The 70,496-nt window shown below is 41.9% G+C and overlaps 1 protein-coding gene, 2 long non-coding RNA genes and 1 other non-coding gene across 6 annotated transcripts; 3 read left to right on the forward strand and 1 right to left on the reverse strand.

Annotated features, from left to right (window-relative positions):
* Window positions 1–830: 830 nt before the first annotated feature.
* On the forward strand, window positions 831–6,444 carry LOC124063953. Its single transcript, XR_006844186.1, has 3 exons — window positions 831–1,167; window positions 4,226–4,278; window positions 4,394–6,444. It is a non-coding gene; the product is annotated as an uncharacterized LOC124063953 (long non-coding RNA).
* Window positions 3,739–7,013, reverse strand: LOC124063954. The gene is made up of 3 exons (XR_006844187.1): window positions 6,663–7,013; window positions 5,742–5,800; window positions 3,739–4,116 (listed from the first exon to the last, which is right to left on the reverse strand). It is a non-coding gene; the product is annotated as an uncharacterized LOC124063954 (long non-coding RNA).
* Window positions 7,014–10,836: 3,823 nt separating this feature from the next.
* Window positions 10,837–32,160, forward strand: wu:fa11c10 (protein FAM110B). Of its 3 annotated transcripts, none has more exons than XM_046397083.1 (3): window positions 10,837–11,156; window positions 28,303–28,680; window positions 29,039–32,160. In XM_046397083.1, the coding sequence occupies exon 3, from the start codon at window positions 29,091–29,093 to the stop codon at window positions 30,477–30,479; it is 1,389 nt and encodes a 462-aa protein (XP_046253039.1). In that variant the 5' UTR covers window positions 10,837–11,156; window positions 28,303–28,680; window positions 29,039–29,090; the 3' UTR covers window positions 30,480–32,160. The 3 variants fall into 3 exon arrangements, with proteins under 3 accessions (XP_046253039.1, XP_046253037.1, XP_046253038.1); XM_046397081.1 differs by having other exon boundaries at window positions 10,839–11,156; window positions 29,081–32,160; XM_046397082.1 differs by lacking the exon at window positions 10,837–11,156 and adding an exon at window positions 19,803–20,000 and having other exon boundaries at window positions 29,081–32,160.
* Window positions 32,161–69,950: 37,790 nt separating this feature from the next.
* On the forward strand, window positions 69,951–70,032 carry trnas-uga. Its single transcript has one exon. It is a non-coding gene; the product is annotated as a tRNA-Ser (tRNA).
* The last annotated feature ends 464 nt before the right edge of the window (window positions 70,033–70,496 follow it).

Genomic DNA, 70,496 nt, shown 5'->3' on the forward strand with positions numbered 1-70,496 from the left:
CTAAATATGATGCTACAGCCAGGAGATCCTCTGCTTGATTGGAAGCAGTAAAAGAAAGCAAAGACTTTTATCTTATTTCTGCATTTCCCCTTCTGTCATTTTGACACATCATTTCTTTGTACACAATAAAATGCTATAATTACCAATGATACACTGTACAGGGTTGGTGCAAGCATCCAGCAGAAAGAAGTATAAAGGTCAGAGTCTACCAATACTCCATCTCAACTCAGATAAATCATTTAATAGACAAGTGCTGGATTGGTTAGACTTGGTTTAACTTGGTTTGCCAGCCCAGCATGGCAAGAATTTGCATCTCCATTACAACAAGGCAGCCTGCTTGAAGGTGTGTCTTGAAGAGATGACATGCTTGAGTCAACTGAATTTAAAAGCAGTGGAATGATCTAGGCTGTGACTAGTGGTGAAAGAAGCAAGTGTTTTCCATACAGTACCACAGGTAAAGGAAGTAGTTTACCCTTTGGAGGTGAGCTGTTTGCAGAGGTGCAGTAAGAGGAGGAGAAAAACTAAACTTCAGACCCCAGAGTTTCAGTTACAGAAGTGCTGAGAGCTAAACACATAGAGACTTTCAATAACATTTTTCTCGCTGTTCTACTGCAGAAGTCGAGTTTCGTGACACATGCGTGTTTGACGAAGAGAAGTTGGGTCATCACGGGTTACAGGTCCACTTTGGACCCGCTCTGGAGGTAATCTATCTCAGGAGTGGCCCAGCACAACTCGGTAGGGTTAAACTGGCAATGGAAATGCAAATGAGTACAGCATGGTTTGAAGGAAGAGCCCCCTCAAGAGAGACATTTCAACAGTGACACATGTGACAGTCAGACTGCTTTATGTTTCGTGTTTTCTCTTTTGTTTTGTTAGATTTCTCCTGTTGCATTATTGTTATCCTGCGATTTCCTGTCTTTATCTTTATTCCTGCCTCTGTGATTGCTGGCTCCGCCCTGATTAGGTTCACCTGTGTCTAGTTTAGTTCCATGTATACACCCATGTGCTTTCCCTGTGTTTAGTTACCAGTTCATTATGTACCACAGCATCATTTGTTCCAGCATTACTTCTGCTTGTTTCAACCTTGCCTTGGTCATCCTTCTGTTTTTGTTTGCCTGCGTTAACTGCCTACCTGTGTACCAAACTCTTGCCTGTGAACTGAAGATGGTAAGTGAATCTGTTTTCAGTTTTCTGGGTCATGTGTTTGAGTCTTGTTCACTGTGTCCAGTTAGCCTTAACAAACAGAAGACACTTCTGTTTTTAGCTCCTTCATTTTACATTTTTTCCTTGTTTGCTACATTTTTCTCTTTTTCACTCTTGTCTTTATGTCTTTTGACTTGCATGTGGTACCACAATAGTGTCTGCAATGTCCCTGAGGGAACCTGCTGCCACACTGTGGTAAATCACCATCTGTCTCAACTGTGTGATCACTTGACCTGAAATTGTCAGCCTTGACCTTTACCCTCCATCCCCCCCTTATGCCTGCTCACCTTTTACTCTACACACACACAAACAAAATTACAACATAATGTACAAAAAAACACCAAACATATAATTTGTCTTCATGATGTTAATGTGTCAACTTTGGTTCAAGAATAGGGATGCTCTTCAACCACACCTCTAATAATCTCCTCTGTGACTCTTCCTGAGGTTTGTTTCATTTTTATCCTGTTAAAAGCTTTTTTGGAGGAGTTTTTCTTCATTCGGCTCGTACATTTATGTCAGTCTTATTTCATTTTTCAATTATTATTTCAAACCTGTTACTAAGTGGTGAGATGTCATTAAATACTTGTAACATTAATGACATGTCTGACTTGTCTGAGTGAGATCTGTCTTCTCTGTCTTTTAGTTTTCATTAGTGAATGAATCTTGTGTTCACAGACCTTGCTGACCAAGTGCAACAAATGAAATGCCTCTTGAGGGGCGTATTCTGTCCCCACCTTGAGACAGACAAGATCCTATGTTGTACTACAGATTCTTTACGAATTTTACTGTACTACTACTACTTTACTACCTACTGAATACTACAAAATTATACATGCAGAAATTTCATTTTCTTTCTTTGTCTTTTTGTTTATTATTGAAACTAGTCCACCGAATTTGATATTGGTGGATGAAGGCATATGTGGTGGTCCTAGTTATTGTCCTTCCACTTCTGGGGTTTCCTCAAGCCGAGAAAGTGAAGTGTTCTTGTCCAGATGGTAGGTGTCTTTGGTTGGGGAGTCTCCTCAGAGATCTCAGCCTCCTTCTGGGGTTTGAGGGCTGGTGCATCGGGGACGGACTCCTGCTGCTCGCACAATGACTCCTCGGAGCCTTCAGCCTCCTTCAGCAGCTCCGCAGCAGGTGCAGGGAGGAGCTCATCCTCGCTCTTCTCCTCACGCTTGGAGATTTTCCTTGGAGGTCGACCGTCTTCTCTCTCAGCCTCGAGCTCAGTGGACAGCTCATGGTTGAGTGAGATTTAGTTATCAGCTCCTCCACTTCTCTCTCAAAAAGTCTCTCCTTCTGCTGCAGGTTGTTGCTCTCCTCTGCCATCTTTTCACAGAGGGCTTCCTTCTCAGCCTTCAGCTTGTTAATGGTACTCCAGCCCTCCGACACTGTGTCTGCGTGAGACTTGATCTCTTTGTCAAGCTGGAGCTGAAGGGTGTCAGCTTGCTGTCTGGCAGTGAGAGCATCAGTTTCATACCTTTGACTGATCTCTTGGTATGAAACTCTGATCTTCTCCAGTTCTTCTTGGAGATGCTTGTTTTTCTCTTTGCAGGACTGTCTTCTGTTGGTTCTCCTCTAGCTCACGCTGAAGGTTACCAGCCTGCTGTCTGACACTGGCGACCTCAGCTTCATACCTTAGGTGTTCCTCCTGGTATGAAACTTTCATGCTGTCCAGTTCTTGCTGGAGAAGTGTTTTGTTTTCCCTCTCCACCTGGAGCTGAGCAGTGAGTGTCTCCTTGCTGTGTCTGTGTGTCTCTTGGAGCTCCTCATAGTACTTTTGAAGGATCATCCTCTGCTGGGATTCCTTCTCAAGTTCACGTTGAAGGGTGTCAGCCTGCTGTCTGGCCTTGTTGGTCTCAGCTTGAACCTTTTTGTGGACCTCCTGGTATTTAGCATAGATTGTGTCCAGTTTTGCTTGGACAGACTGGTTCTTCTCCTTCTCTGCCTGGAGCTCAGCTGTGAGCTTCTTCTCTCTGGTGGTATCTCTCACCTGACTTCTCAGTTCACTTCTTACAACCATGTTCAAAAGCACGAATTTGAATATCTCAAATGTTGACTTCTGTTTAGTCTAGAGTTTTTTGTTTTTTTTTATTCCTTATGTTTGAACTTGGAACGTATCAAGTTAAATATCTCAAGTATAATGTTTGTTTACTCCTGTGTTGTTATTAATGCGTGGTATTAATTATGAAATGTTTGAACTTTTCTCTGATGTTACAGAGTGTACTGTGACATGAGAAAACCCTTTGCAATGTGATCAAGGATTTTACAAGAATGAATGTTATGTTATGAATGTTATTTTCTTAAAGCTGGGGTTGGAAATGTATTTTCGAAGTGATTTGTGATAGATTTTTTGAAATTGGCAATAGCAATCAATAAATCAAATGCTCTCAAACAAACAATAAAACCCATTATCTGTGGCTGACAAAGGCCAGTAACAAACCCATCCATTCAGGCTTATGATGGATTTCAATTTCCATTTCAATTCAATTTATTTGTGTGTATAATTCACAATAAAAGTTATGTCATCAGGTAAGGCTGTTTACATAACTTCCTACTTGTGTTCACTCTGCCTGTTGAAACTGAATGTTCTTTCAGCCCTTAGTAGAGCCTGCAGGTCTCTCTTTCACACCATATGTCCAGCAGGAAGATTGACTGCTGCTGTTGGCAAAACTTATTGCAGGGACAGCATGACAATGACACAGATAATCACATCAACATTTTTATCTTCTCTCATCTGGATTCTGACCATGGAAATGACACTCAGCATCACATTCCCTTTGCCTTCATAGCACCGAGAAGGAGGGACACAATTCAGAAGTGAACTCTAGGCCAATCTGTGTGGTGAGGTACCTCAAAGTATAAGAGAGAACCTGTTTATGGTTGTTGTTTGGATGAAGTCAGCCTGTGTATCTGAAAGAAACACACTGAAGAACGTCAAAAGGGACAGAGATATGTGGAATTTCTATCTATAGTTGGCGTTTGGTATTAATGCACAGTTTATTGTGTGTCCTGTACCCAGTGAATGAAAACAACCACGTGAGCGTGTCCATGTCTCAGAAGGCATTGCCACATGTGAGTAGAAATTTGTTGACTTTATTGCGAGCCCATGGCGGAGCTGAATGTAGTTATTTAGCAACTGCTTCTTTTATATGCATGTGTCAGTTTTTCCGTTTTTCTCACATTCCAGTGAGTGGAGGTAACACAGCTGTACACTGCCATTATGAAACCCAGAGGAACGCTGTGGTTGGCTTCACTGGAAGTCTCGTCTGCTGCCTGGGCAATTGCTCTGTCCGCAGCTCACGTTTTAACCGGAGCGCCAAAGCAAACCAGACTTGTACTGTTGCTCAGGACTCCACCAGATCATGTTTCTCTTGCTGTTTGTCCTGTTTTGATGCCATGTTTGTGGAATTCTCGCCACATTATCTTTATTATTTATCCAAATTTTTGTTTTGCATTGTAGAGATCGGGTTCTGTAGTTTGTGCTCACTCATCTCTCAGTTTTCAGTGTAAATATTCCTATTCATTTGAAATTAAGAAGAATTCCCAAAACAACAGAAGTGAATCTTGATAATCACTCTTGTGCATATTTTATTCATGATGTGTCAAATAAACAACACCACCACAACAACAGCAGAATAGCATCCAGGTAAATCCCTCACACAAAGTTTAAACTAATGTGATTATAATTTTTAATAATTAATAAGAAGTCACCAAGAGCAGCATTGTATTATTTTTGAACTCCTACTTCCTAAGTTCCATAAATAGTCCAATGAAGGAAACTGCAGTGTTGATGAGGAGTGAGAGATGACTTTTTTTGGATGAATCAAGCGGAAGATTTTAGAGAGTGGAGCTGTCACTTGTGATGGACTATCTGTATTCAGGTCGACCCTTTCTCCAACAGCAGCCTCACAGCCTCTGAATAGCAGGAAACCGGTCGTATAAATAATTCTGTGGTCTTATGCCTGATGGAGAGAGCTGATAAAAACAACAGAAATCAACATATATGGCCGAGCCAACAGGGAAACAATATGTTGCCAGAAAAGAAGCTGACTGTGACACTGTGCTCCATGCTTATTTTAGTTCACAATTCTTTCTTGGTGTAACTTGAGGGACGTGGGGAAGTGGGACTTGTTGCTTGTTGTTGCTTTTGCTTTTCACAAATATCCTATGAACACTGATTTTAGTATCTGTTTGTTTTTTGGATAACTTGTGATTATTGGGAAAAAGTTTACTCACAGTTTACCAAAGAAACAGGGAGTGGAGGGAGAAGAGACGTAGGCACAATGTAAGATATTGCAAAATTATGCTATTTTACAGAAGCAAAGACTGAATTTACTCATGCTGTGCTCATAAAAGTGCAAGGTCAGCACAGTCTACTTTTAAATGTGCAAAATGCCAACACCCAAGTCAACATTTAAAGTAGTGAACCGCCACCTGAATATTACACACAGCAGTGCTGTTCCTGCTTGCCTGGTGCATTGATTGGTTTTAAGGAATTTCCATGTGATTATGTGACGTTTTTCCAAGAAACTTACAGGGTTAGCTGTAGGTAGTGTCTTTCCTCCTTCATAGTTCTGAGAAGCCCGGAAGAACTCTAAGAGGGAAAAGCATGTTTACTCTATTGATTTCCCTTTGTTTGTACACACTTTTAGCTCTTGGAAGTTCATTCTAAAGGAGGCTCCTTATTTAACAGAGCTTAATAATATTTCCTATTTAAAGAACAAGGACAAGTTTTTACTGGAACTGGCATGAAGATTAGAGGATAAGAACTTTCCATGACTAAGATGAGATGCTGGCAAGCTAAAAAAAATAGATCATAAAAACTGTTATGAAATCTAGTTGAAAGAGAGAAAACATTTAGTCTAAAAGTTGACTGTAATCACTTTTTGTGACTAAAACTGGACTACACTGACAAAACTGACCGTTGTTGGATAGATTTCCATGAAATTTTGTACAGACGTCCATGTCTCCTTCAGGATGGCCACGGTCCCTTTACTTATAGCACCATTATAAGGACAAATATTCACTTTGTCCAATACTTTGGTTCCAGCCTCAGCTGTACTTTGTCGTACTGTGTAACTGTTTAACAGCTAACATGCTAAATAAATTAGGATGGCAAAATGGTCAAAATGATACCTTTTTACCTACATGTTAGCATTGTCCTTGTGAGCATGTTAGCATGTGTATGAATTTAGCTTAAAACAACAAACATATGCTAAAGTTGCTCTTCAAATACTCGGTCGGTGCAGCGGTGGTTTCATTTTTATAATCCCGCTCCAAGAAAGCCTCATTACTGAGGAATCTTAAGAGTCCTATTTGAAGGAAATGCAGCTGTAAAGTATAATTCCCAACATGTGCATTAATGATACAGCATATACGGTAAGAGCTTTTTCAAACACTCTGCCTCTTGTTTTCCTGTATGTAACACCCTGTGTGACCAAAAACAACCACAATACCTGATGATGACGTTGCGTATTCCAGGGGCCCCTGAATGACTTCCTCCTCTCTGAAGTCCAGCGGTTCGACTGGGGGTCAAAGTCTGAGCTCTCATGAGCTTCCTCCTCCGTAACTGGAAGTCATTGAAAAGACAATCAACAGGCGCAGGTGGAGCTGTAAACAACAGTCCGCCTGCTGTTTAACTAGCTCTGTATTGACTGCGATGCTGTGGAAAATATGTTTATTGGCGGGGGAAAATACTTGTTGTGTTACATAAGAAACGGGAAACAGCGATGTTTATTAACTGAACTACAAGCTTTCTGGCAAAATCACAAGAAACTGAACATTAATTGGTAAGCAAACTGCTCTGAGCTGTTTCAGTTTATGAACGTTTTTACTGATGTGTGTGTGGTTGGAGGGTATTTTGTTGCAAGTACTAGATAAAAGAGATAAGACAGTTATGTAACCACAAAAATGAGTACCTGCCAAGCCTCACAGTTCTCAAGTTAGAAGGAAGTGCACACTCCTGCTCCAGACTTACTAAATAAAGGCACAGTCACAGAGTCAGCCACCAAAGCTTTCTCTCAACACACCTCTTGCTCTTTCTTACTGCTTCAGAAGAACAAAGATGTCTTTTCTGAGGCTTCAGTTTTAGCACAATAGACAGCATTCACATCTAAATCACCAAGCTTTACCTGCTTTGTCTTTATTTCACTTTTTATGGTTGGTATTTGCATTGACCACACATTTTGTGTTTTTCCAGACATTCTCCACTCATAGAGAAATTTGTTTACCGAAAAGCCAGGTTTATGATGAAAACAAAGGAAAAGCAGCATTGTTTTCATTTTATCTGTAGTGTATATAAATAATTTGTAGTATTGTGTGAGTGTGATAGTTGCAGCCTACATGTGATTTGAAGTATTGGATTGTAGCAGAACCACATCATCATCATCAGGAACAAATTATTTGTTATAGGTGTATTTAAACTCTAGTAGCACCTGGTCCCTGAAGGAACGCTGTCTCGTTTCACTGTTACTGTTACTGTAAACAGGTGAAATAACAAAAAAAACAAAAAAACAAAAAAAAACCCCTCTTGACCTGACTTGGGGTTGGGTGACAGCAGGGCGATGGGTGGTGTCTGACACATGGACTAAATGTATGGCCACATTAACCTTCCAAACTGCCAGGTATTCAGCTTGGAAAAGGACATACTGTCACTGTTCAGATGCAGGTTATAAATAAATATTGAACAGAGTACTCACAAACTGTGTGAGAGCAGGGTGGTTTGTGGTCTGGTACAGTAATGTTGTACTACTCTGGGTGATAACACAATAATAACTTCTACATTTACAGACAGAGAACATCACTGTTTCTATTGGTCAACCGCACACATCCACGTGATCAAAGTTGAATGAAAGTTAACTCCACGCTCTATACCCTCAAGGAATGGGGAAAAAAAAAGTTTTTTGGGTAGTTGGAGAAGGAAGATTCAATTTGGAAAAAAACAAGCTTTTTGTTGCAGATAAGGAGGCAAAGAAAGCAGAGAGAGGAGACTGCAAGACAAGGAGGTCTTCAGGGTGCTCAGATCCCACCAGTTTTTTTCAGTTGACCATATGGTGGTTCTGCCAGAATACACTGAGTTAGACAACCACAGAGCTGGAGGAGTTGGGCAAACCCGATGAGAGGTGAGGGCACAGAGAGGACAGGACAAAGTACAGAAGAGTGTTTTCCCTCAGTGAGAGGGAGTCAAGTGAGAAGAGAGCTGATGCGACAGATGAGACTAAAGAGGAGGGAGGAAAAAGGGTCACTGTGTACAAAAGGGAGGTTTGAGCGAGGGGGAGAGATAATGAAATGAAGAAGTGTTCAGAGGTATAAAGATGACTATAGAGAGGCAAAGTCTCCCTAACATACTGGTGGACCACCATGGGACTATATTTCAGAAAAAATATAAATGGTAGTTAACAGCAAGAGACAGATAGTTTTGTAATGCTGTTTGAATTGTGCCATGAATTACGCACATCACACATATGTTTGTCAATTTAAAAGATAATTTCGCAATCTTACAATGTCAGATTGTAATCAGTTTTAAGGCTTCAATGGTCTACTTTTCAGGAGAATCAGAGAGATTGCAATATCTAATGTCTTCTTACTTATCAAACTTCACATGGATTGTAGTGGAGCCACATCATAACCCTCCAGCCGCCTAGACTGGCCAAATTACTTTAAAGGGCCCTTCTTTGGGTGATGTATTGTAAACCATTATAAATGATGAGGAGCTTGTGCCAAAAAAGGCGGCACAGGTCAGAGGTTTCACATGTAGTGAGCAAAATCCTGTTTTTCACATGAACACACATCACAAAAACATCCACTATCAGATACCCATAGTTAAAATGTGATTGTGCTATAATATCACCCACACCTCTTGGCAGTTCTTTGATGTGCAGTAAGTATACTCGTTGCATCACTCTCACACTTATCTACACTTAACCAGATGTATAGCCTCAGACACTTGGGTTTCTGAGGAGAAGAAAACAATGATTGTTCTCACTGGAACAGTGCAGTGAGTGTTGAATCCTCCTCTGCAAGCACGTGGATAAAGGGGGAGAAAACACACTCCTCTCTCCTTAAAACTGAGGTCATCCTGAATTAGTTAATTAAAGCAGGTTGTTGCCAAAACATTAGATCATCCCCCAGCTTGTTTTGTCATTATCTGAACCAAAGCCCCTCAAGCGGCCCCCACTCTGAGAGGGAGAACATGAAGGAGGAGGAACATGCAGTAGAGTTGTAACCTTACTATCATTCAACCCTAAAGAAATTTCAATTATAGGTAGAAAACACTATAAAATACCTTATACAGACAAAGGTATTGGGATGGGGCTGTTTTTCAGGGGTTGGGCTGGGCCCCTTACTTCTAATGAAGGGAAATCTGGAGAGGAACTTTATACATGCTCTTAAAGAACATGTAAAAAGCACAATACAGAAATACACTCTTATAAGCACGTTAGCAGGAAGGGAGCTCAGCAGCAGAGATTATAGAACTACTAATTACTGACACACAGAGGCCTGACCTCAACCCCATCCAACACCTTTGACTTACAACAGAGATTGTGAGCCAGACCTTTTGGTCCAACATCAGTGTCTGACCTCACAAATGCTCTGCTGCATGAATGGGCAAAAATCCCCATAGAAACACTCTGAAATCTTGTGGAAAGCCTTCCCAGAAGAGTGGAAACTGTTGTACCTGCAAAGCTGTCTGCATTTGGAAGGTGATGTTGATGTAATGGTCCATATAGTGTAGAAGAATATGCAGCAATACAAACTTCCTGCATATTCTAATCTGTTTTTACTGGTCCTATAGTAATCCTGTAATAAGTCACTTTGATTTCTTACTGATATATTATTGTTAAGCACATTAGTACTATGATATTATGTAAGATTATAGTTATAGAAGATTACAAAGGACTATAGGATTCACTGACTTTACACTCACTAGGTTCATATCACCAACTAAATCAGAGTACATCCTTTTGATGATTGCTAAGAAAACACACATGCATACTATTAAGTACTTTGTAATTGCACATAATACATTATTCTAATACAACAAATGACAAAAATACGCAAAATGAGGAAAATTAATTGATACATATATTCATTGAGAGGGGTGATTTTGTTAGCATTTATGTAGAAACTATGTCAGCACAAAATATATTAACAATAAATTGACCTGTTATCTGTAATAAAATTATTATATTGGGAATATCATGCTCTTAAATTTTGTAGATGGACAAGTGAGATTGAATTAACTATGACTGAGACTGTGAGCCTGAATTTGTTAATTTCTCAAGCTTTGCCTAATAAATGAACAAAAAGACTGCACATATGTTTGCTGTTATTTTGTTATTTATATGGATTTTAAAAAGTAACTTGGAGTAAAACTTCACAATCCATTCACAATCACTGTGAGGGCTGCACCGCTGGAGAAAGATGGAATATCTGGAAGAAGAAAAGTATGATCATCGTTGAAGCTTATGTAAGCTTATCATGCTTTTCGCTCTCGCGAGAAGAAGTAGTTACCAAGGTAGCGGGCACGCAGCGTCCTATGAAACTGTGAATGTCCACGGCTGACCAATAAGGGAAACCTCGACCGTACCAATATTATTTTAGGGGTGCGGTAAATGTCTCTGCTTGTATTTGAAATTGTAATTGAAAAGGGATTCAGCATTTCATAATTAGTGAGTTGACAATTACCTACATATATAAATATATTCACCGTTTAAGACTTGAATGCGTTTCACAGGCGCAGATTGCAAATACCAACTATTTGCTACAGTGTAGTAAAAGTTCACGCATGGTATAAACCCCGCCACCGTTGAAAGTTTCGGTGAAATTGGACACTGTTATTCGTTAATATTGACAATGCTAGCATTTACTTCAGTCCGGAATTAAACCTCTTAGACACGTATCATACGACAATAGAATACAAACTTTTCCAAAAAGAGCTGTCGACACAGGTGAGTAGGTCTTTCACAATGAACGTGGTTATGTGGAGTAATACATGTGGCGCACCTGTTTCTGTTGTAACCTCAGCATTATGAACGTTAGCTGAGCTCAGTGAAAAGCAAGCCAAAGCAAGGGTTTGAATTCACTTAGCGGTCCCTTCTAGTGGGTTGAGTTTTCTCTGAGAGTAGTCGAGGAAGGCCAGAATAGTTCGTCTCTTTTGACACTGTGTTTATCTGGCTTCTAAAGAAAGAAAATATGTTATCTTTGCTTCATTCTGACAGGACTTCAAGCTTAACTATTTCCAAAACTACTATTTTGGAGGCTAGCGACTCAAACGTTTTCTGTAATGTTCTTGCCCCATTGGCCTGCAGTGGGTCACTGATCTCTCTGAGACCACCTCGGGTCCTCTGTAGTCCGATACATTGTGTGATTGGGGAAGTGATGTAGGAAAACCAGGCACTGTGATTCTCAGAAAAATGCAAAAAGATGTGCAGTAACACGATACCTGTTGCATAAAAAGAGGAAGTCCACTTGAGTATTAGGAAATGAGTCTAGTCTGGTTTAAAGGGTCACACACAGCTTTGTACTGTCTAGCTGTTGATATATTTACGCTCATGTTTTCTCCAGGGGAGGAGGGTAGGTCTTTTCTCTTCGCCAAATGAGGAAGTTGAGGCCTGAAATGTGCCTCTGATGAGTCAGATGTCCTTTCCTGTATTGGTAGTCTTTGAATCGGCAGGATGAATGCAGAGTCATTTTAAAATCTTGATTTTTGAGCAGGCCATGGGCTGTGGGTGAAATATAACTAGTAATGCACGATACTCATTATATTTTTAAAAACTTTTAAGGATGTAATCAAATTGTAATCAAGTATTCCTTGACTATGGAACTCTTAAGTACACATTTTTTCATAAGTAATGATTGTTATTTTTCATAATGTGACTGATTATATGATTATATATGTGCATTCAGGTGTGCCTAAAGTAGAGGTTTTAAACTTGTTTTTAAAGTATAAAAATGTAGAATTATTGCTTATTTAATCAGCTCAGACAATTATCGTTTATTGGTGTCAGATTGAAAAATCCATATTCTAATGGACATTTTACTGTTCAGCTCCAGAAATTTACAGCCTATTACTAATATGACTGAATTAGCATTTGTGAATTTCCTTTGATTGAAAGACATCTAAATTATAGCATTTAAAAAAAAACAAAAAACAGTCAAGCCACAGTATATTGGTTAAATAATTGGCTCATACTCACAAAAGGCCTGCAAAAGCTGTTCACCTCAGGCAACAGTCACAAACACACCACTGTGTAATCTCCAGTCTTAATCATTCCCAGGACTGGAATGTCTAGTTAGTCAAATCAAAAGTCTGTTTGCTCTTAAGTTTGGAGTCATTTTCAGGGGCCCGTCAGTGAGCGAGCAGTCATCATGGGCAAAACAGGAAAAACAGTCAGCTGACACTAGCCGGACTCCGTGTCTTAAACCTAAATGGGAAAAACATACTACTTTTCAAACGTTAATGGCAGTTCATGACAGAGTGCATTTAACAGTGGTGCAGAGCTGTTTTTTCATCTGCAGACACTTTGTTTCCTTTATTTAGACAAGTTGAAACATCAAATGGGATGAAGAGTGTGGGTTGTTGATGTCTGGAAAGAAGCTTATGGGGGTTTTAACTGAAGACAGAAGCCCACCACAACCCGCTAGAATACTGTGCGTGGGATATACTTTTACAGCAGTGGTATCAAAGCAGGAGATGGGCTCTCGCTTACGTAATGCACTTGGAAGATGTTGGTTGATTATGCTGTACCGCTAACAGAGCCTTTTGTCTAATTCAGGAACTTCAAATTGCTTGACCAGCAACTTTCCACTGCTGGTGGGAAAATCATTTAAATACTTCTGATTGATATTACAGTGAAACAGGAATTTAACGGAATGCAAACTTCAAACATATCATCCTTTTATTTTGAATGATTTGAAATTTACTGGCACTTATGCAAGTAATGCATTCCTATAAAAGGGGTGCTCTCTCACCCTGGAACAACTGTTACATCAGCCTGCTGTAATGCATGCATAATGGAGGGACTAACCACATTTGCTAATGCTGATGTTGTTTTTCTCTCAGCTCTTCTAGAATGTCTATATGACAGCAAACTTGTGATGAGCTGGAAAATATCATATTTTTCTTACAAAACCTACATACAGTTCATCACAATGAAGAACTAGCAAATGATAGTGCGTCGCAGGCTAGGTTACGCTCTACAGCCTGTGGCCTGGAGTATTGTAGCCAACATCATAGTTTCAGAACCGCATTGGAAAATATGTTTTCTTTGCAGAGTGCGGAAAGGCCATTCTTAGATTTTGCACGTCTGAATGCATTTCTTTCAGGAGAGAATACAGTGAGTGGTGTTTTCTAGCTTTCCCAGGATCAGCACATGTAGCAATTGGTCGGAGTGTGTTAGAAGGTACCATAATAAAATGCCACACTGTTTCAGAAATGAATATTATTCATGATGCTATGGCAACTGACTCTAAAGCTGTGTGACTTCATTTCTCACTTGTCTGGCTGCTGAGAAAGTATTGCATTGTTTTGCTGACTGTGCCAAGTCCTCCTTGTCTGTTGCTGTGTTTCTCTTTCTGTGTCTCTGGCTGTCATAAATCTTGTGTGCTACCTGTATGTGGCCTTTATTGCTGTACTGACATGGCCGTTTGTGTGACTTATCTGCGCCGCCGTGAGATGATGAGGTCATCTTATGTTGCTGTCATTCTCTGCACCAGGCCAAATAAAGTGCACTACTTTGCCAGAGTATCCAATACACACACCACAGATTCAGTCTGACATTATGCAACGCTATTCCAAGTATTCATTTGATGTCAATGGCATTTTTGCGTAGAGGAACCACATACTGATTTGCATATCATGGGCACTTAATAAGATGCACCTTTGAATGCACATGTACACTAATGAAAGGTGGTAGAAGAAGAATTGGAAAAATAGCAAAAGTAGTAATTCTTAATTAAAAGTAATGTAAGTAAAGTCCAGTACATTAAGTCTTAGCAGCGAAGTGTACATGAAGTTAACATCCTGAAGACTTTCATCACATAAACCCCAAGTTTTGATTTATGTTTTTATTTGCTTTATTGTATTTATGGCTGCCATTTATTCCATAGTAATGCCATAGTAATCAAATGTACATACACTTTTTGGTTATACTAGCTTACATTGTCAGTGTTGCAGTGCATTCCAGTGCTCAGATGGCATGCACATGCACAAGGTGATTCAAAGGAAAAGACACACATATGTACTTGAAGAAATTTGGAAGACAACAACCGGCATACATTGCACATTATTTGTTCTTATATGCCTTCTGATGATATAATCTGGAGGAGAGGAACAGCCAGTCGGTTACATTTTGTAGAGGAAGCATATTTGCGTCAGTACACGTTAGTTATTTTCTTCACACAATGGAAAACATGTGCGTTGCTCGTCTGCCACTGTTGTGTGTGTCTGATCTGCCCACAGTGATCGTCAAAGTGTTATTTGAACATAACTGTGGGACTAAAATCTTGTAGGACTGAGATGTGATGCTGCAGTAATAAAGACTGCACAGTCAGGTTAAGCCCTCTCTGGCCCAAATATCCTAGACACTAGCGGTCATGTGGCTGGAGTTCCCTTCAGCCATTGGACCTTGACTGCTCCCACTTTGTCTCTCCCTGAGGAATGAGGTCAGTGTGACTTCTTGTCCTGTGTCTCTGTTTGTCCTGTACTGTGGAGGTCAGCAGCTCCGGACTCACATGCAGAATCCTCACATGCAAACAGCTCTCGTCACTCAGTGTGACTGAGTGATGTTGTGAGCCCGAGACAAACTGACAGTGATGAGAGGAGGACCATGGAAGATCCCTTTAGTTTTGAATGCATTTGACAGCTGAACTGGTCTCCACATAAAGAAAAATGTGATTCTGCTTTTGAAAAGGCTGATTTTGAAGTACCTTGGTGTTGCCCTGACCTACTTAAATGGGACTTTTGGGGTTTTTTTGTGTTTGCCATGTTTGCCAGGTGAAGGAACACAAGTGCTGCTGTTGTTATTTGTAAGCCAACACAGATTGAGTCATTAATCATAATCGGGTCAGAGCCTGGGAACCAGCAGATCAAGAATCAATGACGACTACACAAATACAGTATCTGGTTTGATGAATCTGTGTGTCTTGTGTCAGTTTGTCTTCATAAATCCATGCACGCCCACATCATGGGAGTTGGGACGAGCGTTTGCTTGTTTGTGCAAATACATGCGGGTGTGTTTGCTCATGTATTTTTAGAGGATCTGCCTTGTCTGCCATCTGCCCCACTCTTCCAAGACAAACAACAGCAGATGACAACCTTTCTTTCATCATTCCCAGAAAGCCATACTTCCTCGCTGCACGTGAGAGACACTCTGCCCTTTGCCTGTAGTCATCCCCTCTGGACGTTTTTGAAGTCGCTATTTGGCAACATGCCTCTCGTTAACCATTATTTACCCTGCCCCCTCCACACTGGACCCACTGACCTACTAAATACAGAGCTCAAACAAACAGCTTTTAACATGTCCACGTGTTAGAGATTCCTGTTGCTGTGTCACGTTGGGATCACTTGGCTTTCTTTATGTAGCCACAAACTGTCTGCAGAGTCACACATGACTGACCTGAGTGCGTCACCAAATGAATGAGAGGAAACGGTGAAGACAAGGTTATCACTTGTGATGCTACCAACATTTATTTTTGTTGAGTTATCTGATGGCTGCTTTCTTCACTGAAACCTTACAGCTAAAGAAAGAACTGAAAGATGCTAATCAATTGCAGTCAATTGTACTGCATGAATGGGTACATGGAGTGTTTTCACAGAAACACTCCAAAATCTTGTGGAAAGCCTTCCTGGAAGAGTGGAAGCTGTAATAGCAGCAAAACTGTCTATATATTTAGAATATGATGCCATTAAAGTGCCTGTTGGTGTTAAATTAATTAATTGATAAATTTCTGTTGTCTCATCATGTTATCATATCATCTAACTCCAAGCATCTGTACAGGCAGTTCAAGGCAAGATGTCGCTCGAAAGATAGAAGTTTCACATACAGCAGTATGGTTTGTTTGATTTTAAAAAAGGGTCGCAGGGTTTGGAACAAGTCACAAGTTGCCCTAAAGAACGTGTGTGTTAATGTTTAAACAAGCCCAAAATATTTGCTTTGACTGTTCGCAGAATGTTTGAGTATGTGAAAGTCGACACACCAAATGCCAGCGTTAACCAGGCCTGATAAGATCTCTCTCAAGAAATTTGAATTTCAACTGCCATCTATTGGCACTTATGAAATAATCTCATTTACATGGCCAAATGCAAGACATGAATTGCAAATTTGAGCAGATAAGTTTGAATCACCAGCACCTATGTCATTAAAAAGGTGCATCCTGAGGAGTTCATATTTGGTCATCGTTATCAAGTCGCAAAATGTCCTCACTGGGTTCAGTCTGACATTTCTCAGAAGAGTGATTTGAGTTTGATACAGTTTGGTATCTTCACCAACTGAGGATGCAGTGTGATGGAGACGGGGCCTGCTCGGGCATGCCAGTGTGTAATGTGAGCAGTAATGTGAGATGTTGGCCCTGTAAGTCCCTGCATTTGTGGAATGCGTCTGTGTGTGTGTGTGTGTGTGTGTATGTAACAAGTGACAGAGCTTATGATTTTGGTATGAGCGAAAGGAGCTACAGCTGCTGTAAGTTTACATGGCTTGCCCTCTTTTAGTGGTCACTATATTTTCAGGTGATGAATCAGAAAAGAGAATTGTGAATAGAGCTAATGGTGTGCGTTTAGTAAACATCCAGTGGTGTGACAATATAGGCTCATCACTGTCTCGGCTAAGTGAGCGTGTGTGCAAGTCTGTGTATCATGGATCACAGAGTATTTGGCCAAATGAGAAGGCACCACACACTCACTCTAATACTCTAAATCCACTTGTCTCCTCCGTGTCTCTGAGAGAAGGTTTATGTTCTCATGGAGGTGTATTACTCCTGCCGGAGGGCCAGGTTGGACGCTCACAGGGTATTATGTTGAAAATATTTCCCCTGCGGCACAGAGATAGTGTAGCTTTCAGAGGATGAGAGGAGGAGGAAGAAAGTTGAACAGAGGAATCAGACAACATGAAGACAGGATGGAGATGAAGCAGAAAAGTGAGGATAAAATGGCATGATGTAGGAAGAGAAAAGTACATGTTTTGCCAAAGAGAAAAGATTCAAGATTCAAAGCATTTATTGTCGTATGCACAGTAAGGAAACAGGTTTCCCTGTACAATGAAATTCTTACTTTGTTGTCTGCAGTGAATGTCATAAAAGTTTAAGATGTATTTAAAAAGTCCTCGGAAGGAGTGATGGAAGGAAGGAAGGGGACTGACGGTGTTAACGGAGGTAGAGACGGTGTTGAAATTTGTCGACTCAGCTAAAACATTTATTGACTCCCTCTGTGTGTTTTCAACTTCTGAGCTGCCAACTCCTTTTCCTCGACAGTGAGGAGCATGAGTGGAAGTCCGCTCCCTACCGCTGCCTCCGGAGAGCGACTGACCACTGCATGTGTGTGTTTTGAATTTAGACCGTGGGTGTGAGCGCTTGAATCGGTGTGTCGGTTTGTATACATGTATTTTAGTGTGTGTGCACCACAGGGAGGTTGGTCTGGCGCACCCCGCCCTGCTGACTCCTTTAAATAAACACCGCTGTGTTTGTTTGAACTGTAAGGAGCAAGTGCTGCTTGGCCACTGTGTGTAGGAACTGAAATAAACCACCTGTGAGAATAGATACAAGGGCATTTACTGATTTATTGTTTTGTATTAACACAAATCTTTATATACAAACTCACAGGAATACTCTTGAGGTAATCCGGTGGTTAAAGCTTCTGCTGAACCACTGTTTTGCAGGCCCTAATGACAGGATATCCTTGACCACGCCTCCGTCGTAATGATATTCATTTTAACAGCTGTTTTATCCCACTTCCCCCGCCTGACTTTCTCACTTATTAGAATTTATTGTTTATTATCACAGAAAAATCTTGGAAAGGAAAAAGCTCATGTTATCTGGAATAACCTGTGGCTTATGTAAATGTTTTCTGTGGTAATGTCTCTAGACTTATTCATGGGAAGTAATATCAGATTTAAACTTTATTTAGAGTGTTATTAAAAGATATCTGCAGTGGCCATGAAGGTCAAAACGCTGTGACATTTCACTAAACATGATGGCATTTCACAAAAGTCAGCGACATTACAGATTACAGAAAGGGTGAAACAAACCTTCTTAGGTTTGGGATTGTTCAGAACTCAAGTCCCTGGTGACAGTTCAGTGTGGACCGATCCGTCTGTCCCCTCAGTCACAGTCATTAGCAATACCTCACTCCAATTATGTTGCACTGGTTAAACCAAGACGACACAGCACATCTGTATTGAAATCAGCAGGAGGAGAGCTGTTAGCTGGGAGCAGCAGTCTTCCAGTGTGTTTAGCTAAGGGTTAGCTAATAACAAACATAACTAATAGCTTACAGTGGAACTAAACACACAGCAGGACTGAGAGTTTTTGTTCAGAGGAAGAGTTAAACAGTGACCTGCACTTTAATGTGACAGCACAACAGGTTTAGAGTAAGTACATGTACTGAAGTACTTCAACTGAGTACAGTTTGGACCTAAAAGTACTTAATTTGGAATTACATACACTTTACATCAGTGTACATTTGAAACTTGTATCAGATGTAAGCAGATACACGCAGTGACCGAGTGCTGGGGTTGTGACACAAAGACATCAACACAAGAGAACTGAGATTCTGTGTTGTAGTTATCTTTTCTTCTGTTTTGTACAGTTTACAGATAACATTTCATTTTTTAAAAAAAATTATTTCTTTACGGCAATCAAAATAAATGCAATTACTTATTTTCTAATACGTAATTGACGTTGACATTGCCAGTAGACGACTTTGTCTTTTTGTTCCCGTCGTGATTCAGTGTCAAAAATGGGGAACCGTAGAAAGAACTGACAACAAATGTCAGATGTTTGTGGGTTTTTGTCCAGTGAAATGAGTTTTAGCCCAGACATGCTTTATTGTTTTCTAATTCTACCCCAAACAGGTCTGGGCAGATTATTGCACAATGGTTTGCATCATACTCAGAAGTTTAGCCATAAAAGAGCGCAATCCTAATTCATTTCATCAGTATGCAGTTTGATGTGGAGCCCTGCTCTATAAGTAAAGCCTAGAAGAATAAGCAGAATGTCACAAGACGACCTGCTCTAATGAAAAGTTGAGCTGACTGGAATATGGACCTTTTTTGTAATTTTGCATAAATAGCCATAAATAGTACACTAATCTGATTAAATATTGCTTTTGTTTTTTTAATCATCACTGGTCATTGGTTTACCTATGTTTTATGTACCACTGCATCAGCGTGGTTACAAAATATATCATATATGTTTCTATTTCCCGCATTACCGGTGACGCTGTCACAGGTAGTGGAGTAATGTGAAAGTATCGGGAAGACCATGTGACTTTTAGGAAAGCTCTTGCTTCCTGCTCTCCCAGCTCCTGCTTCTATCCAGAGGGGGTGGAGTCCTCCTCAACAGTGGGAGGAGAAGGAGGCAAGCATATAAGACGCTCAGGTTAGTGTTCGTTTGGCTCACACACACACACAGGACGACACAGTAACGCTCATACCGGCACAGTGGTGCTTGTGCCACGCGAAAGCGACCGTGTAGACTCAGAGCTCCTATTCGCGTCTTTCAGTTTTCTTGTTTTCCTATACTCCAGTTTTTTTTCCAAGAGACCCACTTTGAGATCTAACTGCCTGACTCCTACACATCATGTGAGTAAACTTCACGTCCTGTTTGAGCAGATCAGAGTGCCTGCAGTGTGTAGACATGAGAGTGTGTCTGTGTACCTAACAGGGGGCTGAGGTGGGGGCTTGCTGCTCTAGAAGGTATCGACAGCAAACTTTACACTTGAGATGCATTGATGAAATTATTTTTGTCAGTATTTCAATGAAATAACCTTTTGATCTATGTTTTTGTAAATACATCCAATCTTGTGCAATAATATCTTAAACATAGGATATTAGCAAGTGGATCAGCAACAAGCCGGTGGGGAAAGTTTGTAAAAACTAAAAGAAATGCTCTGTTAAAGTAAAGGCAGCTATTGTCTTTTTCTGTGTCCCTGCCATGCTTTCTTGTCCTTGAGATGGAATGCCAAATCTAAAAATACTAGTCTTGATTATAACATTTGGCAGCTCTGCTCCAGGACTATTTTCATTCTCTCAGCCCCCTCAGCCGTAACACATTGAGAAGCTGCTCGGCAGACTGTTTGTAACAAATTTGATATTGACGTTTCATTTCAAGCAGGAAAGAAAGGAAGGAAGGAAAGTCTTTCAGAGCTTTATCATACCAGTAGTGCTTGAGCTTATCTCAGACTGTGTTGTTAAGGGTCAAGGATCTGACAAAGTTTCTTCAGCTCTTCTGTGACTTTTCTCTCTAATGTGCATGGTTTGGCTTCTGCTTTTAAGCACGTGTGTATGGGAGAGAATTGATGTTGGGGGCTAAAACAAATAGAAAGTCATGATGCTCTACGGACTTTCAGCACTAATTTCTGTCAGTGGAGAGGTTAACAGGGCTTATAAGGGGTTAACAGAATGAGTCTGCTTGTACATGTGAGTGCAACTAACTGTGTGTATGTGTGTGTGTGTGTGTGTGTGTGTGTGTGACTGAGTGAGTAAGTAAAACACTCCCTGTATCCAAGCCAACAGTGAGGCCTAGCCACTGAGGCGACTCCACAGTGACCACTCTCCCTCCCACCAGTGTGTGTGTGTGTGTGGTTACTCTGTAGCTGGCTGAGGACAGCAGTATGTGATTGCGTCCTTGCCAGCATGTCTCTGGAATGTGTTCATCATGATGTGGGTGGTGGGAGGTGGGGGTATTTTCGCTCTCTTTGCTTCTTTGCCTTTAGTCTCTACCATTGCAGTATAGAGGGGTGTGTGTGTGGGTGTGTGTGTGTGTGTGTGTGTGAGATGGTTCAGGTATTCTGTATCTCTTAGTATACAGTTGGCATGTTATTTCTTTAGTGTCTATCTGTATGCACTAAAGCTGCAATGATTAATTAATTAGTTGACTGTTTTGGTTTCTGATTAATCTGTTATTAATCTGTAATTTTTCGAATAATTTTAGAAAATGTACTATTTTAGAAAAATAGTAAATTCCCTGATTGCAGCTTCTTAAATGTGAATACTTTCTGGTTTCTTTGCTCCTCTGTGATGGTAACCTGAATATTTTTGGGTCATTAACCAAACAAGACATTTGAGGACATCGTCCTGGGCTTTGGGAAACACTGATTGACGTTTTTCACCATTTTCTCACATTTTATAGAGCAAGTAGTCGTTTGATCAATAGATTAATCAACTAACTGTTCTATTAATCAATCGATTAATTGACAATGGAAACCGTCATTGGTGGCAGAGGTGGCTGTGTGTCTTACCTAACAGACTTGATCCAGTTAAGTGAGGTGAGAAACGATGCCTCCAGTCTCTGATCCAAACACACACACACACTTAAATTACACACTCATAAGATCTGCATATCAGTTTGGGGGTGCACCCAAACTTGGTTTGCAGTTTCCATAATCAGCAGAAATTCTTTGCTGTATCAGAGTTATTTCAACCTCTAGAGGCTCAGCAATGCCAGAATCTCTACAAAACACTGTAAATCTGAGAGGTTGTAATCCTGTGAGTTACTACAAGTGTTGTTCTCTTCAAAATGTTGATTTCATTTGGAACGGAAAATTGAAGTACATAGAAAATGATCTTCTGATTTGTGCCAAAGGAGTGCAGTAGAAGATGAACATTAATACTGTTGGTAGGGAAGTTCTCTGGCAGTTTATCAAAGACTTTGTTGCTTTTAGTTGGTGTTATCTTATTTACAGCTTTTTTTAACCTTATTTACAAAGCTGTGAATGAAAATGTCATGCTTTTGTACTGTGTTGTTTGATGTTTATGTTTTTTCTGTTTAGCGAATGTGGCCAAACGGCAGATGTTATAATATGTCTGGTCGCTGGCAGCTTTAGTTTTCCTGAGGGAAGCCTTAGCCATCTGCTCTCCACTGATTACCTACTCAGTCAAAACTCTCTTTTCTGACAGTTAAAAATGAGGATGCTGGCATTCATGGATGCACAGCTACACATATACACGTTAGACAGGATTTCATTGGACCCCTGCTCATCCCACCCTTGGGTGTAATTGTGCGTGGATGTGTGTGTTTCCTGGGGCCACAGACGCAGACAGTGATGGGCAGAGGTGGAGGAGGGGGAATAGGAGGAGAGAGGCCTTACAAAGATGAAGCGAGATGCTATAATAACTGTCTGCTTATGGTTCAGTGGATGTTTTTGCAGTTGACTAGGCCCTTGAGCACAGAAGAGTTGCATAACCATGTAGTCCAGACACTTCAGTCATGCATGTCAGACAAGTTCTCCATCCAGCCGAAAGCTGTTTTCAGAAGGAAACGAGCAGTGTGGAGAGCTGATAGCTGGACAGCACTGTGTGGTGAAGCTAGGACATTAAGGGTTGAATCCCATGAGGTCTGGTACTCTCCTCTCTGTCTTCATTAGCTGTCATTGGAGCACCTTAAATCAGCCCTGAAAGGGAGTGGCTGATAACCTTTTGAACTCTTCTTTTAAGCTTTTTATTGACTTAAAAACTGAAGCTGGGGTGTCCCAGTGGGGTGATGGGCTGGGAATTGTGTTCTGTGCTTATAGGTTTATATCATGGTTGTGGCCTATTTATTCTTAGGCTAGACTATCATTCACCTGGAGGATACAAGGAAGATACTTAACTGAGGTGATTAAGCCTGGAGTGTTCAAGTAGCAGTCATTAGAATTGGCTTGCTTATGGAAGTGTTAATGACAGGTCCTTTGGTACTTTTGTATTTCCTATCCTGTCGTGTCTGTAGGTTTTCTTACCGTTAGCTGTAATTTGGTTCTGGAACCCAACAATATTTATTTTCAGTACTTTACTCTTTCAGTATTAACGAAATTGCAAACAAAAAACAAAAGACTTTGCTGCTTTTAGTTGGTGTTATCTTATTTACAGCTTCCTCCATTACTTCAGTGTAGGAAGCTGTTCTGAGGCTTGAGAACACCTGGAGAAACTGTTTTTACTGTGCACACCTCCACTTGGATAACTGGACTAAAATGAGGATGCAAAGTACTGGTTTATCTAAAAAAAAAAAAAAAAAATGTCAGAGGGATCATTAATAAAAGGTAGTATAGGGTAGCAATATGTCAGTGTAGTGTCTAATCCCAAAACGAAGAAGAAACACCATCTTAATCTTGTCTGTTCTGCTGTTACTGTCACTTACAGTATTAGTAACATCTACGCATAAACAGTATGCAAGTCAAGATATTACTGGTCTCAGACGTGCTACAAATTCTCCCACAATGTTTTAGCATACTGATTAGTATTTTTCAGAAGCAGTCCGTGCCTGAGTCTTGACTAATGTTGGTAAAAAAACCATCTGGGTGATGTGGTCTCTCTCTGACCCACATGTATTTTCAGTACCCGACCCTACCCGTCTCTTTAATGCAGCACACAGCAGCGTCCTATTCCAGTTTTTTTTAACCATTAATTAGCAAATGTTCGCATGGTCACACACTAACCTGAACATGAATGTGGTAAAAAGTCTACCTGATGATCGCCTTGAGCGTTATAGCATGCTGATGTTTGCCTTTAGCTTACATGCTCGCAGAGCTGCTAACATGGTTGTTAACTTTTAGTAAAAATTATCAGTGATTCTCCCAGCTGTCCTTGAGCAAGACAGTTAATCTCTGCCATTGACACAGAGGCTGATAGAGCAGGTAAAAGCAACACTCTCTTAAAAGTTGCAAGGCTTTAGTGAAGTCTGTGCTTATTTGGACCTTTTCTTAAGCACTGGTTAGATTGGACGGTCAGTGCCACAGCTTACCTAAGGTGGTGATTCCTCTACAACAGCTGCTCTGGCTTCATGACAAATACGCCAAGTCCAAGTGCCCAGAAATAGATGGTCAGCATAAAACAGAGATGAGGTGCTTGCCACTCTTTCACAAGCACACATAGACATTCAGAAGCAAACACTCCAGCTGAGTGTGTTTGTTTGTGTTTCAGTCTTTCTCACACACATTTCCTGTTGTGAATGCGTCATGGCTTCCTGCCCCCCCCCTCCAGTGAAAAATGGTGACTAACTTGCTGCAACGACCCCTTGGACGGAAGGTGATTCCTCCATAGAACTTTGATGATACTGAGATTTCTCTTACATACTGAAGGATTTCAAAATTATTTGCTAGTATCTAGCTGCACATTGCCCTTGAGCAAGATCCCCAGTCCCATCCAGGTTGAGAACAATTCATTTACATTACAGTATCTTTTTAACTTCTTTCATTCAGTTTACAAGATTGGTGGAAGGTGTGTTCTTCAGTATCTATCTTTCAGACTGGACTGGAGGGAATTTCTGGTAATATCTCTTTAGGTGTGGTCTGTGTTGTTTTCTATACAGCCTGGGGTCAATGTCCGCTGAGACCAAGTCCACTGTGATATGACAAGCCAGCTGGTGTCACAAAACACACACATGAATGCACCTTGTCTCTTTCCCTGAGTATTTGGACCCTCAGAGTGCTGCATCTTTCTGTTCTGTTTTGTTCTTTATCATGCAGCACATTTTCTAAGAAGAAACATATAAAAACTCAGGACTTCTCGTTCCTTTTTCCTCCTTCTCTACTGTGGATTAATAAATATTTACTGTGCCTTATTCTGTTATATGCTTTAGTATAATTTATAATGTTATAAGCATGTAGAACTGGTTGTTTGTCTCAGTACTGCACACTCTGAGGGAGATAGAGGCATCATACATAGTAGGAGAAGGACACCATATCTCAAGTCACTCTGACCGACAGGCAAAGACACCACCCCTCCCCTCTGGCTTGAGTGGAAAGGTGCTGAGACTAACAACCAGTGTTATCTTAAGGTATATATAATGATGTACTTCCTTGAGTGCTTTAGATCCCACTTGGCATTTGGCTGAAACAGACTTGAACTCTGTGGTGGGATCTCCAAAGATCTTTGTTTTTAAATAAATATGTCTGTTTTAAGGCTATTCAACAACTCTGTTTTAACACTCTCACATCAGCCTACTCGGGGGAGCAAGTGTGCTTCAACATTAGTCATCTCTTCCTTTCAGCTGCTACACTTTATGACATTTATATCATAGAGATCAGAATATTAATGTGGACAATTTTACATCCATCCATCCATTTTCTATACCGCTTATCCGTCAGGGTCGCGGGGGAGCTGGAGCCTATCCCAGCTGACTACGGGCAAGAGGCAGGGTACACCCTGGACTGGTCGCCAGTCAATCGCAGGGCTTATCTCCTACACTTTCTGTCTTTTGTACTACTCACACTCTCACACACCATGACACACTCTCTTCCTCACACACACGGAAGACATCATGAGCCTATATCATTACCCGCTAATGCGGTGGCTGGAAATGTGAATGTAAGAGCACAACAACAACAACAGCGGTTAGCATAGTTTTATGATAATCGAATCGAGACAGTCTCCATCGCGGAGTTGAAATATCATTCCGTGTCTCGACGCTGTGGTCACTGCCTGCGGTGCGCTTGTCACTTTTGGAGGCATCATCTGTTTGTGTAGCTGCAGAACAGAACATGAAAGGAAAAGAAAAGACAGAAAGTTAGAAAAACAAGTTAGACAGGAGATGTTTTGGTTCTTTGGTTCTTTAGAAAAGTTATTTCTCTCGCTCTCTCTTTCTCTCTCTCTCACACACACACACGCTTGTACACAGGTCCATGTACTGGTGGTTTGGCTTGATCAGTTCACGCCTCGTTTGGCGGCAGGCAGAGGTACAATGCTGCTATTTGCACACACACATCAGTCCATTGGCAGAGATGCCTTTAAGCTGCCTGATCCTGTACAGTGAGGAAATGAATGACAATAGTTGCTGTTTCTGTGGACTATCCAGGCTGACGGTATTTGCATGTAGATGTCTGTTTAAAGGTGGAAGTTAACTGGTTTGGCATTTGCATACTTCCGTATCTGATGTTTACATGGGTGTGACGGGGTTCTCTGCGTATTTGAAAGCACACAGTTTTTGCGTGGCTGTTTAAAACCTTGTGTTTTATGGTGCTGAATTGCAAAGATATATCCCAAGATTCTTCGAACAATCATTTTCACTTATTTATGACATGATTTATGCACCATGTTTGATTTATTTGATAGAAGCAGGGATGAAGCCAGCTTAGGATGTGTATACTTTTTAGACCATTAGACAAGCCTTTTTTAGAATTAGTTCCTATGACTGGACTCAACCATTTCTATATTATATTATTATATTATATATACTATAAGTGTTTTCAGTGTGTGTATGATGAGACAGAAGGTCTTTTTATTTGTGTTTCACTGAACGAGAATGCTTTTCTTTCTGGTTTTAGTAGTAGGAAGTGTGTGAACTTGACTAAGTGTAAATTTGAGTAGAACTTTAAATACCAAAAACATTATCTGTAAATGTTTTTGTTTAATGGTATGGGTGTTGTCTTCTGGTGTGTTTCTATGCTCCTGCACCTGAAACTAACAATCCCTCCTTTCTTTGCCAATGAGAAGTTAAAGTTTCCTCTCATTCAGATCAGTCTATTTTCCATTCAGTTTTTCCATAATAATGTTTTTTCCTCTATCCCCTAAATGTCCTCCCTAGAGGTTTGCTTTAAGGCTTTTAGTTCCTTGTTGTTTGTGAATCATTATTTTCTGTGATGCAAATATGTTTGTAATTTGAGCGTGACTATTTTAAACTCTTCTTTGGTTTGTCACATGGTTAAGATGAAAGCAAGCCGTGTGACTGTTCTTCAGGTTTTCATGCTTTTGAAGCTCCTCAAAACATGTGTGTGTGTGTGTGTGTAGTCCAAGTCTAAGCTGTCATTGTCGCTTTTGCTCTTCCTGCTGCTGGTCTGCTGTTCAGAGATGAGAGCAAGAGGGGGGTGGGTGGCTGTGGGGGAAACAGGGTCACATGTTGAGGGAGACGGGCAGAAAGACGGCTATAAAAAGACTAATTAAAAATGTGTGGATAGATATGTTGGAGGTGGAGGTGAGGAGGAGGAGGAGTGAGAGAAATGCGCTCATTAACTGGGTGTGATGTAACCCTAAATGTAATGTTGTAAATGATAAGAGGCAGAGGTGGGTTGTTTTTCCAGAAAATGAGAGCATGGAGAAAGAGAGGGAAATAGATGAACATTGTGTGCGTCAGCAGTGCTTTGAACTCCTAAATTTGAGAGAAATAAGTGAAGTAATTGGGTGCTAAGGTGTAGAAACAGGGGAGGGGAAAAAACTTTGACTGTCTGTCTTTGTTTCTTTGTCTGAAGTAGTGTGAGGCTGTTTTTTTTAGACACTAAACATTAAGTCCATTGTTCTGCAAGAACTAGCTAACTGATAATACAAACTAAAGCACACTAAGAGTTGGAGTAAGATACAGTTGTCTGTTGTTTACTGTGTATCTGTTGTTCACACACTTTTTCTCTACTTCTGTGGTGATGAGGACAAAGAGCTGAACAAGAAGAACAGTTGTGTGTGCTTTCAGTATTTTACACAATGTTTTCATAGCACCCCGCTGAGCTTGATGCAAGTCAATGTAAAAAATTGCAGCTGTTTTGCCCGTTGTCCTTCCCTCTTTTTCTCTCCCCCTTTCTCCCTTTCAAAGAATTTTCATTTGAATGAAAACCCTGCCTCAGTGTTTTGTTGTGCTCAAAGGGGGGGAGGGGTTCAATTGGTCAGAATCCCTTTTGAGGTGGACCAATGCGAGCGCGTCTCCCGCCTCCCACCCCGCCTCCGGTGCCCCACTGAGGCTCCCGGCCTGACATGTGATTGGCTGGCTGGGAGGAGCCAGACACCGTATTAAAGCCTGTCCCGTCTGCTCTCCTTCAGTGTTGAAGAGAGTCCCTGTCTGTCATCTAGAGAAGTGTGCGTGTGTGTGTGAGTGTGTGTGTGTGTATCAGTGTGTGTGGATGCTTTTGTCAATGAGAAGCAAGCAGAAACCTGAGAGATCTACCGTTATCTGACTTGGACTTTCATCTCTTTTAACCCTCTCCAGAACTGTGGGGCTCTCCAGCTGAGTTGTGTCAAATCACAGCTGGACAGGCCTGACGGACAACTTGGACAGGGATCGTAAAGGCTGCTGAGTTACTGAGGATCAGTGCCAGTTGATCTACCAGACCCGCATTTTGGATAAAGAGCTCCCATCAGCTGCACTGTGGCTGACCAGTGACCCCGATTTGCAGCCTAAACCCCTTTTGGGTCGCCGCTGAGCTAATAGAGGTGGTCTGGCGGGCCTGATGTGGAATTTGACCCCACCTGACCCTGTCCCGCAAGTAGTCTTCCATTGAGCCTGGACTGGGAAAAGGAAGATAAAAGAGCAAGAGGGGCGACAGAGAAGAAAAGGAGAGAAGTGAGAGCAGCAGCACAGCGACCGGTAAGGAAGTTAAAGGGGGCTCTGGGTGCCACAGAGGGAGGAGGGGGAGGAGAGTGGGAAGAAACGAGACTACAAAAGACCTATTTTCTTAAGCTTAGAGAGGACATGTGGGAGCTCTAAAAGAATATTCGTTGACCATTAAAGCCCCACTCACACCCACCTCTCCTTCTGTCAGTTCCTCTGTTTGTCTCTGCTCTAACTTATATCACAGGCCCGCAACACTGTGGTGGCTATGAATCACTTTTTGTTACATTTCACACAAAAACAGAGAGCTGAATCATCCTCTTTTTATTCTTTCTCTCAGCTCCTGCTCACTGACGCTTTGTTTGTGTTTCTGTTGCACATTATTCTCCTTCAGAAACCTTTTGAGTGATAGAAAATCTTTCTTTTTCCCTGTCAGCTCTTCCAGGATGCCAGTTGAGACCTTGCGGCCATCAGATGGCCGTCTGGCCGGGGTTGCCTTCACCTCTGCCATGCCCTTCAGGATTCTTAACAAGGGTCCAGACTACTTCCGTCGTCAGGCTGAGCCTGGGGCCCGTAAACTGAGCGCTGTTGAACGCCTGGAGGCAGACAAGGCTAAGTACGTAAAGAGCCAGCAGGTGGCCCTCACCCGCCAGGCTCCCATCAAACCGCCAATCATCCGCAAGCCCCTTGTTCCTCCGGGGATGATGCTCCAGTGCCAGATCAGCACTCCTCCAGCCCGCAAGGCTCCCCGCTGCCCAACTGATGTGGAGAATGGAGGAAGGAGAGAGGGACCTGTAAGGAGGAGAGGACCTGCTCTTAACTTGGATATTCTGAATAATCTTATCAATGACGTATGTGATGGACCCACCCCGTGTTCCCAGTCCTCTTCCTCCACTTCCCCCTCCTCATCATCTCCTTCGTCGGGAACTAAGAGCATCGGCAGTAGCCTGTCAGCAGAACAGGAAGGTAACAACCGACTCCTCAACAACCTCAAACCATTGAAGCATGGCATTGTCAACTCCTCCTCCACCTCCTCCTGCACTTCCTCTCCACTCAACAACAACCTCCAGATCCCTGCAGCGGAACCCACCCGGCGTCCCCCCCCTGTTCCAGCACGAGCACCCCGCATTGGGGTTCCAGCTCCCTATAGCTCCCCTAACTCGGTGGCAGTGCGCAGGGTGGACGTTCGGCCTCAGACTGAGATAAGGAAGCCTCAGCTTCAGCCCCAGCTCAGGCCCAGACAGACTGCTCAGGGCCAAGTTGCACACCCACAGATCCCACCTCCTCCACCTACACAAAACCAACCTCACCCGCAGCTCAAAAACCCCTCCCAAACCCTGCCCCCACCCCCAGCCTACCTTCCACCCAGTCCCATGCTGGTCCGCACTGGCGTGATCCCTCCAGCCTCCCCCGCTTTCACCCGTATATCAAATGCCAGTTCCAAGGGATCTTCTCGTAAGCACCCATCCTTGCACCGCTCCAAGTCGGACCTCAGTGACCGTTATTCCCGAGCAACAGCGGACATGGAGCGCTTCTTCAACTACTGCGGGCTGGACCCGGAGGAGGTGGAGGGCATGGGTGGAATGGAGCATTTCACAAGAGCCAACTCGGACATTGTATCCGTCTCCAAGCTCCGCAGCGTCAGCACGCCCAGCTCAGAGGCTGACCGGGCGAGGGAGGATGAAGGAGACGAGGAAAACGAGGATGGACCAGCCATGGCCAACGAACGGGTCCCCTACGGCATCTCCGTCATCGAGAGGAATGCTCGAGTCATCAAATGGCTATACGGCATCCGTCAGGCGCGAGATGCTAATAACGCTGTCTCTAATGTATAGACTAATGAGGACTTGAATACAAAAACTGGGAAGCAGTACTTTCTGTATGTATACACACGTCTGAAGAATGAAAACCCATCTGTTCATCTTCTGCTGCCTTACATCACATCATTTAAGGATAATCCAGTAGTTGTTTTTACTGTTTCCTGAGAAGGCCCACAACACTTGTTTTTGAAATTGCACATCAGTGATTTTTATCCGGGCTGCAGTTCAGGACTGCTTCCTTGCAACACTAAGTGGACGATACATTTCCTTTTTCCTTGATCTTGCATAACAATATTGGTATACGAAAGCAATAATAGACTGGTGTAAATGATGATGGTGAGGATGGAGGCTGAGGTTGTTTGTGGTCGTTCATGTAAAGGTACCTAAAGTGCGTGTGTGTGTGTGTGTGCGTGCGTGTGTGTGCACCAGAGTTCTCCACAGCACAAAGCCAGACTGAAAATTGGCTACAAACTGTTAGAGACTCCGATGCTACACGGTGCAGTGATTGAGCAAGGCAGGAAGAGAACCACGTTGATACTGTGAAACTTCACAAAAAAAGCTTCGATAAACATGTTTGTATTTTCAGAAAAAAAAAACTGGGGCTGTAAGACTGTTATTATACAAATTTCTGTCAGCATGCGAGTGAAAAGTTTGTGTACATTTATTTTAGGGGTTTGTCATCTCGATAAAGCACACACATTACACTCACATATTATCTCTTCATGGCACAGATGTACATTCAGGTCAACTCCAGTAAATACGGTAGCAGCTGCAGTTAGTGCTCTCTGTATATCTGGCTGTAACATTGTCTACTTGTGCGTTTGCATCTGAAACATGGTCTCATGTCTTGGATTATGCTGCATGGGTGCAGTGCAAGAAATCTGTTTACTATGTATGTCTTGGCACAGATGAGAGAGCTAGTCATATGATAAGGGATGATCTCATAAGTGGATGGTTGAAGTAAGTGTAGCATGAAAACGCTATTTTGCCTCCAGAGAGAAAATCGGAGGAAGGGTGAAAGTAAAAGAGAAAAAAGTGAAAGAGTATACTCATGCATTGTATACTGTGGTTCTGAAAGTGTCTCAGGAAGATGTACTCGGCATACTAACAAAAAATGGACCAATATTTATTTGGATATGTAATTTAATGTATTTTTTAAAAGTTTGTGTAGAGAATTCAATCCTTGCTCTTAAGTGCAATCTGATCATATCGACTGCAATTACAATAAATGTAGGATCACATTTAAACACACATGCAAATACAAACACCAGTCACATGCTAAGTGTGAATGTTGTAAACAGGGACTGCTACATGTAATGTGCTGTGCGGGGAGCACTAAACGTACAGATACCGTTGTATTTATTCGGCTTCCTGTTTGTGGCAGTGGGAGCAAAAGAGGAGATCTGTCCTCTCTGTGCACTTCTCCACCCTCTGCTTCTGCTTCCTTTTTACTTTTCAGGGTATTCAGTATGAGCGCCAGCCAGGTTTCGCTCTTTGTACCTGACCTACTGCAGGTAGTGAGGCAGAGCAAGCGGCAGTCAGATCAGAGGGATGGAGAACATGACAGCAGTGACAGTGAATCGAACGTGCTGTTGAAAGCGGCACCAAATGCCCAAAGAGTCTTAAGTAAGAGATCTGAAATGCTTTACCATGTTGTATTCTAAACAATTAATAAAAAAAAAGAGTTGTGAAACTATGTTCTTGTTCGCTGGTTTTCTTATTTTCTGGTCTTTCAAGTTGGCTGTAAATAAAGATGATAAACCCACATGGTTTCAGCATATGGCTGAGAACAACCACTCCTCTGATTTCTTCAGTGTTTTGGGAGTTCATGCAGTGCCGCTGCCAAGGCCTTGGTTTATTATCTGAAATCTGGTGTGGGTCCAGTTGGGCCGAGGCAGGTGTTTCATCCATCAAATCTTATTTCAGCATCAATAATTTACATAGAGCACTTTCACCGAGCTCCCCTGGATGAGAGCTCAGTGAAAGTGAAAATTTACTGTAATTGTGCTGTTGGGAGCTAGCAGCTCCATCACTTAGATTGCAAAATGTCCACACGCACTCAAATTCTCACTCTCACTTGACTCTTGGGTTATGTTCACACTGCAGACAAAATCAGCCCGAATCAGGTTTTTTTTTTGGATTCAGATTTGTTTGTTTCATGACAATGTGACCACGTAGAATCTTTTCAGTTCTGATTAGGTCCATGTGTGGTCCTAAATCATTTTTTCCTTTGTTATGTCAAAATTCATGGGACTTTGACATCACTCTAAAACGATGTGTCACTATTCTGCACTGGCGGGAGTCAGTGGATGCAAACATGAAATTTTGGATGCTATGTTGGATGTTGGGCGGCACGGTGGTGCAGTGGTTAGAACTGTCACCTCATAGAATCCTCATCGAATCCCGGTCTGGGCCCTTCTATGTGGAGTTTGCATGTTCTCCCTGTGCCTGCGTGGGTTTTCTCCGGGTACTCCGGCTTCCTCCCACAATACCAAAAACATGCACATTAGGTTAATTGGCTACTCTAAATTGCCCCTAGGTGTGAGAGTGAGAGTGTGTGGTTGTCTGTCTTTGTGTGTTGGCCCTGCGATGGACTGGCGACCAGTCCAGGGTGAACCCTGCCTCTCGCCCGTAGTCAGCTGGGATAGGCTCCAGCTCCCCCGCGACCCTGACGGATAAGCGGTATAGAAAATGGATGGTTGGATGGATGTTGGATGTTTGGATTCCTTCGCTCCTGACTCCAACTCTGCTTTCACATACACCTCCATACAGGAGTAGCATCCAAAAGGCGTAATTAGAAATTTGCCTTTGTTTCTCCTTGTCCTTGTTACCATCTGTTCATGAATCCTCTCCATGAAACCATAAATACTGACTTCATTGGCCTCCATGTTTGCTTCTGTGCCACAGTGTGCTGTGTGGGATGTCTTATTATTGTTTGTTGTGCATGTGACTAATTTCAGGACCTTGGCCAGGTCACGTTGGAATCTGATATTGGTCACATTTATATAATAATGGCGTGAATGGCCAAACAAACAAATCAGATACAAGCAATAAATCTGAATTGAGCACCACAGCTTGCAGTGTGAGAGTAGCCGTAGGTTTGTAGCCTCACAACTAGTTGCTCACATTATCATGTAAAGGTTTCATTATGGCAGTGTTCCCACTGTTATTGCAGTGTGGAAGCCTGTTGTGATGATCAGCATTTCACCTGTGGCAGAGTTTGTAGCTCACAGATACAGATTAAATAATGCAAGTAACATCTGTTGATGGTGAAGAAGGAGATTATGCTGCAGGACATTTCTATGGACAATTTTCGCTATGACTTTGTAACTCAATAAGGTCTGAGTTTGGTTTTAACTTTTTGGACGTAAACTTTGGATATTAACTGCTTTGAATCCAAGCTGAATAGATGTGCTTCCTCTCCACTAAAGAACAAACCGCAAACTTTTCAAAGCCACATTTCTATAATGTTATTATGATCTTAAGATTCCAAAAAGTAAAAAAAAAGAATCCAAAATCAAAGCAGCAGAGGCTGAGATATTCCTGATATTTAGTCCCCAGAATGTAGTCATGCTCCAGAAACACTGGATCCTTCGTTCTGTAGCGTCTTTTCTTAGACTTCAAATCTGAACACCCTCATCTCTTTAAGGCCACACCTCCACTTTGTAACGCAGGCTTTCTGTTTGTGGTGTCCAAGCCAAAGCAAAGATAAGCCTGATGACATCATTAGGCTTACAACTGTTTTCACAGGCTGAGCAGTTCTCCTCATGAGTTTAATGTTTAATGCGTGTAACTGACGACGTCCCCCAAACTTCAGCTCAGTAATACAAAACCACCTTGAGGGTCAGAACAGTCTGAGGTACGATACAGCAGCACCACTGAGCTTCCCGTCTTGTGTTTGTTTCCCTGCAAAGAGTTAGCTTACAGCATCAAATGCCACTTCTGATGAGCACTTCTGATATTTGGCAGCTCCCATCTGAGTTATGAAATCACAGAGCTTGCAGACAGATAGACTGTGGCTCGTGACCACTCCGCAGTGGGCTCGCTTGTCAGTTATCACAGTTGCTTCACATCATGACATTATTGCACGCATAATTTTGTCCTGAACGTGGCCTCGGTTTACTCCTCTCACAATTTACTGGTTTTGAGGGTGTGGGTGGCTGGAGAAATGTGGTGGGGTGCAGCACGCTGTTGTTGGAAAAGATAAAATATCGCCGACTGGAGCCTGGGGCCTGGGCATGGTGACAGCAGCCGCCTGATGTCCCTGGCAACTCTGATTAACAGCCAGCAACACGGAGGGGAGACACAGAAGCAGAGATTTAAGAAAACCAACAGATCACAGCAGTTTAAAGGCCCCGAAATGGAAGAGGAACTTGGTGGAAGGAGGTAGAAACGGGAAGAACTAGATGGGGAAAACTGGTTGGATACCTTGAGGGTTTAAGTGATTTTCTTCACATCCATATGTAATGTGTTAGCTTTGATTAGAAGAAGCTGTGCATCTCAGGGGCTTTAATGTCCAGTAAGTGATATCAGCAGCTCTGCGCTCATGGCAGGATGTTCTGACGCTATTCATTTTCAGTGAAATTAAAACAGGAGGTAGTTTTTCTTCTGTCACGAAATGGTGGTGACTACTTTTAGTTGGCCTCTTTTCTAATTTTCCCTAGTATTGCGGGTGAACCTGTAACTGTTTACTCTGTTCTCTTCAAGAAGCACCAACTTTAGCTAACAGTACTGGCAGAGACATGACATTGTATGAGTGCACCAGGGCAAGCAGCTGGAAATGTGAAAGCTGTGGCTCCACATATACATGCAGGTGATCTGAATACAGACACCTGTGTTAACGAATATGGAATTCATGAATAGTTACATGCAATTAAAGCTGTTTCGACGATACATATTTTGGCAGCTTTCCTTTCATGTTTGCAGTGTGGCTATAAACAGGAAACAGAGAAAAAGAGAGAGTTCCCTGGCTGGAACTCAAGCAGGGATGTTGTTGTTCTATGTGTCTTAACTACTAAGCTGCCAGACACCCTGAGAAAGTGATCATATTTTATGAGACTGCATCCTCTATAATGTTGAGATATTAAACTATGAACTTGTCTGCATAGCATATCCAACATAGAAAAATGCATCATTTCTTCCATTTGTTCGCTTCCAAGTGAACTTGACTGGAGCCCTGAAGTAGCAGAGCAGAAATTATGGCTTTTTGATGCAGATATGAAAAGAAAGATCGCAGACTGGCTGTAGCTGCCAGCTTCTGTTCCAAGTAATAACAGTTTTGTTTTGACCAAGTCACAACATGATAGACACATTTCACATTCTTCTCCAAACCACTGTGTGGAACTTACATAACTAACTAGTCAGTCTGGCATGACAATGCCCTTGTTTTTATCCTGTAACAGTTTCATTATTATGTAACCAAGAGTGGACACCTCTGACCTGTTCCCCACAGCGATGTGAAGAGTCAAAAAGGCTAAATGCTTAAGCTTTGGGAAAGGAACACATGTCCTGGGAGGATAAGATGTCTCTGCCTGCTGTGGTCTCCCTGTGGACAGATGAGGAAAACACGCCAAGAACCATCTCTGTATCATCCTCATACTCTCTCCCCACAGAGACTGACCGTATGTCCATATTTACTGAGAGATCAGCTGGGCTTTGGCATCCTTTCAGTTCACACACACGCACACACACACACACACTGAGTTTGTCTTTGCCTGTGCATGCTGGGTCGCGTGTCTGGGTCTTGTTTGTGTTGATTTTCTGAGCAGTAAGTCCTCGGCTCAGAGTATGTGCGTGTGCATGTTTAATGATTTTTATGGTACTTACACGAGAAGAATGTTTCCAATATTTTCGAGATGAAAATGTGAGGAGCAGTGCGTTTTGTTTTTTTGTTTTTTTTTTTTGCACTCATGTTCAAATGTGTGTGTGTGTGTGTGTTGGACACAGTATATTGCTTGATCCCAACAGCACCACTAATGTATGTCAAAGCTTGACATAGTATCTCTGAACAGCCTCAGCGCAGGGAGTGATAAGCTGATTAAAGCGCTGGGGCAGATGGGATCTCTGTGTTTTTGACTATATTTGTGTGTGTGTGTGTGTGTGTGTGTGTGTGTGTGTGTGTGTGTGTGTCTTTCACTGGGACCTACTGTATATCCCGTGGGAAAACAAAACTGGGTTGTCTGTGTTAGCTTAACGTGTTATTGCAGAGCACGGCGTTGCTTGCCTTATCTCTCGACATCCATCTTTCTATCTTCCTCTCTCTGTCTCTATCTGTTCATCTAAACACAAAGCAAACTCTGTGCTGTTTGTGCTCCTCCATACGTTTGGACACAGAGCAGGTTCCATATTTCATCCAGACAGGACCTAGCAGCAAATACCCTCCGTCTTATTCCAGGCTTGTAAATCTTAAACTGTAGACAGTAAAGGTATAAACCGATTCATGTGTGCACAAAAGTGCAAAGAATCCAGCTGTTGCCATTAAAGTTTCATTGTGAGTTGCCAAAAGTCATCTGCTGCAATTAGAACTAACATGATGACTGATTTCCTTTATAGATTCTGGGCTGCAGTGGTGGTGTGCTGCTCCAGCTGTGTGGAGCAGTGAAATTGTCTGTCTTCAGTCTTTTGGCCAACTCTACAGCCTGCAGTGAGACAGGATTTGGTTATTTTCAAGGAAAACCATTGTGTCTCTGTTGATGTGAGTGGAAATCACATTGAAATGATTTTTCCATCCTTTATAAACCACTTAAATTGCAGCTGTGGTTCAGCCCATCCACCACACTACACAGACAGTATGTTGGAAAGGTACAGTGAAGTCCAGTCAAAAATGTTCAAATCCAATTTAGTTTGGACCAGGGTTCTAGTTTTCTTGGCTCTGAACAGATTATTTACTGCATGTTTTTGGCTCTAATCCAAACAGCAGTGTGTGACTCCATTTTATAACCACTGAGCTGATTATGTAAGGGATAATGTACGGCAAGGGGGTCATTACTGCAAAATAAATAAGTAAATCGGAACACCGATAAGGTCATGGACAGAAACATTACTGTTGAGTTTTTCAAATGTAAAAGTGAAGGGCCGACTAGTTCCATAATATCTGAGAGACAGACATCTCTATGATATCAATTCCGCATAGATAAAAGCACTACAGGCAAGAGGAAAAACATTTATTATTATTTTTTATTTATTTTGGGGTGAACTGTCCCTTTAACCTGTGCACTGTGAAACGAAAAGCGCTCCAGGTTTACTTTGCCTTCTTCCCACTGTATTTTAGCCCTTTTAGGCTTGCCGTAGTCAGATCACATGACATTGTGCTCGAATTGTTCTTCTTCACTTGCTTTTTGCTTTTTTCACTTGGTTTTCTTTATGTCTGTGGGCCAGTCTCACTACATACAACAGCAAGGCATAAGGCAAAAACAACAGCTGCCATCTTACCCATAATCCAAAGCAGCAAAGGCTCTAGAAGAAGAGTAGAGTGAACAGAAAGAGGACTGAGGCCTCATCAGAGCTGAAGAGTACCAGAAAGAGAACTGGGCCCTCTTCAGCTCTGAATAGGACCAGAAAGAGAACTGGGCCCTCTTTCAAAGGAACTGAGAACTGAGTCCCTTTTCTGGTGGTTCACTTTTTTGTCCACTTTAAGGGGACTGATTTTGCTTGGTTTAAAAAGGACTATATGTGAAAACACCCTTAGCCTTGTTATTTTATCTGTACCACCAGGCCTGCTCCCAGTGCCCAATTATCAGAGCTGTAACAACAAACCTGCCTCAGCTGTGGTTTAACATAAAAAATGTATTGTAAATGTTAATATTAATGCTTTCCTCTGTGGATTATCGCTTGTGTAAAATACACTGACAGTGGATTTATTACAGACTTGATGCTTTCTTAAAATGGACTAAGCAGGGGAAACTACTTGAAAGGAATGATCCTTTATTGATTTGACCTCTTTTACTCACGAGTATTTATAGTATTCCTGTGAATATCTTCAGCTGAACAAAGAAAATTATTATTTGGTATAATAATGTTATGATAGCAATGTAATAATACTTCAGATTAAGGTTGTAGTCTGACTATTGGGTATCAGTGATACCATAAATCCCTCTAGGATTAATGGCATTAAAGGATGCCTGCATTTTGCAAGTTGGGATTCTTAATGTTTGGTACACTGAATGTCTGAAGTCCTGTGTTTCCCCGCATGAGAGGACAGTGTGGGAGGATGAGCAGGCGAGCGTGAGAAGGAGCTGTGATTAAGAGTGTTAAGATGTGTGTCTAAGCTGAGTTTTAATGAGCTGGACTGTGGCTGTGTCGCAACACGGGCGAACTCACAGACCACAGCAAAGGCTTTCTCAACACACACACACACACACAGGACAGCACAGAGTTGCCGAACTGCAGAGCTGCATTTGAACCATGACCCATACACTCTCAAACACACACGTGCGCACACGCTCCAGTCCTCACAGGGACCAAATTAAGACTCTTTAAAGAGTATAAGTGCTAAGAGCCATTGTCAATAATTTATCTGCTTAGAAAGTGGTGATTACTTGAAAATGATTACTTGTGCTTCAAAGGTCTGACAATCACTCACTGGGTTAGGAAATGTGCTAGCTGCATGACAACAGAACTACTACTAAAGAAATATTGCAGTATTCTTCAGTATTCTTCAGCTTTATTCAGTCTTATTCTCGTAATTGTTGCGATTCGGACTACGGACAACTTTTTACACATAGAAACGCAGAGTCTAGTAAAAAATACTGGACACAAGACACCTTTTCAAGGTTGCATAAATTCTATGCAGTTCTAAGTTCAACCAGAAGAAAACACAAACATTATCTAATCGCAGATAAGCACCATTTTCTTGCAGTGCATTCTTGTGTGGGACAGTCTTGTTGCTGCCTGTCTGTCTCTGTCTCATCTTTGTTCCTCTTCGTTTTCGCTTTACGCAGTTTTAGTGCCTAAACTTGACCCAAACGTTATGCTAAGCATGTGTTAAGGCTTTGCTGCTCAACCACAGACGCTAAAAGAGAAGCTCTGCGGGTTGGCTACAGACGCCAGAGGGTACCTGGCACGTCTGGGTGAGACGCACAAGGGCGTGACAAGACATCGCTATGTGACAAGCTGGGATGAGAACGCGATGGTTTTTCCCTGGCATTTTCTAAAGTTTTATGTTTCTCTCACTGTAAATCTCACTAATTCGTCCTGACATCTTTATGACTCAGTCATAGTGCCTGACTTTTCAATCAAAGGTTGTGGTCTAGAGGCATCAAACTCTGCTGGACTTTTACACAACAACAGTCCCGCGTGCAAACACCAAGCAAACACTGTTTGGATCCTCTGCAATCCTTTGCTGTCATGTAAATTCTCTTTCATACAGTAGCCAGTGTCTACGAGGGAGGACAGACGGTGGAAAAGGGAACCAAAATAAGTGACAGGACATTCGCATAGGGGAAAAAAAGCAAAGGAGAAGCAAGGAAAATTTGATTTGAATATATGTCATCACAAAGCTTAAAAGCAGTGAGAGGGGTTTTATTTTTTAACATTTGGAAGGAAATTCACACTGTCTACGTGCAGCCAGCAACTCTTTGGCCGGCAACTCCGCAGCAGCAATCAGCGGAAACATGGAGTTCACCCGCCTATCAAGGCTGCCAAATTCACAAAAAATGTGACTGGCAAGTGTGTGCGAGAGAAAGAGAGCTGGGCTCCCAAAGCTTAATGTTTACCTAACCTCTCACTGAATCAGAAATCCCCGTCTCTAACTGACCAACAACATAACTGCAATATAGGAAGTTTCCCACCCTGCTGTTATTGCCAACTTTCAGGTCTCCTTCCACTTATTAACTGATGCTGATTGTTGTGAGACTTGTTATGTCACAGTTGTAGAATAACAATAAACAGGAATGTGTGAATGCAGCTTTATAACCTTGCTTATTTAAGAAGAGAGGAAATGAAATGTTATAAATTGTAAGAACACTGACGCCGTGTGACAGACAACAAAACCACTTACTGTGCACTGGTCCTGTTTCAACCACCGCGAATGGAAATATTGATTGTAGAAAGAAAAAGTCAAACAAGACAAATAAGACAGGGATATAGTTTAGGCTTTGTCTGACCATAGCGTAGGGTTACTTTGCTGGCTACTATTCCCAGATATTAAGTCTTTATCTTCACTTTTCTATAGTAGTCTTAGTAGTAATAATATAGTAGTAATATTTGTTTTTAAACTGTACTGAACTAGTATATCTCATTACATGATTAATTCAAAACATGGCATAAATGCAGTTTCAAGAACAACACTTTCCACTCATATGAGAACGTATTCTAATTTTAAATATTCTATCAACCTCCAACCCCCAACCCCCCCTGCTTTTTCATTTGTTTCTATTTGTGGGATGCCTCTCGTTTCTCTATGACTCACTCCTGAGTGTTTTGTCAGATTGCTGTTTGGGGTGCCTTAACTGTGAGATCTCCCTCATGCCTCTTGGCACATGGAGACCTGTTTTCTTTCCTGCTCTGCCTTTTTCCACTGCAGTACTTTTCATGTTGTTTTCCAGTTTCATTCCCTTATGATGAATGTCAGATATTGTACCATTTCTGTAACCTCTGAGCACATACGATGTACTGTCATGCACCATTGCGCTCTCACTCGTTGACTGGGTATGGATGATTGATTGATCATTGATCTCATGAGGTGGGTGTGAGCTGTGTGTGTACTCTGGACCCAATAGGGCATGGACCCTATCCTGCTTCACCTTTATCCCACTAGCAACGGCCTTAGAGGGCGAAGCTTAAATGAAAAAAATGCTAGTTACGTACTGTGACTTCAGATTCTATGAGTGTAGATGTTGAAACTGTGGGCCATTTAACTGGTTGAAGAAAAAGCTAGTTTTTACTGTCTGTTGTCTGTAGCTGAACTTACATGTAGCACATGGTTCTGCCCGCTGGGATAAACTCACTCGCTATAGCCTTAGAGGACTGTGCTGATTCTCTTAGAAGAGTTATGGTATGCAACCCAAGCTCCTGTCTATTCATTCTGAAAGCGTAACAGTCAATGGGGAAATTCAAACACTTGTCCAAGCAGTGGTGTACTGGCTGATGGGTGTATACTACAGTGGATGTGTGCACATGACAGGCTTGCATATGGTTTGGACTGCATGTGGACATCCAGACAGGTCTGTATAGACATGTGTGGACATTCGCAGGTGACAACATTTATGTCAAATGGACCTGCATGGAAGCCAAACATTATGTTTAAGAATCTGATGCTAATGGTTGTGCTTATTACTAACATCAGTGTACTGACATACTCACAGTGGCAATGCTAACATGTTGAAGTTTAACAGGTATAATATCTAACACGTTTATCCCTTTTTTAGAATTTGACATGCTTGCATTTTTGATTTTGCAGGTATTTTGTGTTTTGTAAAGCAAACAAAATCAAATTTTGACATGCTGGTGGCATGAAAAAAGAAGTTAATGGATCACGAGGGTTCATTCTCTTGGAATTGTATTGAAATTTGCACCAATCCGTTGGTGCAAATGTTGAAACTGCTCGGAATTGTTGGATAAAATTTCATTTTTTTTTAAAAGTAAAAAGTCCTTGCATATGATTTTCATGTGCATAGATAGAATAATAGGTTCCATTCACTTTTTTACAGAGTGAAAATCTGAAACTTGAGGTTTGTATTTTATTTGTATTTGCATCAAGTCTGCATTGATTTTTGTCAAAGTTATTATTTCTGTTGAGCGCAAATTTTTATGTTTTACAGAACTGAATGGAAATAAATAAGTGGTTGGAGTGGTTGAGAAAATCCACTCAGATTTATAAAATGTAGTAGCAGGATGGTGCTGTAAATGATAAGTGATTTGTTGTAAAATAGGCAAGCTACTGTGTCGGTTGACATGTTTATTAATAATTAACAGTGGATAATAAAGTAATTCTTCCTCTTAGCAGCTCTAATAAGGCAGAAGCCTGGAGGCCACACATGAGAAGCATCATGATGAGGCAGACATGTTATGGGATCTTTGCAGCTGAATGTATGACCTGTAAACTTTTGACCTATTAACCAGCTCTCCTACTAAAAGCACTGTGATGCTGGCTCAGTGCTGACTGAGCTAATCTGTCCTCTTTCCTGTTCATTTGGCAGGTTTCCACAGACAGCCTTTTGTTTTGGACATACCTTATTCAGAACTAAAATACCATGACATGACTTCTCTTCCCTTTGTGTGATTGTTTTTACCAGGAATAAACATTTAGTCATGGTTTCCCAAAGCCCATCCATGCTGGTCCATACAAAATGAATTTATAGTTGAATCAGATAATGAACCAGTCTCTGCACCTCTCCTCCTCATCATCGTCATCATAACATCCATCTCTTTCCATTTACAGTTTCTCTTATTTTCTTCCAGATGTGTAACTGATCACCTCTGACACAGTTGGCATGGATTTTCCATAGATAAGGGAGCGTTTGATAAGATAGCAGGAGTTTTTGCCTGTGGTTACGTATTTGCAGCATCAAAACATATCTCTGCATTGCGAGGGAGTTCTGAATGCATGGAACGTTTAAAGTGCAAAAACGTCCCTTCTGAACTATTGGTACTGGTACTGTGTTCAGCCACACAGGCAGCTATCATGCCGAGGGGTCAACGTTGTTAGCCGTTGTTGGTCAAACCTGGAGAGAGAGGCCTCGCTATGATTTGAATCACAGGTTAACATAGAAGTGAGGTCACAACTGGACCAACGTTGCATTAACATATAAATATATGAACGGAAGGCAACATCTAGCGTGTTTAGTTAACAGTTGTAATTAACCTAGCTTGCGAGCCTCTCCTTTCAACACACTTTTGACACAAGGGATCATCATTCATTGACAAGTCTCCTAGAAATGTCAGCTCTCAGATGCGAGTCAACCCGTTTTGCAAAAAGGGAGCACAGCTATTAAACCCATCATGTATACTGGCTTGGTTTTGAGTGCTTGTTGTTTAGTTAATTGCTAGAAATTGCGTAAAATTCTGCTCTCCATGTGTTGTCTTTACCAGAGTTGTTTTTGTGAAGTCTGTATGGTAACGTTCTCCACGTGCGCCTCAGTCGCCTCCTCATGTGCTTCTGGAGTGATTATTACAATTGGTCACGGGGCCTCATGTGCACAGAAAGTGGGTGTGTTTGTGTGGTGTGCCAGTTGTCTTTAGAGCGGGCCGTTGGACCACAGCTGGTACTCAGCAATACAGCAAAACGGTCATGAGCAGCTGTCACTTGGACTCAACTGAACTGTGGGAAAGTATGTCATAGAAACAACGGCAGCCAAGTACAGTGTTGGCAGAAACTGCCCTCCTGGTGCCACCATCTTGGATGTCCTTGTATGACAGATAAAACATGACCCTCTGTTGGCCCAATATACGAGAAAACACACACCAGGTAGGCTGTTCTAGATGATTCATGTCTCTCAACTGTTAAATAGTAAACTGTTAAAAAAGTCTTTATGTTACATAGTTTTATTTTCACCAGGATCTGGAACTGTTTCACCTTAAACGTGTCATGACTTTTTGTGCAAAAGTGCCCCACTCCATACAGCCAGTGCCTTTTTCCATTCCATCCATTCATACAGTTAGTTATAACATACATAGTTCGTGTAAAAGCATGTGCTAAAATGTACACATTGATCAAATTAAACATTTTTCTTGTGACTCGAGCAGCAGCACAGTGTGTTAAAATATATGTTCACTGTGCGGGTGGCACGGTGGTGCAGTGGTTAGCACTGTCGCCTCATAGCAAGAGGGTTCCAGGTTCGCATCCCGGTCTGGGCCCTTCTATGTGGAGTTTGCATGTTCTCCCTGTGCCTGCGTGGGTTTTCTCCGGGTACTCCGGCTTCCTCCCACAATACCAAAAACATGCACATTAGGTTAATTGGCTGAGAATGTGTTGGACTGGCGACCAGCCCAGGGTGAACCCCGCCTCTTGCCCGTAGTCAGCTGGGATAGGCTCCCTCCCCCGCGACCCTGACGGATAAGCGGTATAGAAAATGGATGGATGGATGTTCACTGTGCTACCAAAATCCCAGGAAAAATGTAGGCATGATACATTTACAATTAAAGTTGAATTCAAGTCGATTCAGGCATTGATTGTCCTCTGAAACGCTAAACCTCCCCGAGAGAGAACCTCAGTTTTACAAATGGTCCAAAATTTGTAATGAATTAAGCCCAAATCTCCTCCTCCAACTTAAAACAAAGACAGACTGGAACAAAGACCAACACGAAGAGCCTGGAGCAGCTCAAATAGATACTTACAGAAAGACACTCAGGGTGTTCACACCATGAAAATAATACACAGAAAATAGCAGCATTCTTATAAACACTGACAGCTCTTTATTTGTGATTTCATCCTCTTCTCTCTTTTCTCCCTCTTCACTGAGCTGAGGAGGTTTTTGAGGGAGAAAAAAGCCTGCTCTGATTACAAATGCTCGATGTAGCCCACTTATGGCGTGAGCTAATGTCTGTAAAACTGCCTCTGTAAGGCTGAAAAGCTTATACTCGGCTGCACAATGAGGCAGCTCGTTCCTCAGTCTCTTTAGTTTCACTTCCGCATGCACTATGTCACGGCGACAGACGCAAAATCAAACTGACCTTTCCTACTGCATGCTAATTACATGTGTCATCTTGAAAGTACAAGCACCGAGCACACATCCATACCCAGCACCCATATACGCCGTAGTATGGTGAATGAAACACTTCTCAGACGGTGTGGATTCTGATGATGGCAGTGCTTCTGAAGCAGTAGCTGTGACATCTCATACACAGAAAAAGAAAGATGTTCGAGTGAATCAAACACTAAGATGCAGCAACCTATCACATACGGACTGTGCAAACGTGTCACGTTGAATTTGTGTGTAATGAGACAGTGCAGGAACACAGACTGCTGTGCTTCCAGTTTTCTGCAGGAATCTGCTTTGTCAAATGCCAGTTTTTTTAAGGAACTGATTCAGAGGGCTGTCGCGGCAGTTCGTCACACTGGTTTTATTCTACTTTAACACACATACTTCTTTCATCTTCCTGCACAGCCAGAGGACATTTGCTAAATTATATTACTGCAATAAAAGACAGTAAAATAAGCGGAGTGATTTTAATGTGAAATAACCTGGTGATATGTAGGTTACTGTTTCTAAACTCGACGACCCACTTCGCCCTCATCTTACTGAGGAAGAGCCCGTCTGTGAGCCTGGATTAATATTTCACTATTGTTGTACAAGGGATTTGTATGTGTGTGTGAGTGAGTGTGTGTGTGTGTCTGTGTGTTTATGTGTATGAGGATTCATCAGTGCAGCATGGTTGCATCTACTGTACTGTGTGTCTGCCTGATTGCTTCTGTGAATGCCTTCATGCTCCTGTGTGGGTGTGTCCAACTGTATTTGCATGCACACTTGTGCTATTTTACTCATTTATTATCACTTTATCAGGTAACTGTTAAGTTCTTAACGTTGGCTAATATGTCCTGCAGATGTGCCTCTTTGCAACATTGCATAAACTGTAAAAGAATTGGAAAAGAACCAACACAGTATACTGACTTTTATCTTAAAATCTTGTACTCACCCCCTTACTTTTTGCACATTTAATTAGAATTTTATTAATCAAATCGGTAAAATGCACTCCTCTGGAAGTTAGCCAGTAATCAGGCAAGAAAGGCCTCAGTCAGGGAACTTAATGTTCACTGTAATTTGAGAGAGATGACAGGGCCTGCCAGAATGACAGCAATATCAGGCCCTGTTTACACCTGACATTAACATGCATCTTCAGTGATCCAATCACAAGTAGACAGCTCTAAGTACATGTGTGAATGCGCCTCAGACACACAGAGGATGCACGCATATGGTCATACTCTTTTAGCAGTGAACAGGCAAATATGTCTTTGCCTACTCAACTGACATCCTCTGTAAGTACATAAAAAGCAAACTGATTTCCGTTAGGTTCACTGTAATGTAATACACTGTAATTACAGGGGACCATGATAGGTTTATATGCAGAAAAATGGAACAAAACAGAAGCAACAATCATAACTTATTATTACAAGCATAAACTGCATCACAAAACAAGACTAGTTTGTATATAGTATAGTATAAATGCAGCTTCTCAATAAACTTTAGCTCTAGCAAGCAGTTAACAAGCCTCTTAGCTCAAAGACCTAACAGATAACTTTTAGTTCCAATAACTCTTTACTGAATGGACTAATATATTCTTCTCTATTCTTCTTGTTTTTTAATAATTGCAACATGATAGTGGTTATATTAAGAGGTGAACTAAGTCAGGTATGTCCCCAGTGAAGGCCAAATGCACGGTCCGCCACTGTGGTTTTCTATTGCTATTGCTCCTTTACTCATTGTCTGATATTCCAACTTGTGTGACTTTCAGGGCCAGGAGAAAATATGAGACAGCTTATAGGTGTGTTTATGATCACTAATACGAAAACATAAGAAAGGTAATGGCTGCTATTAAGCTGTCTAGCAGCGGTACAAGAAGCATTCATTTGATGCAGAATATATGAATTTAACTCTTAGTATAAAAGAGAATAGATTATTGTGTGCAACACTTGAGAATATTTATTATTGAGTCATAAAAACTGATATACTTAAGTGAACAGTGCGCATTGCTTTTCCCTCATGAGGTGCCAGTTGGTAATTGAGCGATTTCTCCTCCTCCGGCTCTATAATGGGCTTGTCATGCTGTGCTGCTCAATGCATCTTCAAAAGGAACCAACTCTCTGTGGCTCAGAGGCGAGGGCTGTAAACTAGGTCGCCAGAATGAGCCAAGGAAATTTGCAAGACAGGAAAGAAAGTTTGTGTGTGTGTGTGTGTGCATGGGGGGTAAAATAGTGCATTACTAAGGTGTAATGGCTGGTGCTTGAGTGAATGCTTCTGGTTTGATTTATTTGGGTCTGGAGAGACACTAAATATGGCTTGTGTGCTTTAACAATGCCATAAAGACATTCATTTATTCAAGAGGCACATTTCTATGGTTTGTTTTGAGTGTTATGTAAAACTGAAGCAGAATTGAAGGTAAGATGAGGGTGAAATCACCAGGGGTACGACGAGAAAGGAGGGCAGAATGTTCCTCTGCCGGCATCATCAAGAAATTCAGACAACTCTTATCAAGAATGACAGTCGGATAAAGGCATGTTTTAACCTCTTAGGCCTTGTGCATGAACATTCAAATGCATCACTGCCTCCAGTGTGTGAGAGGTTGAAGGTAATGATGATGGTATTCCCCTCATCTCTATCTGTTTTTTCAATCTGGCTGACACTAACCCATCCATAAAAGGTGTCACGCCATTAAAAGTCTCCTTCTTTCCCTTTATGCCCTCATGCTGGTGCCTAAGAGGGTGTGTGTGTGTGTGTGTGTGTGTTTGTCTAATGGTGTGAGATGGGGGGCCTTCCATGTGAGGATAATAGCCTAGATGAGTGCCAGACCTTGCAAGCTTTTCATTTGACGAGGTGAGATCCCATGAGCCTTTTCAACGTCTTACTTCACTTAGGGTGTGTGTGAGCGTGTGTTCATCCCTGCATGCGTGTGTGTGTGTGTGTGGGGACACACAGTAAACAGTTATATCTATCTTTGCATTTGTGTCTGTGTGTGTGAGAAAGACAGAGGTAAACAACTAAAAACAGGGGTTCTGGCAGGGTCTGCAGACGTTGTGGAAGGATGACCAGATTGTGGAACAAGTTTGCTTGCGTGAGACAATGTGGGACACATTACCAATACTAAGGGGTGGCCTACATGCTGCTTTTGTACACAAACCACCATTTTTTTGGAATCTAACCAGTGTTGCCTTACTACCACAGTGCGCTGGCGTGTGTCACTGAGAGTATTGGACAGTGTGGTAAACATTAGTGATTTCAGATGCTGTTACCTCATCATAATCAGAACCAAGTTTTATTGTCCAAGCCGATGATGTCACTCCAGTTGCACAGGCAATAAAGACAGACTGTGTGCATGTAGAAGATACAGTCAATGTACACATTATTCAAAGGCAGGGCATATATACGGGTAATATTTGTCTTCTGTTTGGCAGTCATCTTTGGGTTTCAGTTTTTGAAGCACAGGTTTATTTTCTAATTCACGTTACTTCACGTTGCATTGTCCATTTTTCCCCACTGGTCATAGTGCAGGCAGCAAAAACTGAGACATGTTGAACTGCACTTTAACCACGTACATGCAATTTTGTTAACATCAAACACATCCCTGTGTAGAAAGCAGGGAAGGTTTTCTCAGTATGTGGAATGCAGCACAGGGATGCAGGAAAAGGTAAAAATGCTGGTCACCCTAGTGGAAGTGTGTCACCGTAACATCCTCCTTAAACTTACATATGCATGTGACTGGTAAGTCATGGCACCCTGAGGCCCATAATTCAGCTGAACTTCTCTAATAACGCTGACCCACATGTCTAACTCATGAAATATGTAAAGTCTGTATGCAGTTTGTCTGAAGTCTGGTCCTTTTTGTGTCTGTGTGTGTTAACAGTCGAGGTTGTGTGCCTACCAGCATGCATGGGTGTGTATGTGGCTTGCATGCATGTGTAGAAGGATGTAGATGAATTATAGAGAGGCACTGGGTTTATGAGATCAGACTATCAGAGAAGCGTACCAGCTGTAGCTGCTATGTTGATTGTGCATACGGTGTTTACGCTCTGTGATGTGACTGTACAGCCTGACTTACACTGTGACACAATGATTTACTGTAATTATGAATACCAGGGCATCCACTTAGCAGAATCTGATCTGCTAACTTACTAGTGTTAGCTGTGATAAGTTAATAGTTTTGGCTATTTAGAATCTGCAGTACAGATAAACCAAATATGAAAAAGTGAAGACATCTCTCGTGACAATAAATACAGGAACTAGTTGTTCAGATTTGGCTCATTAACCATGTAAATGCATATGGTTTTTATGCAGAATTTACTGGTGTTGGTGGAACAAGTATGTACTCTATTAGTGTGGTTTTCCCACATTACCCTGCCTGTGGCTGTGGGATCAAAAGGAGCAGAAAAAGGAAAATTCTCGTGGTTTTTCATGCAAGAATTCTCATGTGAAAAGTAGACGCCTCAAATAAGGCTGGTTAATGAAATGGCCTGGTGCCTGAAGTAAGCTGACATTGCAGGTCACATTTCAGCTATTTGGCTGATGCATGAAAGTAGTGGCAAATGAAGGCACTGCATCTGAGGAGAGGTGTGAGAATGTCCTTCACTGGAAATGATGGGGAGGATCAGAATAAGCTAGTCATATGTTAGTAAAATATTTCTGCTTTATATATTATTTCTGTGCTCCTTGCATTTGGTTGAAGTACTTACACTGAAAAGATGTTACAGTAAATAAGTGCATTAGAAGGACAGGCTTCCAAGATTACTAATTTAACAAGACTAAGAGTCTACAGTCACGCTAGCAGCTCTGTGCTGCTGTACTTGAGCACAGCAGCGCTTTACTAGCTAAAAGATAAAATCCGCACGCTAATGTTCACAACAGTAATGCTAACATGCTGATGTTGAGCAAGTATGTTTATCATGTTCAACATCTTAGCTTAGCATGTTGCTAACAGGTACAAACTAGCATCGCCAAGGTTGATGTGAATGCCAGTTGCAGGCAATTGGCCATAAACCAAATCAGACACATAAAGATTTTGACCTTGTGATCATACTACAAGATGATTTAGGGGATCACCAAAGTCATTAGGATTCATCTTCTGAAGACATTTAATGCCTGTACTAAACCTCATGATCATCCATCCATTTCTTGAGATATTTCAGTCTGGACCTGGACCAACCAACATCAACACTGGTTGGTTCAAAATTTCAGGCTGAAAAGGGTTGAACTTACCAGTAGCTGATCAAGGAGATAGAGGGAAACATAGGTTGTCATAATGTGTGCAGTGTCTGGAAATCAAAAGTCACAAAAATGAATGAGGACATTAAAATTGGAAAGAGGTGTGATGGGGGAGGAAGAGGGTCAAAGAAGAGAAGATTAGAGAGAAAAAAAAAGAAGTGGAAAAAAATATGATTCCCATGTGGCCAGATTTTATAAGCCCATTTTCTTACATGAGTGTAATACAAGAGTGCCATGTGTTACATGGAAATGGAAAGTCAAGCCTTCAGTGAATAGTGAAGTGATGAAATCACTTAAGGATTTTTTCCATGAAGCGAAGGTTGTGAAAATGAAAAAGGAGGCTTTGACAATGTGAGAGAACACGTGCAAGAGATCTGCTCATGCATAACATGTGAAGGAAGGAGGAGAGTGTGCTGTATATGTGTGTGTGTGTATGTGTGTGTGTGTGTGTGTGTGTAATCTGGCTGAGTAGTGAAGAAAAGAGAGAAGGTAAACATGGAGTGGAAGTCCTGAGTGCAAGTCCAGATACAGAGATTCAAAAGATCTGCAGCTTTTAACATCAACACAGAGCTTCAGTCTATGGATTCAAGGATTCAAGGATTCAAGGAACTTTATTGTCATACCAGCTCACATTCACATGTTTATGGTACGCACTCAGGTCCCGGGAGCAATAAGTAGAATATAAAAATATAAAAGTATGAGGTAAAAAGTTGAATAAAATAGAAATATAAGTTAAATAAAAATAGAATTTAAAAGAATATAAATAAATAATATATAAATATTAAATAAAGAAGCCGATTTTAGCATATAGCAGCATAAATATGCATGTGCAAGTGTGTGCAAGTGTGAGGTAGTAATATTGGGGAGAGCAATGTGGCTGTTACTGAAATAATCTACATTTCTGCTTTGAACTGGAAACATTTTCCACTGTGTCACGCATTGAAGTGTTTTGCTTTATGGAAGAAATGAGACCCAGTTTCATCTACTAATCTAATGATCTAAAGTGGATAAATCAGAACAGATAATGTGAATAACTTTTGCCCAACAGAATAATGCAAAATAATTTAATGTGAAAGAATAGTTCTGCAATTGCAAAATATGCTTATTTGATTTCTTGATGAAAGTTAGATGAGAAGACTGATATCACCTTCCCAATGTTTCCTCATCACAATTTGTGACCTCATGTACATGCAACAGTACAGGAGTAGATGGATCTATCTAATCTAACCCTGCTATTAGCACATATAGTACATAGGAGTCACTTATCTGTTACTAACCCTATATATAACATCAATGCTCAGTGGCTAGTGGATCTGAGAACAGGCCACAGCAGTCCCCTAGAAGAAGACCCAGTAACCATTACAATGGCAGACATCCAACAAAGACCGTCAAACATGAAGAGTTAGCCAGCACCAGGCCATGACATGATCCACCTCTACTGCCTAAAGATGTTAACTGCAGTCCATCAGTACCTGGCAGCACAAATGAACCAGCTGCTGACAGCCTGCCTCTGCACAACATGGAAACTCCTATCAGGCATCATACTGAGTTAGATCAGTAGGCACAATACATGAATGGGCCCCAGAAGGGAAGCCAGGGGAGCGAAGCACCAGCCACTGCTCAACAGAGCAGTCAGTTGAGACTGCAAGACCAGGCAGGCCAACCTGTGCACCGCCTGGACTGACAACAAGAATGTCTATGACTCAATGCCACACACATGGATGCTGGAATACCTTGAAATGTTCAACATCAACAGGACACTAAGAGCCCATACAAACAATTCAGTAGAACTGTGGAAGTCAGCTCAAAGCCAACAGAAGAGAAATCTAAAATCAAATGAATATTTGGTGTGACCACCCTTTGCCTTCAAACAGCATCAGTTCTTCTAGGTACACTTGCACACGGTTATTGAGGGAACTCAGCTGGTAGGTTGTTCCAAACATCTTGCAGACCCAACCACAGATCTTGTGGATGTAGGCTTCCTCAGATCCTTCTGTCTCTTCATGTAATCCCAGACACACTCGATAATGTTGAGGTCAGGGCTCTGGGGGCCCACCATCACTTCCAGGACTTCTTGTTCTTCTTTATGCTGATGATAGTTCTTAATGACATTGGATATATGTTTGGGGTTGTTGTCCTGCTGCAGAATAAATTTGGTGGCAGTCACATGCCTTTCTGATGGTATTGCATGATGGATAAGTATCTGCCTGTATTTCCCAGCATTGAGGACACCATTAATCCTGACCAAATCTCCAACTCCATTTGCAGAAATGCAGCCCCAAACTTACAAGGAACCTCCACCATGCTTCACTGTTGCCTGCAGACACTCATTATTGTACCGCTTTCCAGCCCTTCAGCGAACAAACTGCCTTCTGCTACAGCCAAATATTTTCAAATATTTATTGGCCTTGTTTCTGTGTTTGTGTCATGTATGTATGCACCTATACATAAATACTATAACATACTATGACACCAGATAATGTGGGTATTTTAGTCCATTTTGAAGGAGGCACTTCTTACTGTGACAGATTATTTCCTGAAGTGCATTGGTGGACAAAAACATGGCTTACTGAACAAATATCTCAGGAAATCGCGATATTGTTATTATTAAAATTAAACCAGACAAATGATGTCATTTCTAATTTTTTAAAATATCAGCAGTAGTGCTTTCTGCTGTGGATGTAACTTACAGGCTTCTCTAACTGAATGCCTGTTTTGATCGGTCCAGTTCACAGAGGCTTTTGGCTGATGACCTACAATTTTCCTCATTATACAGAAGAGAAATGGGGGTACTCGGAGAGGAAAGGGTCATTAGAGTAATGATTATAGTAAACCATCTCAGATTGTCTGCTGGGTACATAAGAGAAGGGGGTGAGAGGATACAGGGGTTAAAAAGAGGACGAGAGGAGGGGGAGTGATGAGAGAGAAAGGGGGTGATAATGGACACAGGAGATAAATAATGGTTACAAAGGTTAGAGAGCACACAAAGGCGAGACATATAAGTCAAGTAAATACACTAGGACTCACTTTGAATTATATTCGATTGCGCTTTTAGGTGGAATATAAGGGGAAGGTACTGTAAAAAAAATGAGATAAGTAGAGTCTGCTGGTTTACGAGGAGAAAAAGATGAAGGCAGATTATGATAAACTGTTGATGACTCCAAGCTTACAGCTGGTTGATTGTTCATCTGTCTGTTTTCCCCGCAGACTATTGGACACACAACCAATCCTCTTACATGTACCCCGACCTGCGACTATCTAATCCATGGCCTCTTATTCCCAGTCAGCTCCACACAGTCACAAGCTCTGGCGAGATTTACCCAGCCTGTGTGCCCCAGTCATTGATTGGAAATGCTTTGAGTGGAAGAAGTTGCTGTAGTAAACAATGCATTTGTATTTTGCTTCATTTGGTTCCATTTTGCAGTGAATATTCCTAACTTCTGGCTTTCAATCTGCTATAGCCTTGCCCCACTGACTTTGATCAAGCTTTTAGTTTGCTGAGAGGATCTGGAGACAACAACATTAGGTCATCTGAGGTCCATCTATCCATTTTCTACACCCACATTATCCATGCAGGGTTGAAGGGGGCTGGAGCCTATCCCAGCTGACAACAAGCGAAAGGTGGGGTACACCCTGGACTGGTCGCCAGGGTCAACACACAAAGAGAGACAATCACATGCTCATAGCCAATAATTATTATTAGCCAATTAAAATTGGAATTATTAGTCAATTAGAGTAGCCAATTAATCCAGTGTGCATGTTTTTGGGACTGTGGGAGGAAGCTGGAGTACCTGGAGAAAACCCACGCAGCACAGGGAGAATATGCAAACTCCACACAACTGCACCACCATGCTGCCCATAGGCAAAGATGTATCACAAAATATAAGAGATGAAACAATTAAAGGACTAGTTTGACAATTTTACATAGATAGATAGATACCACTCTCTGATAAGTAAGAAACTAGAGCCAGGAGTTGATTAGCTTAGGTTAGGATATCTATTGGAAAAACAGGGACATACTCAACCTGACTTTGTCCAAAGTAAGAAAAAAATAAATTTGTCAACTATCTGTAAAGCTTTTTAATTACGTGGTGATTAGACAAAGAAGATACCAGGTGTTGTAGCAGTAGTGCGCTTTGAAATGTTAGTGGGTGTTCTACTTGTAAAGCTACCCAGTTGTGGAGCACCTTTCAGAGGCAGGTAGAAATGCACCAGGCAATAGCCCACATGGAAGGACTGGGCTTGGCTCACGACATCCATCACATGTCTTTTACTCACACACTGCTTGCAACTGTTATGCAATGCAACACAGTCCATTCACTCACCGTGGCATTTCCACACAGATGTATTCTATTCTAGAGTGAATCATCAGTGGTTCTTTTGCCACATTTGTCTCTGTGTGAGTACTTTCCAGACTAACATGTCCAGAGAGGACAGGAAAGATCAATAACAAAGGTGTGAGTGGTGTGTCATGTCACTATCTGCACAAATGTAGTGATGTCAGTGTTATGAATAGTCTGTGTTCTTATCAAACTGATCTCTGATCTGGCAGCTCACTTAGACATTCAAAATAGCTTTAGCAGATGATATCTTTGGCTTTAATAATGTGTGGGCAATAACAGCTGGTATTAAAAGCATGTAGTATATCTTGTTATTTTTTTAAATGAAAGATAACTGACAACAATTTTAGCAACAACTGACAACAACGTTAATGCTGTCATTCTGAGAGTTTCAGAAGAGTGACAAAAAAGGGAAGAAGGAACATATTTTTCATGTGAACCACCTCAACTGGCTGCTCTCGATGTGAAGGAGCGGCGGCTGTATTCTGAGCCCTTCCCAGCTCCTCAGTAAGTCTCTAATGCTGAGCCCGTCCACCCTGTGAAGGAAAATCATTTCGGCCCCTTGTATCCGTGATCCTTTTCTTTCAGTCACTACCCACAGCTCGTGTCCTGAGAGCCTTTTGGCTCGGCTCTCTCTTCACCACGACTGACCGGTATAGCATTCCCATCACAGCAGAAGCTGCCATGATCTCTCTGTCAATCTCTCTCTCCCTTTACTCCCACTATATTTTCCCTCACTTGTGAACAACGTACTTGAACTCCTCCACTTGTATTGGCGATCTTGTTCTTTCGAACACTACCCAAAGCTCGTGACCACAGGTGAGGGTTGGATGGACGGCCTGTAACAATGGACCAACCACCCATATTCCCAGAGGACCTCTACAGGATGCCCCGAGGGACTCGGTCGTAAGTCTTTTCCAAGTCCACAAAACACATGTGGACTGGTTGGGCAAACTCCCATGACCTCTCCAGCACCCTTGCGAGGCTGTAGATTGGGACTGGACCACGACAGTTGGTTGGATCTGAGTTTTGACTAACAAACGGACTCTCCTTTCCAGCACCCTGGTATAGACTTTCCCAGGGAGGCTGAGGATTGTGATCCCTCTATGAGGACCACCACCCCAGTTTGCCACTCCAAGGGCACAAATTCAAATCTACATCATGCTAATTCGCAGTATGCAGTTTCTGACGCTAGGAGTATGGTCTCCCACTAATAACAAAACAAACAGTATACTTAATGTGGGATCATGGGAGTTGTTGCCTTCATTTTTAAACAACCACCATTAGTGATAAAATCAACTTGACAGGACTCAGCCACAAATGTTCACAGCCACAGAGTTATAGTTTAAAGTTGTATTCACATTACATTTAGACATGTTCACAAACTTCCTTCTTCACTCTCTGACTCTCTCCTGGAAGTTACAGTGACAGGAGACCAACTGAAACCACCATCAGCTTAAACAGACTTACAGACTTCTCTGGGTTTTAACATTTTTGGAAACATTTGGAACACACAACTTGACAAAATATATAAAAGAGGTCTATTAGCTTGTAGTCATTTATGGATGAAAAGCCACATGTTATGTATTTAAAACGCAGGGTAGAAGGTAAAATATCAGTTTAAGATTAGGACAATTCAACAAGTTGAGACACCGATGCCCTGAATGAGCTGACTTTGAATGTTTGAATAAAGTATCTAAGAAAAGCTTTTAGGAAGCTGGGTCCTCCCACAAAGGGAGAGTCCAGAAGAAGAAGAACACAGATATGAATATAAACTGAAGAGTGTGCCTCTCTGAAGCATGCTCCTTTCTTTCTATTTCCATTAAAAGAGTTTTTCTTATCTGAATGTCAAAATCTGCCTCATTATGAAGCTGCATATTTCAGCAGAAACATTTACATTATTCACTTGTTTTTCAAGTCAGTTCCGTCTGTGGAATAACTGCCTACTACTTCATACACCACAATGTAACCTGAGGCACAACAGAGGGATGGTGTGGAATTTCACTGGTGAGAGTGTGTGTGTCTATCTGCACATGTGGGAGTGTGTGTGACTGACTGCCAGGCAGTGTGTGTGTGTGTGCTATATCTTTCTGTTTGTCTATATTGGAGACATGGTTGTACCTCTGGTCACCTCCAGGCGAAGGAGAGCTAATATCAGTGTATTGGTTTCTGTTCCCACTCAGGACTTAATGCATGTTATTACAGCCTGTCATGTTGTCATCCTCCCCACACTGCAGGGCCTTGTTCTGTCTGCTGCCTCTATCATATTCCCAGGTCATTAAAGCCAGGTAAGAGATCTGATTCAGTTGCAGTTTGTGTCAGAGCTGCTCCCAGACAGACACATCCTTTTTTTTCCACCATGTTTTTTCCAGTTCTTACTTGGAAATTGATTGAATGTTATCTCTGCAGCTCAGTGTTTATCGCATAGGAAAATTGTTTTATCATATCTACCTCAGCAGGGGGGTCACATTCAGCCTCAGAACAGCAGTCTTGGAGCTCTTGCTCAGTTACAACATCAGCAGGAAGGCTGGTTGGTGAATGACTTGTCAAACCAACAGGCTGACAAAATGAAATCTTCTCTCATTGTTCCTGCCTGTTTTCCTTTGCATTAAATTTTCTAACATTTCCTCTCATAATTTAAACTAAAACTAAATTACTCATTCAGTTATCAATAATCATTATTTTTATAAACATTTGCTGGAATTGTGTCACCTGCAGCATAATCTGCTTTATTTATTTCTATTTTATGCTCCTGTTACATGTAGGAAAAATATTCCTGTGGAAAACATTCCAAGTGAAAGTGCAGGAAAGAAAAAGGCTAAGGTCTTAAGGTGGCCCTTGTATACCAACAGGCGACATTCACTGCTGCTAGTTATCACACTACTAGAGCATCAGCATCTCAGACAAAAACAAATGTGTGTGTTGTTCAGTCAATAAAGTTGAAACGAAAAGAAAGCAGCAACGGAACACAAACTCATCCCGAAACTCAGACCCACATTTAGGCAGTGCTATTCAAATATGGCTCAAGATTTTCATACTTCATTGCCTGCACAGCATATTTTTTAAATCACCTCTGAGAGAGTCACTTCTAACACTACGCTGGTATTTCTTTTGTCCCAATCTTTGCAGAGTTAATTTAACACTTCACCTAAAGTGTTACTAATACAACTCGGATCTAGAGAGCTAAATCCATGAAGATGCGCTAGCAGAGGCGTGGTTCCATAACTCTGTGGGACTTGAGTCACAAACTCCACCCAATGACACCAACTCTGTTACACAGTTACGGTAAGTTAAATCAACTTCTAACAGTGTCATTTCAATCCTATATTTTAACACTTTTGCTTCGCAGCGGAAACTAATTAATTTTGCTGTGTATTTCTTGCTTAAAGTGTTTTCAGAAACAGTGTACTATTTAGCTGTAATGGAAGAAAGTTTTCCTACCAGGCTGCCATGTTGAAAATGAATGTGAGGAGGACAGAGAGGGAATCACATGCACTGACATGCACGCACAGCCAGCCTGGCTACCCAAACAACAACAAACAAACAGCAAGCCAAACCGATAACACACACACACATAGAAGATATACTGTATTAGTTGAACCCCATATATTTTAAGTTCAAGAGTGAGTCAAATGGCACAAACATGACATGAACATGAGTTCACAAGGTGGATGTTTTTGCAGTGGTTTAATGTTTCACTATTCATCTTTTAATCCCAACTGAGCTATCAAATACCTTCAATTTTCTCAGTAGCCACCTCTCGCCCTCCAAAAGGTTCCATGAAAATCACACACATGCTCACACGCACACACACACACACCAGTGGAAACACTCCCACATGACTTGCAGGCTGAATCACCTGTAGCCGTCACTGTGACGTAGGTTCAGCAGGTGGGAGTCTCCCCTGAATTACACATACTCACACAAATATACAAACATGCCCATACACAACACTTATACACGTGTGCCAGTGTACACACCCTCACATGCACCTATAGACAAACTGTCCCTCGTAACAGGCAGCATATCTGACTGTTTTTTTATCTGCCAGATCATCTGCCTGTATGATACAGAAAACGCTCAACAGATGCAACACTTGTGCAACTTCTGAAAATGTGATAATGCTTCCTGTTTTTCCATTAAAGTTGTTCTTTTCCCTGTGTTTGCAGGTTTGCTTCTTATTTTCAAATGTGATTCAGTCTGAATAAGCTTCACAGACGTCAATCTGTCTGGCTAACAGTTGCTCTTTCTTCCTCTATATATTTGAGGTTTTGCTAAACAAGCTTGTTTAAGTTTGTGACACAATCATTGTGACCTGTGTGCTGCAAAGCTCACATAGTCGAGATGTTTGACAATGGCTGTCCAGGAGTAGACAGAGAGCAGTAGGTCTAAACATGATTTTACACAAGTGATAAAGGTGATGAGCAAATTGTGAGTATGTTGATTGAACTGAGTTGGGTTACATCAGCTATTTGTACATCCATTGCTAAGTTTGTTGCTAAAGTCCTTATTAAGCTCTTTACTACAAGCTAGTTTAATTTGTACCCGACAGCCTCTCTTTTTCCCTCACTATCATGAAATGATAAATGATGTTGCTATGAGGCTGATATGGAGCTGAATGTATTATGGCAGAAATATTTTATTTTGAATCAAACAAACTATGCTTGATGCAGTTGAAATGCATGGTGTAATTACAATAGTTAATAGATGCACATAAAGCCACACACACAAAGGAACACTACAAAGAAATGGTACAGGACGCCTCTTGAAGCCTTCAATTAAAAATTGATGTTATGTTCTAGTGAACGCTTGGCTGTATCCACTGAATATTTAATAAACAGTCTGACTTTTCTTTTTACATTGGCACCATTATGTTGCCTTGTGCGTGTGGGACAGGAAGCCACTATTGAGTACTTCCTGTCCAGTCTCTGGAAGACTTGACGGAAACCCCACCAGGAGAAACAGAGGTGTAGAAAAGGCAAAGACTGAGCATCAAGTTAACTGCTTGGTGACAAAACTAAGCAGGAGTGTTGGTGAGAATTGGAAAAGATATGGATACATTTAATAAAGAATATATTTGCTCATTGTTCAGTTATGCTTGATGACTCAAAGATAAAATGGGACGTGACATGCAATTGTCTAATCAAATCAAAAAAGATAAAGGGAGGGAGATGGTGTATATGTTTGAGAGAGGAAAACAGGTAGGTAAGAGATGATAGACAGTTTGAAAAAGCGGCAGAACGAAAGCCAGGCTGCAAGAAAAACATACGAAGATAGCAACGTTAGTGTTACAAGATCCAAGGACTTGTTTTGTCTTTGTGATAATCCGAGAGAGGAGGAGGGGGCCAGGAGCTACATGTGTTTGTGTGAAAGTGAGTGAAAGACAAGGATGAGGTGTGTGCTGCTGCATGTGATGCCTGTGTGTGTGTGACAGAGGGTGGAGGGACTCCAGGGGAATAGAACCTCGACTCAGCCTCCAAAAATCCCTTTCATGTGTGATTGGGGCTGCGCCTCTGTCTCCTCGTTATCTCCTCTTGCAGGCCGGGTATCGCTTTCTCTGCACTGGCTGACTCTGTAATCGACACCAAGAGTCTGCATCACAACTTCGGCCTGCTATCCTCAGCCCACTTCCTTCGTCCAAACTGATTTGAGTGGATGAGAAGCACTGATGGACTGAAATCCTCTTGGATGCCTATAGAAAACATGTTAGAGCACCATACAGACTGGCTTGCATGCTAGAAAATTAGTTGGCCTTTATATTCCTCTAAATAAATAGTTATTAGTTTTCTTTTTTTATTATTTATGACAAAGATGTAGTAATTATACTCAATTTTAATCTTAAGCATGGTTTGGAACTGTTTTACCATAAATGCATCATGACTTTCTGCATGCTGGTGGCCCACCATATGCAGCTGGAGACCCTGTGCCAACAACAGTCTGTCCACCACTGATCAGTGAATGGCTAAAACAATGCTCTGTCTTACTCTTGTTTTTGACCTAACATGTGTAATGTGCATTTAAATTTATTATATATGAATCCTTGTTTGCAGTGATCCATCTTGTGATTCAAAACATTTACTGTCAGGATTACTATCTTGTGTGTTGTGTCTTCATTTCCTGTTCTGTTCTCCCGCTCCCTTTGTCCCTTGTTATTGGTCTTTTGGTTTGTCTCTTGCCTGTCCAATCTGGACAGACAATCTGGAGTTGGGTGGAGTCTTTCCTGTGACCTATCAGCTACCTACGTATACACCTGTTCCTCATCTACCTTCAATCACTCGCCTCTACCAGTATTTAAGTTGGGCTCTCTTTCACCATGTTTGCCAGATTGTGTACTGTGGTATAACTCTAGTGGTATTTTGTTAGGCTTTATATCAGTGTTGAATTGTGTACTTCATCGGTGTGAAGTTGAGTTTACTTAAAGAATTTATCCTAATATCCTAATGGCTGAGGATACCAAAGTCAGTGCCTAAAACACCAAGCTGTCTAAGCTTAAAATCAAAGCATACAGACTTGATGGTGACTGAACCACAGTCTCTGTGAGATAATGTTGGGGTTTTTTTTGTTTGTTTTGTTTGTTTTTTTTAGATATCCCATAGTCATCTAATGAAGTCATGTGGCTAAAAATTTTATGTTGTAATGAATATGTCAAAATTACACTGATCTGAATGTTAGGTTTACAGCTGTGACTCAAATGAAGTGCACATAATATAGTAAAATCATCACTGTTTTCAGAGTGTCTGATATCATGTTCACTGTCTTATCTACGATAATAGAGTACGAGTTACCCTGAGGGCAGACTGGCTAAGATTCAAAACTTTAGCTTGTGTTGTGCAATGTTGGAGAGAGAGCATGCAAATTCTGTTTAAGAGAGCTTGCCAAACCAGAAAGTGGCAATGCAGAGCTTTTTTGTGCATCCTTCTGAAATAGATGCTAGATATGGCTATATGGCTTTGTGACATATTGACTACTCAAAGGTACCCCTGTGAGCTGTTGGACCACTGCAACTGGTGCGCAAACAGCTTAAGGCCATTTCATAGTGCAGCATCTGCTCATGTCTAACTAAAATCCACAATAGTGCACAGACTGCATACTTATTTTGCGTCCTGCATGTACTGTTAGGTCCATATATACTGGGACACCACCACACTAAATTTGAAATGAAACATTCAGATCTAAATGTGACCAATCCCAGACCTGTATCTGCTTGGTTTGTCATGGACTAATGAGGGAACTGGCCTTACCTAGCCACGAGACTGTCAGCCATTTGTCCCATCATTCATGAGCCACCAAAAATGGGAGCGGGTGTATAAAATTGGCTTTGCTCACATCTTAAGTGTTTCATTTCCAGGTTAATGTGGTGGTGTACAGAGGCCGAATGCCAAAAAAACCCTTATACTTGTCCTAATATATATGGACTGAACTGCATGTACTGTGCTCCTCATTCTTAGTCCTACTTTTGTTAAACATCAGTCATCAACAACAAAGGAATTCTTCTTCCTGTTGTGATTTCACTATGTTATGCCCATGTCAGGAATGTGTCCGTGTCATTGACTGCATAAAAATGGACAGCTCCCAAAGAGTGAAGCCAAAACATTTTGATCTCCCCCTGGTAGCTGGCTGTAGTGTAGGTCATAGACCCCTCATCTCCATGTTAGCAGATGGAACATTAGCCAAAACTAAAACTCAAAGTACATGTCAAATAAATTTTTCACAAAGATGGTTTATGTCATTTTAGATAATTCTTTTCATGCATACACCATGTTTGATGCTATTAAACGTTGGTGAAACATCATGATTGACAGCTGAGAGCTACTCATGATTGGGGCAGTCGTGGATCAGCGGTTAGGGTGTTGGACCCGTAACCGGTGGATCGCTGGTTTGATTCCCCGTCCCGGTGTCCATGGCTGAGGTACCCTTGAGCAAGGTACCTAACCCCCACTGCTCCCCGGGCGCTGCACGCGGTCGCCCACTGCCCTGGGTTTGCTGTGTGTGTGTGCACGTCACTTGGGTGGGTTAAATGCAGAGCACAAATTTCGTTGGAGTGAGTTCCCTCCAATGACAAAATATGTCACTTTCTTTCTTCTTGGGTCAGACACGGGTGTGGGTGGGAACTTGAAACTGCAGCTCCACTGTCTTATTAGTACTGCGGCTCCAAATGATGTCACTAGATGAGGTGCTAACATAATTTGGCAGGACCCTTATCCGAAATATTTTGTCTTTATTTCTGAAGAGTGGGAGACAGTGGTGAAACATGTATTTATATGCAGTTAATAGTCTGCGTATGTACACACCTGATTGTAGTATTTAAGTTTGATGGTATGTACAAGATTAAAAACAGACAGTTAAAATCTGAGCTATTGACTGACAAAGTCACAGTGGGTCAAGTTCCAAAAAACACTGAATACTACATTTTCCATAGTGCAGATTAATGTGTTTTTTTTTTTCTTAGATCCCCACAGCTTGGCAAACATTAAATTTATTTTAAACTCCCCTCCTTCAGTGTGGTGACACAAGCTTTACTTTCAAAATGTGTTGTTGACATAATTATGATATAATTTGGGTTTCTGTCTTCACAAAGCTCCTCCAGAGCTACAGAAAAAGACATTGTACAGCTATTCTCGCAGTGCGTCCCATGATGAGTAAACAGATCTTCATATGTAAAATCAGGCTTACACATGAACACATGATTATCCTGCAGCTGCTAATTCATTTAGTTATCGAGCTGACATCATTGAGGACGGTGTAAGGCTTTAGCAATAGTCATGCATCTGTTAATCGCTCTCAGTCTTTTCATCTCATTGCTTTGTCTCTCTTTCTGTCTGTCTTTCTCCCTCAGTCTCTCTTCTGCAACAATGAAGTGTCGCCGGCTTACATAAGCACATGCGTGGAAGGAGGGAAACTAAGCCTGTTTAAAGTGGGATTACTGAACAAGAAATTCAAAGACCCAAAAACTTGGAAGATGAAAAGATGGAAAAAGAAAAGAGAATTTTTAATTCTCATGAAAAGAGGACACTTGAAAGCATCAGCTTTTTGTGTTAAAAGGCCTAGTTTTTATGAGGCAAATCAATATTTTACCCTGACTATTCATCTCTGCTATAAATCAGCACATACAGCTTTACAAATGGTCAAAAATAAACAAAAACAAAGCCAAAACTGGCACCAGTGCATGAAAGGCATTTCTCAAGACCCAGTTACGATGCATCCAAATGTTCTCATTAGGCTCAAGTCATGAAAAAGAAATTTCTTCAGCATAAACCAGATTCACCAGCCCCTCCCCCCCACTGACACATCTACTGTACACAAACTCAGATACACTAAAGGCTGCCAAATGTCAACTGAGATCTGGGGCAGTGTCCTCGCAGGCATGGCACAGATGCCTATGCACAGCCAGATGAGGTCCTATATCCAGCCGACCATGTGGTTTCCACAGTGACCCTGGTCTCTTTCCATCACCACCAATAAAAATGCTGGAAAGGGGGATCGCCTAGGAGGCATTTAGTGGAGAATGTAATGGTCTTCCCTCTCTCTCTCGCTCTCTCTCTCTCTGTGTGTGTATGTGCAGTGTCAGTGTTGGACATTTAAATGGTTTGACAGGGCCTTGGTGGTTGTCTGGGTGTCCTGGTGTGGTAATAAAACACACACAAACAGACAAGGGTGTTTAATGTCCATTTATAGGCTGCTTTTATCTGAATTTGATTTAGCTTTAGCAACCATTAACAGCAGCACACAGCCCCTGGGGCTTTATTACACAGGCTCATTGACTCTCCTTTTAGGTTCAAGTGGATCCATTGGATTTTATTAGGTGCAATTTAGATGGACATGTTTAAATAGCACCTACAAAGCAAATTTATTGTATGTCTCTGTTGAACATTCTGGTACACTAAAACATGGTGTATCCAAATATTATTTTCCAAATTAATATGACTACATTTGATGCAACTGTGGCCAATCAGTTTGCGTTATGTCTCAGAAAAATAAGATGCCAACCAAGATACACTATAACTCTATAGACAAAAATATCCAGACACACCTCTTTATGGGGTTATTTTTCAGGGATAGGCCTGGGCCCCTGACTTTTTCCCACAATAAAATCAGCAAAAAAGGAGGTAAGACTATTAAACTTCACTGTATAATTCACTAGCAGGCTATCTGCTCCAAACATCTCAAATTTGATCATGTTATGAAACCATCGATAAAGGCCATCAATTGTATTCCCTCCAAAGCTCTATTCCACCAACAGTTTCAGCAGTTCTTGATTGACATCCAGGCTGAATACAGAGATGCAATATATCACGATGTGAGGTGGCTAAGTTGGGGGTGCAAATGCAGCGATTTTTTTCTCTCAGAGAGGAAACTGGACATTTTTTGGGTGAAAAGAGGCAACCGATGGAAGAACTGTCCGATCCTGTATGGTTGGCAGATTTGGCTTTTTTGTTTGACATAACGAAGCATGTGAATGTGCTGAATGTTAATCTTCCAGGACAAGATGCAGTGGTGAGCCAGCTGTACACTCACATCAAGGCCTTTGCCAAGCTGCAGCTTTTCCAAAGACACTTATCCCAAACAGAGTCCTGCACCGCGCACCCAGCTTTGAAAGAGGTCATTGACAGTTTCCCCACAGGACAACATTGGTGCGCAAATGAAGAGTTACGCAACAGGGATCGCATCTCTTTCAGTGGAATGTGGAATGCAGTGTGACAATGAGTTGTGCAGCAAATACCAGCAGCTTTATCTTGTTGACTTTTACTGGCAACGGGATAAAGGCAGGTTTCCAGAAATGCAAACATTTTCCCAGAGAAATCCTGAGCTTATTCGGATGCACATATTTGTGTGAGCAGACATTCTCTGTCATGAACTTGAGCAAGAACTGATTGAGGTCAAGACTAAGTGACTCCCGCTTACATGATATTTTACGCATCTCAACTACTGCCATCAAACCAGACCTGGCCTCTTTACTGAAATCCAGATCCAGATTATTGTCAGCAAGTTATCTGTTTCTTGATCAATCTGAAATTGGGTGTTATGAAGGGTAACATCTGTCATTATTAACAGTGAAAAGCCAGAAACACACTTTCTACACCCACCTGGACAAGCCGGCAAGCACTGTGAGAATCACGTTCTTTGATTTCTCGAGTGCGTTTGACACCATCAGGCCGACTCTGCAACACTGGGGTTCCACAGAGGACTGTCCTCTCTCCCTTCCCCTTCACGATCTACACCACAGACTTTAAGCACTGCACAAAGACCTGCCATCTTCAGAAATTTTCTGATGACTCTGCAGTTGTTGGGTGTATTACTGGGGGAGGATGAGAGAGAGTACAGGACGGCAGTGGACAACTTTGTCACAAGGAGCGGGAAAAACCACCTACAGCTCAATGTGACAAAGACCAAGGAACTGGTGGTGGACCTGAGGAGGACTAAGGCTACAGTGACCCCTATCAACATCAAAGGGGCCACTGTGGAGGTGGTGGAGGAGTACAAATACCTGGGGGTGTACTTGGACCACAAACTGGACTGGTGCAAGAACGTGGACATGGTCTACAGAAAGGGCCAGAGCCGCCTCTACTTTCTGAGGCGGCTGAGGTCCTTCAACATCTGCAGGACGATGCTGAGGACGTTCTATGAGTCGGTGGTGTCCAGTGCCATCACATATGCTGTTGCCTGCTGGGGCAGCTGCCTGAGGGTGAGGGACACTAACAGACTCAATAGAATCATCAAGAAGGCCAGCCATGTTGTGGGAGAGGAACTGGACTCTCTGACAGTGGTGTCTGAGAGGAGGATGTTGTCCAAAATAAGGACTATACTGGACTTTCCCTCTCACCCTCTCCACAATGTGCTGATCAGCAGGAACTTGTTCAGTCAGAGACTCTTACTGCCACGATGCACCACACAGCGACACAGGAAATCATTCCTGCCTGTCGCCATCAAACTGCTAAACTCAGCACTGTGACGGACACACTCACTCACTTTATATATACAATGTATATATTGGTTTTTTACACATGTACATACCTGTATTTTTAAATTTTCTTAAAAAACTCATGGAAATTTAAGGTATTCCATACAGTTTGTTCAATGTTATCTGACTCTCCAGATATGAATGCAGAATTGTGTTTTAAGAGTTGTTCATGTCTACCTAAGTGGCTTATATTTGGTTAAAATGCCATTTGAAAAATAAAGATTATTGTAACAATGAAAATTGTCTTATATTGTATTGTATTATATTTGTAGTTAAAAAAAATGTCAGGCGGAACTATTGGCCCCTGGTGCATCTTCACTTTATCAAATCTCGCCCTCTTTGTAAAAAGTTTGGACACCCCTGCCCTGGAAAGTTGTTTTGGGCATGTCCGTTCGGGAGCAGACAATTGGACGTGTACTTTGGTCTGTATCCTCTCTGTTAAAATGGAGAGGGAGGGGTTTATGACCTACAATGGAGCCAGCCACAGGGGCAATCAAAATAATTTGGCTTCACTTGCCAAATTAGTAAAAATATTCCTGCTACGTTAAGTTGAGCCTAGCCTAGTTTTGGTGTAACACAGCTCAGTGTCACTCAGTCTGAAGTCAGTAACAACCAACTTAAACCCTGATTTGAATATTTTTAGTGGGGCGGCCATTTTGATTACATTAAAACTACAGATTGTGATTTCAATTAAAAACATGTGGAGGAAAAATGGAATGGAACTGTATAGATCAAAGCCAAATAGCCTAGAACCTTCGTGAATGAAAGGAATCAAAGGATCAAAGGAAATTCCATTCTATGGTCCCTATATAAGGAGCAGCTCTTCAGATCATTTCAAACTTTTCAACAGGTGACCACTGTGAAAACGTGCCACATCTTCCCGAGCAAACACTGTTACAGAATCTGTTACACATCTGTTAACTGGAAACACAGTGTTTACAACAGACAGAGAAAATGCAACAAGTGAGGAAAACAAGAGAGTTCCGCAGGACACGTGGACCGAGCTTCACAGACAGTTCGTCCAACAGTCATCAAAACCCCTCGATGGAGCGCTCTGCACCTCGTCAAGTAATTGAAGAGCTGAAAGAACTTAGGAAGCAGCTGGACGAGACAAGGGAAGAGTTGAAAAGACAGAAGACCCTGAAAGAAATGTTTATCAACCAGGGAAAAGAGACAAACAAAGAACTGGAGAGGCTGAAAGCATACTGTGATTCTAACACTCTCAGCACTGCAAATATTGCCGCTCAGGTGAGAGATACCACCAGAGATAAGAAGAAGAAAGACCTCCACAAACATTATGAGGAACTGCAAGTGGCTCACATTATCAGCCACGAGAAGTTCACAGCTGAGCTCCAGGCAGAGAAGGAGAAGAACCAGTCTCTCCAAGCAAAACTGGACACAACCAACGCTATGCACAATGACCTCAACAGAATGTTTCAAAATGAAGCCAACAAGGCCAAGGAGCGGGCTGACACCCTTCAGTGTGAACTGGAGAAGGAATCCCAGCAAAGGATGATCCTTCAAAAGTCCTATGAGGAGCTCCAAGAGACACACAGACACAGCAAGGAGACACTCACTGCTCAGCTCCAGGTGGAGAAGGAAAACAAAACACTTCTCCAGCAAGAACTGGACAGAATGAAAGTTTCATATCAGGAGGAACAGCTAAGGTATGAAGCTGAGGTGACGTCCTCAGCTGAGCTTCAGGAGCAGAAGGAGAAAAACAAGCATCTCCAAGAAGAACTGGAGAAGATCAGTGTTTTATACCATGAGATCAGCCAGAGGTATGAAACCGATGTTCTCACTGCCAGACAGCAAGCTGACACCCTCCAGCGTGAGCTTGAGAAGGAGAGCCAACAGAAGACAGTTTTGCAAAAAGAATATGAGGAGCTGCAAGCAGCACACGTGCACGCCCAGGAGACATCCTCAGCTGAGCTCCAGGGGCAGGAGGAGAAAAACAAGCATCTCCAAGAAGAACTGGAGAAGATCAGTGTTTTATACCATGAGATCAGCCAGAGGTATGAAACAGATGTTCTCACTGCCAGACAGCAAGCTGACACCCTCCAGCGTGAGCTTGAGAAGGAGAGCCAACAGAAGACAGTTTTGCAAAAAGAATATGAGGAGCTGCAAGCAGCACACGTGCACGCCCAGGAGACATCCTCAGCTGAGCTCCAGGGGCAGGAGGAGAAAAACAAGCATCTCCAAGAAGAACTGGAGAAGATCAGTGTTTTATACCATGAGATCAGCCAGAGGTATGAAACAGATGTTCTCACTGCCAGACAGCAAGCTGACACCCTTCAGTGCCAGCTTGACAGAGAAATTGAGGCACACACAGAAAGCCTTTCACAAAGTAGGAAAACAATCAACCAGCTGAAGGCTGCCTTCTGTCAAAAGATGGTGGAGGAGACCGACGACATGTTGCAGACAGAGAGTCCTTATGCGAGAGAGCTGGAGAAGCTGAAAGCTAAGCTCAATGACCAGATCTCACACAACCCAAACCCTTCCACTCTCGAGGCCGAGAGAACAGACGACCCGCCTCCAAGAAATATGGCCAAGCAGGAGGAGGAGCATGAGGATGAACCCCACCCTGCACCTGCTGTGGACACACCAAAAGAAGATGAAGTTCCTGAGGAGCTGCAGAACAATCAACAGGCATCCACCTCCGATGCATCAGACCTTGAACATCAGTCTCCAACAGACCCGCCTCCAAGAACTATGACCACGCAGGAGGAGAATTGTGAGGATGAGCCCTGCCATTCACCTGCAGTGGACACACCGAAAGAAGCCGAAGTCCCTGAGGAGCCGCCAAACAATCAACAGGCGTCCACCTCTGATGCACCAGACCTTGAACACCAGGAGGAGGCTGAGATCTCCGAGGAGACTCCCCAACCAAAGACGCCTTCCTTCTGGAAAAGAACACGTCACCTTCTCGGCTTGAGGAAACCACAAAAGTGGAAAAATAAGAACTAGGACTGCCAGAAACACCATCATCCACCAACACCAAAATAAAACCAAACAGTGCCATTCTTTGGACCCTTTCCACAGAAGATATTTTGGCTTGTCATAGCGTGACAAGACAAAATGTCTACAGTGAAAGGGTTCTGTTTAACATAGGGACTGACAGTAGGGTTTTCCCCGGGTGCTCCGGGTTCCTCCCACAAATCCAAAATCTTCCAGAAAAATGGTTGATAAATGGATTTTAAAAAAAAAACACACACACACACACACACACACAACACACACATGCACATATGTGCATATAAAATAAAATAAAATAAAAATAGATCAAGGTCATGCTGGAAGCTCAGTGAAACTGAACTAAGGTACAGCTGTACTTGTTGTCACGGTGGCCGAGAGGTTAAGGCGTTGGACTTGAAATCCAATGGGGTTTCCCCGCGCAGGTTCGAATCCTGTCCGTGACGGTCTGCCTGTATTCAGTTTCCCTGAGGGAGTCGTCTCAAAGGGATCAATAAAGTGAAACACAAGCAGCTATGTGTGCATTGGTGCAATTTAGACCTACCAAATGGTTGTTACCCAGAGCAGGCATACTGGCTCACAGCATAGAAAATAAACAGTGACAGTTTCAGAACTAATATCTAATCAAAAATAACCAATTAAATTTAGAAATTAAACTGATTACCTGAAAATGACCTTGAAAGCGTATACAGTATATAGACAAAAATATCCAGACACACCTCTTTATGGGGCTATTTTTCAGGGTTAGGGCTGAGCCCCTGACTTTTTCCTGCAATAATGTTAGCAAAGAAGGAGGTAAGACTATTAAACTTCACTGTATAATTCACTAGCAGGCATCTCAAACATCTCAAATTTGATCATGATATGAAACCATCGATAAAGGCAATCGATTCTATTCGCTCCAAAGGAT

Source organism: Scatophagus argus, chromosome 8, assembly GCF_020382885.2.
Source record: "Scatophagus argus isolate fScaArg1 chromosome 8, fScaArg1.pri, whole genome shotgun sequence".
In the NCBI taxonomy this organism is placed as follows: Eukaryota; Metazoa; Chordata; class Actinopteri; family Scatophagidae; genus Scatophagus; species Scatophagus argus.

Coding starts and splice junctions, on each gene's coding strand:
- wu:fa11c10 (XM_046397083.1), top strand. CDS start 29,091: ATGCCAGTTGAGACCTTGCGGCCATCAGATGGCCGTCTGGCCGGGGTT.